General features: G+C 49.3%; 3 protein-coding genes across 4 annotated transcripts; 1 reads left to right on the top strand and 2 right to left on the bottom strand.

The window, feature by feature from the left end:
• The first annotated feature begins 5,020 nt into the window (after positions 1-5,020).
• LOC103653054 (uncharacterized) lies at positions 5,021-22,298 on the top strand. The gene is made up of 3 exons (XM_035967229.1): positions 5,021-5,585; positions 7,316-13,975; positions 15,706-22,298. The coding sequence occupies exon 3, from the start codon at positions 21,511-21,513 to the stop codon at positions 22,096-22,098; it is 588 nt and encodes a 195-aa protein (XP_035823122.1). The 5' UTR covers positions 5,021-5,585; positions 7,316-13,975; positions 15,706-21,510; the 3' UTR covers positions 22,099-22,298.
• Positions 22,299-26,229: 3,931 nt separating this feature from the next.
• LOC100192710 (uncharacterized) lies at positions 26,230-27,361 on the bottom strand. Its single transcript, NM_001137912.1, has 2 exons — positions 27,239-27,361; positions 26,230-27,160 (listed from the first exon to the last, which is right to left on the bottom strand). The coding sequence occupies exons 1-2, from the start codon at positions 27,244-27,246 to the stop codon at positions 26,566-26,568; spliced, it is 603 nt and encodes a 200-aa protein (NP_001131384.1). The 5' UTR covers positions 27,247-27,361; the 3' UTR covers positions 26,230-26,565.
• A 1,080-nt stretch (positions 27,362-28,441) lies between these two features.
• Positions 28,442-31,859, bottom strand: LOC100285490 (uncharacterized). Of its 2 annotated transcripts, none has more exons than NR_182167.1 (4): positions 31,642-31,859; positions 31,477-31,560; positions 31,005-31,398; positions 28,442-29,094 (listed from the first exon to the last, which is right to left on the bottom strand). NR_182167.1 is itself a non-coding variant. In NM_001158382.2 (4 exons), the coding sequence occupies exons 1-4, from the start codon at positions 31,716-31,718 to the stop codon at positions 28,815-28,817; spliced, it is 846 nt and encodes a 281-aa protein (NP_001151854.2). In that variant the 5' UTR covers positions 31,719-31,859; the 3' UTR covers positions 28,442-28,814. The 2 variants fall into 2 exon arrangements, 1 of the variants encoding a protein (NP_001151854.2); NM_001158382.2 differs by having other exon boundaries at positions 31,477-31,571.
• Positions 31,860-54,808: the final 22,949 nt, after the last annotated feature.

Genomic DNA, 54,808 nt, shown 5'->3' with positions numbered 1-54,808 from the left:
CAGACCGAAACAGCCTGTTGGCTGTACACAGCCAACTTTCTTCTCTTCTTCTTCTTCTTCCTGTTTCTAATACTTAGACAAGTATATTAGTACACAAAACCAATGTACTAAGACTTAGAAACATACCTTTGCTCTAGATTTGCACTTTGTTCATCCATGGGTATTGATTCACATTTAAGCACTTGTGTTGACACTCAATCACCAAAATACTTAGAAATGGCCCAAGGGCACATTTCCCTTTCAGGGCTGCAGCACTGCAACCGCTGGACCCCAATCAGGAGACTGTCTCCCTTCGGGAGGCCCGAAGCCAGAAAAGGAAGGCTGCCAGCCCGACACCGCCAGAGGATGAGATAGACCAAGAAATCAGAGACATGGAGATGCTTCATCAACATGTGCAGAGGAAGAAGGAAAAGATGGCCAGGCTAGCTGAACTGCAAAGGCAGATAGACGAAGCCTCTGAAAAAGTTCGTCATCTTACTCAGGATGAGCAAAACCGAAGGCCTCAGCACCAAGACCTTCATCAGGAGGGTTTCCTCAACGAAGATGACTGGTATGACAATTTCCATCATGGAAATTTTGCTTTTGATGATGCTTCTCCTCTGTCCGCTGAGCTGCAGGCTACACCTTGGCCTCCGTCCTACAAGCCGCCTCAGCTTCCCATATTCGACGGCCATTCAGACCCGAAGCAGTTTTTGATGAGCTACGAAGCAACAGTATCTTCGTATGGTGGCAATACTGCAGTCATGGCAAAATCTTTTGTTATGGCTGTCAGGAGTGTTGCTCAAACCTGGTATTCCTCCCTTCGACCAGGAACGATCACTTCATGGCAAAAGCTGAAGGACTTGTTGTTAACCAGCTTCCAAGGGTTTCAGACGAAGCCGGTCACTGCTCAAGCTCTATTCCAGTGCACCCAGGATCACGAAGAATACCTTCAGGCGTATGTCCGGAAGTTCTTGCGTTTGAGGGCACAGGCACCAACAATGCCCAACGAAATTGTCATTGAGGCCATGATCAAGGGGCTTCGGCCAGGACCTTCAGCTCAGTACTTCGCTAGGAAGCCTCCTCAAACTTTGGAAAAGCTGCTCCAGAAGATGGACGAGTATATTCGGGCCGATAATGATTTTCGTCAAAGAAGGGAGGAGGCTTTCAGGTTTTCTGAAATGACCAGGGGCTTCGGAGGAAGATTCTATCCGAGGCACGTTAGGTCAATTCACAACTCTACTCAAAATGATGATAGGGGGAGCCAGCAGCAAAGGCCATAGTGCTCCTCACAGGCTTCGGGGTAATAGCAAAGCTCCTTCCGACCGCCAGCTCCAAGAGGCAGAGGCGCCAGGGGCTTCGGCGGAAGATTTGGAGATCAACCAAGAAGAATTTTTTGCTTGTTCTGTGGTGAGAACAAGGGCCATACCACCAGGATGTGCCATGTTACCATCCAGAAGCAAAAGGAAAAAGCCGAAGCTGCAGCACAACAGGCTCAGCCGAAGCAGGTCATGCACACTGCTTCGTATCATTCGCCTTACATCCCAGAATATGTAGGCAACCACCCTGCAGTTTCTGTTGCTTCGGCGAGTCAACCTCAAGCTTCCTGGCAACAGCCTCCGCCTCCACCACCGCTGCAACAAGGCCAACAGCCAGAAGGGAGCCAATATGCTCCACACCAAAGGGACTTCAGAGAACAATCCAAAGCTCGCAGTCAATAGCACTGTGCCAGAGTCGAAGCACATCTATTGACAAATATCCTATTTTGATAGCAGTTCTCTTCATTTCAGTTTTATTTTCTGTGTAATAAAGGATACTTTTTAAATTTCAAGTAATAGTTTTGTTGTCTGCCATAAGGAAAATATATCTTCTCCACAGGTTTAAGTTGTCGGAGCTTGAAGATTTGCAATAGCAAGGAGGACCTTCGAATTATCAAAAAATTATTTTAAAAAGACACGGTATGAATTCTTCGAAGCAACAAAAAGTCGTTCTAAGGAACGCAGAGTAAGTTTGCTGAAGCTACAAAAAGCCGTTCCAAAGGGAGCGCAGTGTAAGTTTTCTGCTCCAAAGTCGTTCCAAAAGGAATGCAGAGCTTACAGCGAAAAGTCAACGCTGATACCGCCTAAGTAAAAGGCGAAGCGCGAAAAGTCAACGCGAATACCGCCGAAAGTAAAAGGCGAAGAAGCTCCCAAGGGAGGCTTACAGCGAAAAATAAACGCTGATTCCGCTGAAGTAAAAGGCGAAGAAGCTCCTAAGGGAGGCTTACAACGAAAAGTCAACGCTGATTTAAAAAGATTATGCGTTTTATTACAGGGATGTGCGTGTATCTTCGGAATAAATACCATCTTACATAGCATAACATCATCACATCATTTCGCATGGCATAAGCATCATACATCATGCTGCATATGGCACAAGAAGGGGATACACTATTGATCTTCGGAAGTGTAGCTTCGGAAAATATCTTCACGAAGCTTGGATATTCTTCATCAGAACACTACGGATATTATTATAATTTTTCTTCACAAAGCACGAAAAGAAGGGAAGGTGTTTTTTTTCGTCAAAGACTCAAAAACGGTACGTATGTAAAATTTCATGCATCGTAAAGAATTGAACCATAAAAACAAGTATATTATATTCAGGATTACAAGATGTTACACATATTACATTTCAGAAGTTTTTACAATAGCACTTAATCTTCTCTAAGTACAACTTCCGCAGCTTCGTTCAGGAGCTGATTAACAACTTCATCCATGATAGCTTCAGCCATCTTTTTAATTTCGTCGTCTCCTTTCGGGTGAGGGCCCGGAGACGCTTTAGTAGGATCTGAAGGAGGACAGGATACGGCTACATTGCTATTACAAATTGCGAACGAAGTTTAAAACCAAAAATTACAACACAATAAAAACCATTAGTTAATACCTATTTGCCCTTCGGGCTCTGCGCTTTTCTCAGCAGCCTCTGCTACTTTTCTAGCATCGTGAATACCCTTTTCGCTTTTTTGGATAATTTCTCGGGCCATTTCTCGACCACCATTATCCCAGACATCGGTGAAAAATTTTCCACCAACCATGCTAGCTTCGGCTGAAGGATCTTTTGCATCTTCGAAGGGCAAGGCAGCTTCGGATTACGCTAAAATCTTTACATGCTCGCAGCCCTTTTTCTCCAAAATGGTGGCAATCCCCCTAGCACCCGAGAAAGCACATATGTCTCCGCGGCTATTTAAAATTTCCTCAAAGGCCTCAGCTTCGTGATTGATCCATTCGATGGGACCTTCGGGGTTGCCTCTTGTAAAGTTGTCTTCGCTTGAGAATGCGCCGACGCTGGCGAAGCTAGCTTTCATCTTCTTAACACACTCCATAGATTTATCATAGCAGCTTTTCTTGGACGAACAAAGCTCTTCAACAGTTCCTTCTAAATGATTTGCCCATTGGTCGCTAAGTTCTCGCTTCGTTTCTTTAAGTATGCGTTCCTCTTTAGCTCTGGCCAGTTGTTTTCGAAGATCTTCAATTTCACGCTTCTGAGCCTCAGCTTGACCTTTAAAAGTAGCTTCGTCTTCTTTTATTCTATTTATCAATGAATGTAATATTTTATCTTTTTCGAGACCTTCGTTCCTTAGTTCAATTACTTCGGAACGAAGGTTGCTCAGGGCTATAGCGCATCCTTCATCTTCGGCATCTTTTTGGGCCCTGAGGGCATTGCTAAGTATAAGGCCCTGCAAAGAAAAATGTGTGTGCGTCAATAAATTTAAGCAAACGAAAAATTTTGGTCTCAAGAAAAAATACAAAGATCTCATTTTTTGCACCTTTAAGCTATTGTATGCCAGGCTGTCGGCCAGTTCGTTTTTCGACAGCACCGAGAGCCCGTCTTCTAGTGTTGGGAATCCTGTAACATCTCAGGTGTTTATATTCTGCTCGACAACGAGTATGGATTTAAGCACGTAATATCAGTGGATAAAACAGATGCTCAATTTTAATCATCTCGCAAAAGTTCAAGTTTGGCGCCGTTTTCATTTCCATAATTTAAGTAAAAAAAAGGGGTTCATGAAGCTTTTGGATTATCGAATTTTCGTCACTGGCGAATTTTGAACTGTTCGGATCACGCGCGTAAGTGAATATCAAAATCAGAAAACTTCTGATTTTATGTAAAAATTTGGAGCCCCGCGCTGTCCGAAAAGAGTAATGCGCCAGCGCATTAATTGAATTGTTCTCTAAGTCGAGTGTTCGAGTAGTGAACGAAATTCGTCTAAATTCAACTAAATCAAACGTCGACTAAAATATCGAATTTGATCTCGTCTGGTTTAATCCGTCTACACCTCGCTCCCGTGACGATGCTGACATCGTCTCCGGAGGGATTTTCATTGCGATGTCGTGTTCGGCTCGCGTAGTTCAACATTTATTTATTTCATAAAGTGTCAAGTCTGGTGCCAGTTTAAAATTAATCGAATAAGGCCGATTGAAAACGTCATCTAAATATTTTGCTCTTATCTGAGCGGTTTTTACGAATTCTGTAGACACTAATAAGAGTAGGCTTTTTAAATAAAATGAACCTAAACTAAATGAAACGAGAACAACGGTTAGCCGAATCAGTTTCCTATTCCAGAGTCTGAGAAAAATAATATCGTAACCTAACAGCATTTTGATCCAATCTGTTTGTATCTTGCCCAACATTTTGATCCAATCTATTTGTATCTTGCCCAGATCCGAATCCCTAAACACGAATTGTTTAAAATTCTGCAGTATAAATTCCAATCAAGATAAATCATAGCCAGAGATTCAAACATGGAATAATTATTGCGCTAAAAATACATCGGAAAGAAGATTATATAATAATTAAGGAAAGAAAGAAAGTTCCAATCTTCTATCTCTGCCGTTATTTTTCCTAACTACGTATGCTGTCCCACTTCTGGTATTTTCCATTGTTCTTATCTCAGCCACGTATCCTTCTCCCTGATCCAAATCAAGCCAACGAAGGAAGCTTATCTCTTTCCTATGCACGTCATCTTCATCTATTCCACGTACGTTTCCTCTGGTCCATCCACGTTGCTGCTCCTTTCTTTATTCTGAGATGAGCGATCCCTGGAAGCATCTTCCGGGTGTGGCATTTATCTCCCCTCACACACGTTCTTTGCTTCGCTTCGGCACCGCACAGGCCCTGCTCCATCGTCACTTGTCCCTGCGCTGACGCTCGCTGTGGCTACCGGTGGTCGAGCTCCTCCCCTTGGCCGCGCTCTCCTTCGCTTGTGCCTTACCCATCGAGCTCCAGCGTTTGCCAGCTTAGAGCTCGCCCCTTGCGTGTCCCTCGTCTCCACGCATGCATCAGCTCCCTGCGCCCTCGCCTGCTGCTCTGGCTTGCCACTATTTCGGTCCTACCCCACCTTTCCGGTTACCAGCCGTCGTCGTGGACACGCCCCGACAGTACCACCAATTGATCGTCGACTCCTAAAACCTCACCAGCGTTCTCCTCGCCACGCCCTAGATTTAAGGAGAAATCCCCGAATTTGTAAAGGAGAAAGCGAAGTGAGCGCCGCCTACTAAGTGTTCGATGGAAGGTCCGAACCGGGAACCTCGACTTTCTCACGGATCTTCGGGTCGGTTTGTGAATTGGTGAGCCTGTTCGCTACTCTATTTAGTTAATTTGATCGTTGTATTGATTAAAGTTGTGGTCGATGATTTTCTTGTTTATAGCGCAAGCATATGGTGTGTCGACTTTCAGATTCATTGTTGTCCACATGTGCGATAGTTGGTGAATGAATATGTCAAAGGAGAGTAAATTCTTTAGGTATATGTGTAGTATGATTAAGACGAGTTCTTTTTGTGATGATATATTATGTGGAATATACTTGGGTGAATATGTATATGTATAGTGTAATTAAGTAGGTGATCTTAGCTTTAATTTATAATAAAGTACTAGAGAATTCTAAGTTTTAAGAACATGTGTGATTCTTGTTGTTTAATGCTGCATGACCAGTTTTACGTAAGCAACTAGTTTAGTAAAGTAAACCATGTTTTCTGTGAATGTGTTATATATAAAAGATGTAAATAACTTCTTCATCTTACTGGTATAAAAATATCATGGTCATAGGTCTAGTAGTTTGAGAGTTATGAATTTTCCAAGTCCAGTTTCAGAATCTGTCCAAATTCTGTACAGGTTTCGAAAATTGGATTGTTTGATTAAGTAAAACTGAGAATCAGCTCTTAGTAATTATAGGTGAATTGTAGTACTTTTCTTAAGGTTTCCAACAAATTTTGGATCACCCTTTTTGGTGGTCTAGAAGTCAGGTTATGGCTGTTTAAAATGTGATGTTTGAAGCTGTCAAAATCTGGACAGCAATGCTTGTTTGTATTAACTGACTTCGATACACATTGAATCGCCTTGAGATGATTATAAATGAATTGTAGACAATTCTACTAGCTTTCTAAAAAGTCTAGGATCACCTGATTTGGATTTCTGAAACTCCAGTTATGAATTTTTGAAGTGAAGAGCTGAATTCTATCCAAATCTGGACAGAATTAAAGTTTAGCACTGTTTGACCATTCTGTCGAATCATGTTGTGATGATAATATAAGAGTTATAGAGGACTTTCTAAGATTTCCAGAAAGTCTTAGTTTACTATTTTTGGATGCATATTTTGTAAGTTATGAGCAAAACTGTTGACTGCTGTACTGCTGTCCAAAATCTTCATGTGTTAAATTGATTGTTTGGAGTCATTCTTGTTTGGCTAGGTTGGATTAGTCAATTTTTTATTCTTAATTGATGAAGTGATGGCTTATTTTAGTAATTGTCATATTTAATATTTGTTGATTGAGTAAATGTCATAGATGGAGATTTACTTATGGTTCATTAGTGGTTTGTCATATTAATTCTATCAGGTCATGTCGTTTAAGTGTTCTCCATTACTAATAGAAAGTTAGTAAGGGATAGTATTGTGGATTTGTATATCTCTAGGCCTTCTCATGCTGGTACTTGAGTTTTTGTTTGGAGAGTAAGGTATCCAGGTAGTAATAGGTAGTAATGATCATGCAACTTAATTAACTAGTAATTCATTGATTACAATACGTGTGACTTGGGATTAGCTTTGTCTATGTCCCTATGCTTATGTAGTTGCAAATAAATGCTTGATCAAATGCCTTGTTGTCTAAAAATGATGTATTGCTTTCTTGATATTTGGTTAGGTCCATTTGACTAGAAGGCCATGAGTGATATTGAATTAAATGTATCTAGTAGTTACCCTCAAGGGTTGTAATGTTTGTTTTAAGTGTTATCCTCTTTAGTATAGATTATATATATTGTGTTTTTTATGCCCATGCTCATGTGCATTATGCATATCATTTAGGTACGTTAAGGGATCATGTGATATGGAGGACCAGAGCTGAGTCGACCACAATATGGTGTTAAGCGTGGGCTTCTTCGCAAGGGATACTTATGAATAAACTTGAAGATTTGCGTGATCGGATCAAGCGTCAGGATGTGAGATGATTGCCAAGTGGATGTCATCTAACAACACTAACGTAGTGTTATCCCAGGCAAGCCCCGGTGCATTTGCCACCTTCCTTGTATTACAAAATTTTATCACTTATATGCTGCATTAGGTAATAGGAGTTGAATGATTAAACACTTGATGCATTACCATCCTTGAAAGATTGATTATCATACCTTGTTACCTGTTTTATAAAAACTAGTAATGCTTATTTTTGCTTATAGATTAAGAAAAATGTTTTTGATCTATGACTCATGATTTTTAAAAAAGAAAAAGGGCTTGGGATGATGGAGACATCCTCCGCGGGGATGAATTCATCATTCAAGCAGGGTACCTCTGCCAGGTATCAAACTTTGAGAATTTGTTTAAAATGAGACCAGACGTTGAGCTGGACAGGTCGCCCGTCTGTGTCGATTAAGGACCGTACCGATTGTTGTCCTGCTGATCTAGGACCCTTTATCTGGCCACATACCTCGTCATGGGTAAGCTTGAACCCGGCTATTCCATACATGAAAAGACAATCGCGCACTGGGAGTGGAGAGATGGCGAGAGTGGCACGTACCCTCCTGGCAACCGACCGCCTATAAGGGGTGGTGTGCTCTCGGGTGGCGCAGACCTGTTCATGTGGTGGAGGATCCGTGGGAATGGTAGACATGTGCAAAAGAGTTAAGGGAAGCATATGTCGTGTGGTTGGAGATCCCCAGCTGGGTATTAATCGATTCGGATCGCCGAACTTCTCGGATATGAAGACTGGATCTTCGACCCTCATCGTAGATAACAAGTGAAACTAAAGCTGCTAAAATGAATCTAGTGTAGGACAAGCGAATGATCTAGATTAGGAAAATCTAGATTCAGGAAAATTACTTAACTGGTGAAGTAAAAGCTTGGCATAAGGATCCACTACTAGTAAGCTTTTCTGCAAAAATGAGTCTTTGAAATTTGATAAGCTTTACCTTGATTCCCAATAAACCAGCATACCCTTGAGAGTCTTTTCTTTAGTCGGGTAAGTCTTGCTGAGTAATTGCGTACTCAGGGTTTTATTCCCTGTTGTTTTTCAGGTTGTAATTTTGTTCTGTTGTGGATGGTGCTAAGTGCCGGTGGGCTCGGCCTTCTTATATAAGTATATCCCTTCTATAGTTTCTTTAATGAGGATTGTCACTTAAGCTAGCATGTATTTCAAATTTACAAATATTCTATAACATTTTAAAGTGTAATTCTTTTGAAACACTTTCTTTTGTAATCACTCCGATGAGGTATAATATCATCTTGATAAATTTGTAATCATTTTGTAATAAAGATTTTATTTCCGCTGCAAGTGTTTGTATGTGAGTTGTGTTTACTTAATCCTGCGATCTTGGCGGTAAGTGGTTTATCCGGGGTCCTTGGGACACTCGGACAGATCCTGTTAAGTTGTTTGACGCACATGCATAGCCGTTTGAGGTCCTTGGGACAAGGACAGGTGCATGTGGGCCCAATAGCTTGGGAGGTTCTGCCACAGCTGGTATCGGAGCAAGATTAAGTATATATGGTCACATACGTATTTTCAAAACAAAAGTTTTGATTTCGAAAAACCTATTTTCAACTAAACACATTGTTTGGCTTTGAAAACAATTTTGAAAAACTATAATGCTAGCGACATCCTCTGTTAATAAGCCCTAAACTAAGGACTATCAGGTGGCTTAGTTGAAAAACCACTAACCCACAACCGGGGGTATTGCATTCATGTGTATTGTTATTTTGAGGCTATTCAGTTCTGAATGGATCGACGCTCAGGTAAGGTGAGATGTGAGAGCGTGACCGAACAAACGTCGGTCTAGGGGAGAGTATAAAAAGCGCTTGATTATATACATGTTACACATATGTATATATGAAGGCTGCAAAGTGGAGTAATTACTTTTTGGGATTCAGTACCCCATGGAGGTGTATGGCCATACAGACATGGGAATACTGAAAAGTGTAATGTACCACAATGGGCTGTCCTGTGGTTAAAGTGTGGCAGCGGCGCCTATGCGTGGCTCGGCGCTTAATGAGGAGCTGGCCTCCATATAGAAATATATGGAGTATAAACTGTGATAAACTGTCATGTGTGAATTGCATCATTGGGAACAGGGCTGTGATGAAATTTTCTGCAGGTACACTAACTTTGAACTCGTATGTGTAGCTGACGACTAGCAATATATCGAGAGAGAACGTAGGTACGCCACCGATATAGAACGCTATTGCCCTATTAAGTTGGCAAAATTCGTGAGGACGAATAGGACGAGCATGCATCCTGATTGTTGCATTGTGTTTGTTGTTTGCGCACAAAAATGCTTCCCTCACCTTTATTCCAATAATTGGTAATTGTGAACGAACATGCTTTTCTCATCTTTATTCCGATAATAAATAATTGGAAACTTTATGAAGTATTACTGTTCTATAAGCAATTTCTGGCTTTGTTTGTTGTGTCCTTTAGACATGTCTTTATGTGGTTTGTGGTTCTTCTTAATTTGACCGCTAGTCCAACTTGTGTTTGTTATGGTATGTTTGTGTAAACTAAAAATCTGGCCATGTCCTCACCCAGGAGCCATGACCCGAATCGATGTTAATTCCTCGAAGTTTTTTCCCCAGTTTCCAAAAGTGGACGAGTCTGAATTTCTATCGTTACTTTAGGATCAAGCTTATCTAAATAGGTGTTTAAGTAATCTTCTCGTAGAAAATAAATTCACCGGTGCTTAAGATAAGGATCTCGAGTCTATGATCTTGACAATCCACTTGTAGCTCTCTTATGGTCATGTTTTCCTCGTAAGCTTCGACTTGTTCGGTTGGTGCAAACTGGTATCCCTATTCTAGTTTGCCTCTACTTGAGGATCACATTGTCGTTTTCTCAATCTAACCTAGGAAAGGAATGCCCAATAAATTTTCTTGAATTTAATGCCTTTGGTTTCCTCATATCTCTCGAAGGCATATTAATTTAATCTTCCGATCGTTTTTCCTGTGTATCTAATCAGACGCTCATCCTTGACCTTGAAATTGCTACGATGGGCATAGAAATATGTTTGGGGCTAAATTAACAGTCTCCCATCATACTCCTTTCATCAAGTTTAGGTTATGGCCATGCCTTGTTCGTTTCATCGGGCCATGATCTATTTGGCTCTCTACTTGTAACCGTTTTGACAGGCAGAGTCTTTTTGTATATTGTCATCCTGGCTCAGTCTATTGTGTCGCGTGAGATTTCTTATTGGTTATGTCTGGTAATGGTGTTATGACTAACACCGGTGGTGCCGTGACGAAACCGAGGGCCTTCTGTGTGTGCGCACACATGGATGTGCTGCTCGGCACGCGCTGGTATCACAGTTAGTAGTTGTAATCCATTATGAGACTATGTCAATGCGTTATCTTGGCACAATCTGTTTTTTTCTACGTGGGATTCATTATTGGTGCCAGTTCGGTGATGGTGTCATGGTTAATGACTTATGGTGCCGCAGCGAAACTGAGAGCCTCCTGTGAATGCGCACACATGACTGTGCTACTCGTCGGATGCTGGTATCAAGGTCTCTGGTCATGATCCATTATAGAACTACCCTAATATGTTATCTTTCGTATATCTTTTCCTTGAAATAATTTCTATGTTGTTTGTCGAGTGATCAAGCAACATCTATCATCTCTGTTGGATCAAAAGGGCATACCCCTTTAATGTGTGGTCTCTTGTCCCTTTACTTTGATGGTGACTACTCATACAAGTTCCCTTTGCATCCTTTGTTGCAAAGGTGAAGCCTTGAAGCTTTTTAGTGCTGGAAGACAACTAATTAGTTCTCAAAATGAAGATTGATTTTTCCCTGCTGTTGTGATGCAGGAGTTTGTTCATTTGCTCTCTCGTTTAATCCCTGTATTTCCTAACCAAGTCAATTCATCTCGCATGGAAGAAATGGATGAAAAACCTGACCAAATGGATTCCTGCCCAAATGCATGATCAACTGTTAATAAGAGTGAACTCTCAACCCTTGGCTTACCGGTGGTACTGAGAGGACCTGCTCAATATCAAAAGTAGTTCAACAAGTTGGTTTTACTAACTTGTAACTGCCCTATGAACAAAGGTTGAGTTTAGAGATCGTTTTGTCGAGTTGGCTAAACTCACTTTGGTTCAACCCATCCTAAGAAAGTTCTTACCAAGATCAAGTTAAAATCGACTGATAGTCACCTAATTATCGCTCTAGTCGTGCCTTGATCGCCTCACGTGTGCTTTTCCAGCATATGTGATCAGGTCGAGTCATGCTTAGTGCTCAAAAAAGTGGGTTGATTGTGAAGCCAACAGTTGTTGAAAATCTTCACTGATGTTTCCTTGAGTCTCCATTAGCATCATTGGACTTGGATTTTCTGGCTAACACGAGTTAACTGTGATGTTATTCGACATTCACACCCGTCCCGTGTGCTATAAACTTACCGTGATCACTTGTTGGTAAACCTCTTTCTATGTGTTTTACCCAAGAGGTTGCATCTGATTCTACTTGGGTAAAATCGCGTATTTACCGCTCGCCCAACAGACTTAGATAGTACAGTGTCATCAGAAAAAGCAAATTGCACACATGGAACCTTATGTGTTCCTCTAGCAGACATCGTCTCTATTGGTGGACATTCTAAATGAGCCTAAGGCGATACATGTTATATCCACTAGAGAAACCACATCCTGAGACACTCGCTCTCGCTCAGGACTGTCTCATGATTATCGTTGATATGGATATGGGTTACATGCTTCTCTATTCTCAGAAGTCTTTCGCTCCGAATCTCGGGACGAGATTCTTTTAAGGGGGGAGGGCTGTAACATCTCAGGTGTTTATATTCTGCTCGACAACGAGTATGGATTTAAGCACGTAATATCAGTGGATAAAACAGATGCTCAATTTTAATCATCTCGCAAAAGTTCAAGTTTGGCGCCGTTTTCATTTTCATAATTTAAGTAAAAAAAGGGGGTTCATGAAGCTTTTGGATTATCGAATTTTCGTCACTGGCGAATTTTGAACTGTTCAGATCACGCGCGTAAGTGAATATCAAAATCAGAAAACTTCTGATTTTATGTAAAAATTTGGAGCCCCGCGCTGTCCGAAAAGAGTAATGCGCTAGCGCATTAATTGAATTGTTCTCTAAGTCGAGTGTTCGAGTAGTGAACGAAATTCGTCTAAATTCAACTAAATCAAACGTCGACTAAAATATCGAATTTGATCTCGTCTGGTTTAATCCGTCTACACCTCGCTCCCGTGACGATGCTGACATCGTCTCCGGAGGGATTTTCATTGCGATGTCGTGTTCGGCTCGCGTAGTTCAACATTTATTTATTTCATATAGTGTCAAGTCTGGTGCCAGTTTAAAATTAATCGAATAAGGCCGATTGAAAACGTCATCTAAATATTTTGCTCTTATCTGAGCGGTTTTTACGAATTCTGTAGACACTAATAAGAGTAGGCTTTTTAAATAAAATGAACCTAAACTAAATGAAACGAGAACAACGGTTAGCTGAATCAGTTTCCTATTCCAGAGTCTGAGAAAAATAATATCGTAACCTAACAACATTTTGATCCAATCTGTTTGTATCTTGCCCAACATTTTGATCTAATCTATTTGTATCTTGCCCAGATCCGAATCCCTAAACACGAATTGTTTAAAATTCTGCAGTATAAATTCCAATCAAGATAAATCATAGCCAGAGATTCAAACATGGAATAATTATTGCGCTAAAAATACATCGGAAAGAAGATTATATAATAATTAAGGAAAGAAAGAAAGTTCCAATCTTCTATCTCTGCCGTTATTTTTCCTAACTACGTATGCTGTCCCACTTCTGGTATTTTCCATTGTTCTTATCTCAGCCACGTATCCTTCTCCCTGATCCAAATCAAGCCAACGAAGGAAGCTTATCTCTTTCCTATGCACGTCATCTTCATCTATTCCACGTACGTTTCCTCTGGTCCATCCACGTTGCTGCTCCTTTCTTTATTCTGAGATGAGCGATCCCTGGAAGCATCTTCCGGGTGTGGCATTTATCTCCCCTCACACACGTTCTTTGCTTCGCTTCGGCACCGCACAGGCCCTGCTCCATCGTCACTTGTCCCTGCGCTGACGCTCGCTGTGGCTACCGGTGGTCGAGCTCCTCCCCTTGGCCGCGCTCTCCTTCGCTTGTGCCTTACCCATCGAGCTCCAGCGTTTGCCAGCTTAGAGCTCGCCCCTTGCGTGTCCCTCGTCTCCACGCATGCATCAGCTCCCTGCGCCCTCGCCTGCTGCTCTGGCTTGCCACTATTTCGGTCCTACCCCACCTTTCCGGTTACCGGCCGTCGTCGTGGACACGCCCCGACAGTACCACCAATTGATCGTCGACTCCTAAAACCTCACCAGCGTTCTCCTCGCCACGCCCTAGATTTAAGGAGAAATCCCCGGATTTGTAAAGGAGAAAGCGAAGTGAGCGCCGCCTACTAAGTGTTCGATGGAAGGTCCGAACCGGGAACCTCGACTTTCTCACGGATCTTCGGGTCGGTTTGTGAATTGGTGAGCCTGTTCGCTACTCTATTTAGTTAATTTGATCGTTGTATTGATTAAAGTTGTGGTCGATGATTTTCTTGTTTATAGCGCAAGCATATGGTGTGTCGACTTTCAGATTCATTGTTGTCCACATGTGCGATAGTTGGTGAATGAATATGTCAAAGGAGAGTAAATTCTTTAGGTATATGTGTAGTATGATTAAGACGAGTTCTTTTTGTGATGATATATTATGTGGAATATACTTGGGTGAATATGTATATGTATAGTGTAATTAAGTAGGTGATCTTAGCTTTAATTTATAATAAAGTACTAGAGAATTCTAAGTTTTAAGAACATGTGTGATTCTTGCTGTTTAATGCTGCATGACCAGTTTTACGTAAGTAGCTAGTTTAGTAAAGTAAACCATGTTTTCTGTGAATGTGTTATATATAAAAGATGTAGATAACTTCTTCATCTTACTGGTATAAAAATATCATGGTCATAGGTCTAGTAGTTTGAGAGTTATGAATTTTCCAAGTCCAGTTTCAGAATCTGTCCAAATTCTGTACAGGTTTCGAAAATTGGATTGTTTGATTAAGTAAAACTGAGAATCAGCTCTTAGTAATTATAGGAGAATTGTAGTACTTTTCTTAAGGTTTCCAACAAATTTTGGATCACCCTTTTTGGTGGTCTAGAAGTCAGGTTATGGCTGTTTAAATTGTGATGTTTGAAGCTGTCAAAATCTGGACAGCAATGCTTGTTTGTATTAACTGACTTCGATACACATTGAATCACCTTGAGATGATTATAAATGAATTGTAGACAATTCTACTAGCTTTCTAAAAAGTCTAGGATCACCTGATTTGGATTTCTGAAACTCCAGTTATGAATTTTTGAAGTGAAGAGCTGAATTCTATCCAAATCTGGACAGAATTAAAGTTTAGCACTGTTTGACCATTCTGTCGAATCATGTTGTGATGATAATATAAGAGTTATAGAGGACTTTCTAAGATTTCCAGAAAGTCTTAGTTTACTATTTTTGGATGCATATTTTGTAAGTTATGAGCAAAACTGTTGACTGCTGTACTGCTGTCCAAAATCTTCATGTGTTAAATTGATTGTTTGGAGTCATTCTTGTTTGGCTAGGTTGGATTAGTCAATTTTTTATTCTTAATTGATGAAGTGATGGCTTATTTTAGTAATTTTCATATTTAATATTTGTTGATTGAGTAAATGTCATAGATGGAGATTTACTTATGGTTCATTAGTGGTTTGTCATATTAATTCTATCAGGTCATGTCGTTTAAGTGTTCTCCATTACTAATAGAAAGTTAGTAAGGGACAGTATTGTGGATTTGTATATCTCTAGGCCTTCTCATGCTGGTACTTGAGTTTTTGTTTGGAGAGTAAGGTATCCAGGTAGTAATAGGTAGTAATGATCATGCAACTTAATTAACTAGTAATTCATTGATTACAATACGTGTGACTTGGGATTAGCTTTGTCTATGTCCCTATGCTTACGTAGTTGCAAATAAATGCTTGATCAAATGCCTTGTTGTCTAAAAATGATGTATTGCTTTCTTGATATTTGGTTAGGTCCATTTGACTAGAAGGCCATGAGTGATATAGAATTAAATGTATCTAGTAGTTACCCTCAAGGGTTGTAATGTTTGTTTTAAGTGTTATCCTCTTTAGTATAGATTATATATATTGTGTTTTTTATGCCCATGCTCATGTGCATTATGCATATCATTTAGGTACGTTAAGGGATCATGTGATATGGAGGACCAGAGCTGAGTCGACCACAATATGGTGTTAAGCGTGGGCTTCTTCGCAAGGGATACTTATGAATAAACTTGAAGATTTGCGTGATCGGATCAAGCGTCAGGATGTGAGATGATTGCCAAGTGGACGTCATCTAACAACACTAACGTAGTGTTATCCCAGGCAAGCCCCGGTGCATTTGCCACCTTCCTTGTATTACAAAATTTTATCACTTATATGCTGCATTAGGTAATAGGAGTTGAATGATTAAACACTTGATGCATTACCATCCTTGAAAGATTGATTATCATACCTTGTTACCTGTTTTATAAAAACTAGTAATGCTTAGTTATGCTTATAGATTAAGAAAAATGTTTTTGATCTATGACTCATGATTTTTAAAAAAGAAAAAGGGCTTGGGATGATGGAGACATCCTCCGCGGGGATGAATTCATCATTCAAGCAGGGTACCTCTGCCAGGTATCAAACTTTGAGAATTTGTTTAAAATGAGACCAGACATTGAGCTGGACAGGTCGCCCGTCTGTGTCGATTAAGGACCGTACCGATTGTTGGCCTGCTGATCTAGGACCCTTTATCTGGCCACATACCTCGTCATGGGTAAGCTTGAACCCGGCTATTCCATACATGAAAAGACAATCGCGCACTGGGAGTGGAGAGATGGCGAGAGTGGCACGTACCCTCCTGGCAACCGACCGCCTATAAGGGGTGGTGTGCTCTCGGGTGGCGCGGACCTGTTCATGTGGTGGAGGATCCGTGGGAATGGTAGACATGTGCAAAAGAGTTAAGGGAAGCATATGTCGTGTGGTTGGAGATCCCCAGCTGGGTATTAATCGATTCGGATCGCTGAACTTCTCGGATATGAAGACTGGATCTTCGACCCTCATCGTAGATAACAAGTGAAACTAAAGCTGCTAAAATGAATCTAGTGTAGGACAAGCGAATAATCTAGATTAGGAAAATCTAGATTCAGGAAAATTACTTAACTGGTGAAGTAAAAGCTTGGCATAAGGATCCACTACTAGTAAGCTTTTCTGCAAAAACGAGTCTTTGAAATTTGATAAGCTTTACCTTGATTCCCAATAAACCAGCATACCCTTGAGAGTCTTTTCTTTAGTCGGGTAAGTCTTGCTGAGTAATTGCGTACTCAGGGTTTTATTCCCTGTTGTTTTTCAGGTTGTAATTTTGTTCTGTTGTGGATGGTGCTAAGTGCCGGTGGGCTCGGCCTTCTTATATAAGTATATCCCTTCTATAGTTTCTTTAATGAGGATTGTCACTTAAGCTAGCATGTATTTCAAATTTACAAATATTATATAACATTTTAAAGTGTAATTCTTTTGAAACACTTTCTTTTGTAATCACTCCGATGAGGTATAATATCATCTTGATAAATTTGTAATCATTTTGTAATAAAGATTTTATTTCCGCTGCAAGTGTTTGTATGTGAGTTGTGTTTACTTAATCCTGCGATCTTGGCGGTAAGTGGTTTATCCGGGGTCCTTGGGACACTCGGACAGATCCTGTTAAGTTGTTTGACGCACATGCATAGCCGTTTGAGGTCCTTGGGACAAGGACAGGTGCATGTGGGCCCAATAGCTTGGGAGGTTCTGCCACAAATCCGAAGCTCTTGCTCATCTCCCGACAGACAGAAATCTCCTTGCTGTCAGGGAGACAATACAGGAAGTCTTCTTCTCCACTGCCGTTGAATATTAACTCCCCCTTTGGATACTTCAGTTTTTGGGCGTAAAGCTGGGCCTCTTGCTTTTCTTTTACTGATAATTTTTTCCCCGAAGCATGTCGAACAATATAATCAAGGACTTTGGGGGATGCTTCGGGGGCAACAGCACTGATTTCTTCAACAAGAATTGGCTCCGTCATTTTTTCTTCCTCGGTTTCCAAGGATTTTACCTTCGTGGGCTCTGAGGGCCCAGCTTCAGCCTCAGTTTCTTGCTCTGGAGCCTTAGTATCAAAAATCTCAGTTTTCGCTTCGGAAGTTTCAACAGTCTTCTTCGGAGTTGTGCTTGAGGACTTAATTGTCTCCAGAACATCTAGCACATTGGCCATTCTTTTTCTTTTCGGAGTTACCGCTGGCCTCTTTTGGTTTTTTATTGTCTCAACATTTGCTGAAGGACTTAAAACTTCTGATATTTTTGATCCCTCGGTTGATCCTTTTGCTTCTTCCATTTTTTCTGTCGATGGCGCTTCGGCCATCTCTTTGGTTTCTGATAACAAAATCTTTGGTTCTTCCAATTCTGTTCTTGTTGGCGCTTCGGCCATTTCTGCAATTTCTGGCAGCAAGGTTGGCTGTTCAGCCTCGGTGGCCGAAGAGGTCTCTCTGGTGAACTCAGGCACCGAGGCTGGTTCAATATAGCGTGGCCGATGTGTGAGGACCTTTATCCTTTTTCTTTTCGGTGCTGGCTCACTAGGAGCAGCTGCAGCTTCTTCTTTCGCAGAGGTCGTGCCTTTTCTTTTCTGCCCTCGAATGGGATAACGATAGTCAGGGTAGACGAACCCGATTGCTCAAACACTCGGTTCAGTCTTTTCTTTTTCCGGCCTCCGAAGGCTGCTGACAATGCAGTATCTTCGGCCTTCGAGTAAGCCCCAAGTAGTTCATCACTTAAATTTTCAATGCTTTTTAGCCAGTCATCATCTGACTCAACGAATTTATCTCCGAACTTGAAAGTATACTTCAGCCTGATAAGTCCACCTTCGTCAGCCTCCTTTATGGTCTCTTGCGGCATTTCCCATTTTTCCGTGAGCGGCCATACTCTGAAGGCAATATGCTCTTGGACCAAATCTCTCGTTCCAATAAAAGAACAAATAACTCCGAAGGCTCTCTGGCATTCTTCGGCAGCTTCATTCATTTCAACCTTCGGCCTCCGCAGGCTGAAGCTTTGCCAAATAGGGCGCATAATTATACCTTTAATATTTTCCCGTGTTTTCAGGTCATTCTTCACATAAAACCATTCTGTCATCCAGTCGCCGGGCCATCTCTTCCGAAAGGTTGGCACGGGACAGCTTGACCCAGACCGAGAAACGAAACTGTAGCAGCCAAAATTATTGTGATACTGTTCCTTACCCCAAGGTTTTGTCTCGTATGATAATTCGTGTATGTTGCAGAAACTTTTTGCATCAGGTTCCAGACCTTAGCTTCTCACGGCCCACACGAAGATATTCAGCCTTATGATTGCTTCGGGGGTAAGTTGGTGAAGATAGACTTCAAATATTTTCAGCACCTCTACGACAAAGTTGCTCAGGGGAAATCGAAGTCCAGCTTTCAAAAAGCTTCGGTACACTACAACTTCATTTTCTTCAGGGTTCGGACAAGTCTTTTCTCCTTCGTCGGCCCTCATAACGGACAAGTCCCAGAAATATCTTCCTCTCATGTTGACAAGATGATTTTCTTTGATACTTGATTTGCCGAAAACCGCATGGCTTGGTCGCCAAGGGCGATCTTCGGAGTCTTCACCACCACTATCCACATCATAACTGTCGCTGTCATCAGTATCTTCAGACAAACCTTCTAAAATCTCTTTGGTGATTTTTTTCTGTATTGGTCTTCGACATTGCTATAAGAAACCCCAGATTCTTCTCTTCAGAGAGACTCAGCTTCATCTCAGCAGCAGCCTTCTTATCTTCAGACATCTTCGAAAACACTAAAAAACTGTTTTCAACGCCGAAGCTTCAAAACTTAAAAAGCTAAGCAAATCTTGGTGCGCAAGAGCTAAAAATTGAGTGAGCGAGAGCAGATGGCAAAAAAGCGTACCAAATGAGCTCACGGTATGCCCTTATTTATACGCCCAGTGCGTTGAAAATTGAAAGACCCCGCCTGTCAGTGAATGTTGCTATTCTAGCAAAGGGAAGGTGTTTTTTCGGACCTTCGGCTTAAAACCTTCGTCCATGTCGCAATCTAAATTTATTATTTTAACAAATTAATATTGCGAGGGGCTACTGTTGGGGGCCTTCGGCTTCCGAAGGTCCTCAAAAACAGGATTTAACAGTGTTTCTGGAGTATAATGTGTGAACAGGTATCTTCAGACTCGAGTCGATATCACAGTAGGAGAAGCCCAAAATAATACGAAGGTTGATACAACGCCGAAGATGTGAGCGGGAAAGCTTCGGCGTGGTAGCAGAAAAGGAAACCGACTTAAAGATGAAAAGGCTATTCAGACCTCGGTGGATTACTATAGAATTACTACCAAATGTAAAGGGCATGAATGTAATTTTATATGGGCTGTGTCCCGTGCCTATAAATAGGTAAACAGTACCCCCGTACTGTTCACGCTGACTTGGCATTTGCTTTTGCGTCACACTTGTACTTTCATCTCCTTCCAAGCCGAAGGTACATTTGTAATTTGATGTCATTTCTATTTCTTCATAATAATAATGCAAAAATAAGTTGATAATAATATATAATTGTCTATGTTATCCTTCATATTTCATATAGTTCATTCTCCATCATCGTATGTTGTGTTTATGAAGGTGCGCCCTTCATAACCTTCGTCCGAAAATCATTATATCCTAAGGGAAATAATGCTTCGAAGGACGAAGGACTTTACCGTTTAACATTTTCTGTGTTGCCTTGTTCTTAACTCATAGCATTTGAGAACAAGTCCCCAACAAACTCCACTCGGTATAGGAGTGTTGTGGAAGCACTCTAGTATCTATCGCTCACTCAACTAGATATTTCGTTCTCGGTAAATCGTGTTTGTCAATATATGGTTGTCCCTACTTCAGTGCATTGGACTGTAGTTAAACGTATTCTTCGTTATCTCCGGGACAAATTGATTATAGCTTGCATTTTATTAAGACCGGAATACTGGATCATTGCTATTTAGCGCCTTTTCAATGCAGATTGAGCTGGTAATTTGGATGATTGACGTGGGGCAACCTAATCTCAGGGGTGCCGAAGTTGATGTGAAGAGGCCGGCACCGCCCTGGTTCGGACGGAAGTTGACTGATTCACAGAAGAAGAAAGGTTCAGCTGACTGCTGCTGCACTGCGTCTCTCTCACACACACAAAAATGCTTGTCTGATTTTCATGCACTGTTGGTCATACTCATACAGTTATTACTCAATTTTATTCACCTTGCTGCTGTCATGCACAGATTCTAGAATCGTACAGAAACAAATTTCCCTATGGCTTGTTGAAACCGATTTGGTATAAGTCACTGAACTTTTGTGTTCAAGCAGAGCAAACTACACGTCTTAATGGAGTTGATAAAAAGAATGTTTCCTTCGTTAAGCCGACTGTACCGAAAGCCATAACTGCTCCCACTATGGGCTGACAGTTTTTGTGGTTGGAGTGATCCATGGTCCAGCTCATGATATCAGCCATCGTTCTCAGCTTACTCAAGCGGCTTGTAACTCTTAATTGAGCCGATAAAAAAGGACATTTTTCCTTCATTAAACCCTGCTTTAATTAGTTTGTGACTTAAGCACGAGAGTGACCTGACCTGCAAAGTCCTTGCCTTCAGTGTCATCTTTCTCTAGGATCAGCTCATCTACCACAGACCAAAGTTGGCTCCTGCCCTGCCCACACGCCAGACAGAGAGATATCAGATATGCATCAGCATTACACGCACAAAAGCAGAGACAGGTGGTTAAAAATTAGTTGGAACAATATGAGCACGGATCCATATATATAGATGCCAGGGAACTTGTTAGGCCTGCATCGCCATTTGCAACGAGCAGTCTGACGGTACTTAGAACAACAGCAGAACAAAAGAAGTATATTCAGATATATATATATCTCGGTAGAAGTGTAGCAGAGGTGACCATGAGCTACTGGGGAAGCCCAGGCGGGGCGCCGTCGTGGGCGGCGAGCCGGGGGCCGTCGCCGGTGGTGCCGCTGCTCGTGGTGGCGGCGCTGGGATGGGTCATCTGCCAAGAGACCCTGATGGGGTGGTACGAGCAGGTGACGGAGGTGCAGGAGACGGTGGCGGACAACGCCGTGCTCCTGGTCCTCGGCGCCGGGGTGCTGCTGCTGGCCCTGGCCGTGGCCGGCAACCGGAGCGAGGTGGTGCTAGTGCCGGCGGCGCTGGTGCTGGTCATGTTCCTCATCCAGAACATCGTGCTCGCCGCTCTCCTGCTGCTGGTCGTGGTCTACTTCGCCGGAATATACTACTACAGGCCGGACAGAGGGTACGGGTACGGGTACGGCGGTGGTTTTGGCGGCGGCGAGTGGGGCAGCGGCGCGGGCACCGGGCTGGGGTTGTACATGCTGCTGCTACTGTGCCTGCTACTGTGCGCCATGTTCTCCGACAGCGGCGGCAGCTGGTGGATCCCAGCCGTGCTGCTGGTCGCGTGCGTGCTCTGCCTCAATCTCTTCTCCGGCGGCAAAGTCTGGGGATATGGGTACTCCTGAGTTCTGGGCATGCTTTTTCCAGGGCAGAAAGAAGTATATGGCCATCACTGTGCTCGCATAATGTATAATTAACTAAACTTGTAATTTTAACTTTGCCAAACATACCTAGTACTGTTGTTTTGCATGCTTGGATTTGTCTCAGATACAAACTGGTTTGCAAAATGCAAAGCGGTGTTATATACTATATAGTATCAGACATATATCATAATTTAGAAGACTATAAAGTCTTCACGGATGGATGGATAACATTGGTAATCAGTTACATAAACAGGTACATATGGGATCAAATGACCTATTTCTCATGGCCAAATGGCATAAAGCTCAGGCTGCTCAGCTGACAATAGGCCCTTGGCAACTATTAAGGGACTTTACGAAGTGGCAGCCTCCTCCTTAAGCTGCTTCACATTGGTGATGTAGTCGCTCATTGCTTCACCTTGGTGAACTTGAATTTATCATTCATCAGCATCTAGGTGCAGAAAACTGCATCAGCAAGCAGATGTTGTAGGATAGAGCATCGAAAACTATATTGCAGCATTGGTTGAACCCCAAGAGGTTGGTCACCATCTGATACATCCCTACCCCATTATTACTGAACTTCAGTTGTGAGGGACCTTTCCCTGCCGTTACCTAGGATTTCAGCTCCACAACCGTTCACTCCAAAAAATTTATGTCCAACCTCTGATTGACAAAATCAGAAATCGCTTGGCGGGATGGAAAGGAAATCTGCTAAATCGTGTAGTCTGTCCTGTCCTCCATGCTCACCTATCACTTGTCGATCTTTCCCCTCGCGGCCTAGACTCGTCCGCCGCTCCTTTCTTTGGAAAGGTAAGGCCGAATCTAATGGGGTCACTGTCTTGTGGCATGACCGCTAGTCAGCAAGCCCAAAGCCCTAGATGGTCTAGACGTTCTCAACCTTGACAAGTTCGGACGTGCCCTTCGGCTTCGTTGGCTTTGGAAGGACTAGATGGGTGAGGATCACTCTTGGAAAGGGCTCGATGTGCCTTGTAACACTGTGGACACACTTCTCTTTAGCGCCTCGACCATTGTCACCGCAGGAGATGGTAAGACATCTAAGTTCTGGCATGACAGTTGGCTTAATGGCATGGCACCAAGGAACCTAGCACCAAACCTTTTTGAGCTAGTCTCAAGAAAGAATAAGTCGGTTGCCTGTGAGTTCAATGGCGAGAATTGGATCAGGTCTTTGAGAAACAAGATCACATCCTCTGTTCAGATCGAAGAATTCGTCTCCCTTTGGATCAGACTCCATGAATTCCATCTTCAGCCATAGGTTTCAGACTCCATTACATGGAAATGGAGCCCCGATGGTGCCTTCATAGTTAATTCAGCCTACAAAGCACAATTCATCTGATCTTACACCAAGATAAAAATTCAGACTCCATTACATGGAAATGGAGCCCCGATGGTGCCTTCATAGTTAATTCAGCCTACAAAGCACAATTCATCTGATCTTACACCAAGATAAAAATTGGTTTGGTCTATAGGGCAAGGGTTTAACCAAAATGCAAGGTTTTTGCTTGGATTCTTCTACAGCTCCTCACTGCGAAAAACCTTGCCACTAGGGGCTGGCCACACCATGCTAACTGTTCCCTCTGCAATGGCCCCTAGAGACTGGCCTCCACCTCTGTTTGCATTGCCCTCTCACACGTGCTGTGTGGGATCATATTCTGGCTTGGGAAGGTATGAGCCTCCCTGCCCTGGCGAACCCTGCTCGCTTCTCTAACATTAAGGACTGGTGGGAAGCAGCGTCCTCCCTGCTCCCAAAAACCCAAAAGCACGACTTCAAGGGCATCGTGTGGAACTTATGGAAGGAGAGAAACAGAAGGATCTTTGAAAACAACTCCCTAACCCCTATCCAGGTTGCCTTGAGGATCAAAGAGGATGTTTTAAGTTTTATGATGGCTATGTCTATCGTGTAATTGAGATGTTGCCGCGCCTTTGCAGGTAGCTGCTCTGTGTGGGTCTGCTGGGATTATGTGTTATATCCGGTCCTCGGATCTCGTCTCTTGTTTTCTGAAATCTTTCTCCCTCAATGGATAGGCAGAGCTCCTGCTATTTTATTCAAAAAACAAAAAGTTGCTACGTACTACATAAACAAATCCCAGAACCATGGTTAAAATTTGATGCCCAAGCTTGGGAAGAAACAAAAAAGATATTACTGTAAATAAGTCCATCTTATTCTTTATATACTGTTTTGTTTAGCTTCCCCTGTTTTATATTCTTATTATGCAGAGTCTCATGACCCACACATTCACCACCACCGTTTGGATCTCTGAATCGTCAAACTTTGAATAGGACCTGCTGTTTATAAGTTTATATAGGGGAAGCAAATCGTCAAACACTCTCCATGCCAGCAATGTAATTTGAGCCATGGCATTTAAATTGGGTTCGTGCAAACCAAGAAATTCATCCACACAGCAAACTTACGAAGGGAACGAGAACGAAAGTAGCAGCCTAACAGGTATTCACATCTCCAACAGTGGCTTGCTTGTAGAGTAGTCCGTAGAGGATCAGCTTGTTCTCATTGGTCGTGTTGTCAGGCAAGGCCTTCGCCTTGTCAGCATACTCCTCAAATTCCTCCTGCAACAGAGATGTCAGTTCCGTGGGGCCAAGATTGCATTACTAGGCTAAATTATCTCACAAGGTAAATCTTTCCGATAATAAATCGTTTTAAGAAATCCAGGATTCGAAAAGCACACTTCGCCACTCTATCTCTTTCTAGAATTATACAGGAAATTTTACGTTCAAAAAAAAGAATTATACAGGAAACTGAGAGATCGCAAAGTACTTAAAACAAACTGCCGAAGGCACACAACAGTAACTGCCCCTCAGGAGTCAGGAGGTTTTGGGATTTTTACAGTTCGCTCATTAGTTTGTACACTCTGCTCAGTTGTATTGTATCACTGTCTAAATTCTCTACTCAGTTCTCTTCTACCATTTGGATAAAGGTTGTTTAGTTTATATAAACTAATTTTTAGTCCTTATGTTTTATTCTATTTCCGTGGACAGCGGAGGCGAGTGCAGGGCGGCCGACTGCAAGGCCTTCTTCTCCGTCCTGATGTGCGAGGCGTTGGGCTGTTGATGTTGACTACATTGACTATTCCTTAATCAAATCTTCTAAGACTTGTTTCGGAGGAAGAGTAACAAAGAGGATTAAGAGGGCTAGAATTACTTTGTCCTCACTATTTTATTTTAAATAATAAGAGATTATAGCCCACTCAATCTCTCTATATTACTTCTGTTCTCGAACAAGCTCCTAGAGTTTCAGTGCACTTGCAAGACGATTAAATTATGATTATCTAATTGCAAACGATCCTTTTTATATGGATAATCTTGTTAGATAACGATACTGTTTTTATATGCTTAATTTTGTATCCCTTTGGCACTGACGAACCGACGGCCCTCTAAGATCATAGACTAATCCTCACTCGTGAGGAAAATTTCTGGTTAAACATGAATCAAACATGTTTAGCGTTTTTTCGAGATAGACTTTAAAAAAGAGATGTATCTTGGTACAGGAATTATACATCGTTATTAAACATTATGTCAAAATGTCACAATATGTATGTATGTTAATGCGTAGCGTAATGCTTTAGACATTGTTCGTTTGTGTCGGATTGGTGGGTCGGAACGATTTCTAGCCGGATTGCTTCTCTAATTTATATAAATTTTGATTAGCTGGAACGATTCCACCTTAGGCCTTGTTCGTTTCTATCGGATTGGTGGGTCGGAATGATTCCTAGACGGATTGTTTCTCTAATTTATATAAACTTTGATTAGCTGGAACGATTCCGGGTGCAATCCGACGTAAACGAACAAGGTCTTAGGCCTTGTTCGTTTGTGTCGGATTGCACTCGGAATCGTTCCAGCTAATTAAAGTTTATACAAATTAGAGAAGCAATCCGATTAGGAATCGTTCCGTCCTACCAATCCGGCACAAACGAACGAGGCCTTACCAGTAAAATTGGATCCGGAGCTCTAGCTTGTTCTAGCTATATCTCCATCAGGAGGGATGGCATCGGATCACGCGTGAGCATCTCTGCCATGTGCTTTTGAGATAACCACGTTCACTACCACAGCCCAGAACTCAAGCAGCACGGACCACGGGTGTTTGGTTGTAATCAAAAGTTTAGTATCTGTCGAATGTTTGATGACAATTACAAGTAGTTTAATTATAAAACTAATTACACATATGAAAATAAAAGATCAGATGAATTTATTAAACTTAATTAAGTCTATATTTAATATTCATAACTAATATCCAACACTATCTAAACTTTAGTCACGAACAAAAACGAACAGCGCATCAGATCAAAGTAATAACGCAGATTGCAGGTCCTCCTTTCAATTTCCTCGCACACCGACACCACTGATGGCGATGTGCCCTTTGCAACGCAACGCAACGCTAGATGGATTTGGGATGCAGCGCACGGACGCATGGAACTGGCATCAGTGGGTGAAGGTGTAGAAGACGGTGCCCACGTAGAAGGCGAGCGCGGTGGTGACGAGGCCGACGAGGCCCGCGGCGGCCTTGGCGGCGGCGCGGTCGGTGGGGCAGCTCAGCGTGCCGAGGCGGACCTGCACGACCATGACCATGGACGTCATGAGGAAGACGCAGCCGACGACGGATCCGACGGCGGAGGCGAGCATGCCGAGGCGGAGCACGCGGGCGTCGATGTGGGCGCGCGCCGCGTCGTGCGGGTCCTTGGAGTTGATGAGGTTGAGCGCCAGCTTCAGGCCCTGCGCCACCAGGCTGGAGAAGAGGAAGGACGAGAAGGCCACCACCTCCAGCACCAGCAGCGACCGCGCCACGCCCGGGCCGGCGTCGCACCGCGGGTCCCCCGCCAGGCTCCGCAGCTGCCCCGGGGTCGCCAGCGACAGCCCCACGAACACGGCCACCGTGAACAGCGAGTTCACGTTCACCACGCCGTCCAGCGCCGTCACGTGCACGCTCGTCGTGTTCGCGCTCAGCGCCGCCGGGAACTTCCACTCGTACCCGTGGTGCGGGTGGGGGTGCCCGCCGCCGTTGCTGTGCTCCTCAGATCTGGGATGGATGGAGACAGGGCACGAAACATTAGGTTCCTTCATCCATCCATGGAAGGGGCGAGGGGAAGAGACTTACTCGTCCATGGCGGGATGAGGCTGGATCAGGCAGAAGCTCGCGGTTCTCGGACTGCTGATTTCGCCGGTCAACCTTGGGGATGGGATGGGGGGAAGAATGAGATGGAGGAGCTGCGGATTGTCCAACTGACAAAAGACGAGGGAACGTGTGGGAACTGGGAAGCTAGAAGCTGCTTTTGGTGACTGCTTCTGCTTTGCCACGCGGCATTGTTATTGCTACAGTGGTCTGCAGAAGCCTGACCGACAAAACATGGAGTTTTTTTTAGCATTTTCTTTTAAAATCTAGTATTTGACAAATCTAATTGGGGGCATACTTAACTCTATATAACCTTGTGGTTTATGCTCAAAAGATAGAAGCTGCTTTTGGTCTCGTAAATGTTTTTTCTTTGTTAGGTTGTTCGCTTTAGATTAAAATCGACTATTTAGACTGCAGTAACTGTAATGCATAAAGACAAAAATATTATACTCTTTTGGTCCTTCATGTATATTTTTTCTTTATTCGCTTAAAATTAAAATCAGTTATTTAGACTGTTGTATCTACAATTCATAAACAAAAATATTCTGTGGCGCCCTAATAGTGGCACCGAATCTATTAGGGTTGGGCATTTAGTTTTTTTGAAATTTCGGTTCGGTTTTTCGGTTTTAAAAAAACTTTGGTTTTTTAGACATTAGAAACCAACCGGTTTTCTAGAAAATGAAAACCGAGAACTTCGGTTTTGGTTTTTCGGTAAAAATCGAATACCAAACTTATACTCAAAACAACACATACAACAAGTTTATATGATAGATTACACATAATTTTAAAAAGTAAAAATTATATAGGTACAAATATTTAGAGATACATCATACATCACATATAAATAAGTGAATAACAATTTAATTGCCTCACACATTTAGTTCACATAATCGAAAAGTTAAGTTTTAGAATTGATCAAGTTTGGTATTCGGTTTTTTTGGTATTTGGTTTGGTATACGGTGAAAACCGATTACGATACCAAAAACCGAAACTGAAAATCTATTCCTCTCCGATCCTGTTACGGTATTTGTGTCAGCTATTATTTTCTTAATTAGATTTGTAAAAAATATTAATAAACATCTCTAAAAACATTAATATGGAGGAGTCACAGCTCGTGGTGGGCTGGTGCTGGGCTGGTTTAATCTATGGAGAATCTCTGATTATTCGATTTGGAATAGCAAGAAGTTTCCTCTCATATATCCATTTAATTTTTTTATTATCAAACCAGCCCTATATGACAAGCCGGTCTGTATCTCCAGAAAAAAAAACAATTTAGAACTGGCAGTTCGCCCCAGCAGCCTTCTGGCTGGCTGGAACCTTGTAGAATCTGAAGAACATAACACACAACAACACAAGGACTGGGGATGGTTTAAACACCGACACCCTCAGTCACTCACTATGGACCAACACGTAGCTGTTATATATACCATTTACAAAGTAGCCTCCACTATACACCAAATGCTGTACACATGAATGGAGAGCAAATCGTGCATCCGTGCAGAACCTACACGGCCAAACCTTTCCCTTTTTTTCCCTAGTCAGATCTTATAAGGTTCAAGACTCAAGCCTTGGGCACTAGCTTCATCATGAAGTTGTACTCCGCTCCTTTAGCTATCTTGGGTTCGGGCCATTTAGCTCCTTCCGGCACTCGTATGCACTTGAAGCCTTGGTTTCTGTACAGGCGTAGCGCGGCCACGTTGTTTACGTCGCAGTGCAGTGCCATCGACCGGCATCCCCAGCTCCTTGCCCGAGCCTCTGCTTCTTGGACCAACATCTTCGCGATCCCTTTCCGTCGCTCCTCCTTCCGCACCGCGACGTTTGCTATATACGCAATACCTGTCCTGCACAGATCGGAAGTAGCACCAAGTAGTGAGTACCTTTTTTTAAGGGATGGAGAGGGGGGGGTGCCTGCACATTTAAAAAACTGTCGGTGAAATGCAGATTAGAAAATCCTTTCATGACCCAAACAGACTGAAGCACATTGCAACCCAGCCAGCTATGAAACTTGTTCACGGCATAACATGGCCAAAAGTAATTGACAAAGGCTGTTTCAGAATGTGAATCGTCTCAAGTCACTGTGTTTAGTGGTATCAGGAAAGAACCCATGTCCTAAAACTTCCTAGAAGATGCCAACAACACATACCATACCCCAACCGAGTATTTTATACCCTCAAGTTTAATGTAGGGAAGTAGGTTGAACTTACTCCTGTTAGTGACAAACTAAATGTGACGATATTGATACGCTATCTGAAAGAAACCTGGTCAGGGTTCAACTAGATAGTACGAAGCGGGCAGAGGGAGCGCAAGGAGGGAGGGTCAGGTATGATTTAATTAGGGTGAGGGGGTGGGCTTGGCTTGCGCTAAAGCTTCAGGGTGGTGTTTCTTTTGAGCATCTTTGTGGCAAGGTGTCCTACTACTCCGGACTCTGTCCTTTTGTTTGTGTGCTTTGTGTTTCATGCACCTCGTGAGCGCACTAAGTTGACTACTCAGTCAGTTGAGTGTTTTTCTTGAGTATAGTGCTGAGCACAAGGGATATAGGTGTTGGGATCCGGTTGCTCGACTGATGCGGATGTCTAGGGTGCTATACATGATAAGAAAATCCCAATCAATACTGTGTTGTACATGAAAAGATGTCAATGGGGGGTGGGGGGTAGTGTGTGTCTAGGGTGTGTTTGGGGATTGGAAGTTTATTAAATCTCCTTTCTACCTTTTCTTCTTAATGAAATGATATGCAAGTCTCCTGCATATTCGAGGGAAAACGAAAAAAATAATGCCATTTATAAGTATCTCAACAAGATTGAACAGCTATGATTTCTCGAACATTGAATGAGTAGGGTAGGTGAGAACGTCATGACCAGAACCTAGTTATCTGAAATCATGCCACAGCTTTCTTTAGAGCATCGAAGTATTAATACTGTCTTACAGCATTTGAGCTAACTAGCTTCCAGTTTAACCAAGAAACACATAGGACAACACACAAAAGATTGTATGTAATTGTGCTCAAGGTCATAATATCACCATTTCTAGTTCACCAAAATATCTAGTACTCCCTATGTTATTTTTTATTTGTCGCGTTTTAGTTCAAAAATGAACTAGCCGGCGACAAATATTCGAGAACGGAGGTAGTACATAATATCTGTAGCAAATCTATGTCACCTGGGAGCTCATAAGTGCTGCCAAAGTGCCAGAAGGCTCAGAACATCAGAATATGACTACAGTGATAGTCTGCAATCTGTAATATGCATGCACTACCAAATGTGTCCAGTGTCCACACGTTTCCCATGATCCCATCCATTGCAGTTGACGTGTGAAGCTGATGCTAGTTTTTTTTCATGGGCAAGTCTTCAACAAACTTCGAGTTAATGGCTTAACAACAAATAGAATTTACGACTGATGGGTTTGCATTCATAGTTAGATTTGAATTAAGTTTAGTCACGCTATTTCGAGTTTTTGTTAGCATGTAGGAGGTGAAGTATAATGTTCACTTATACGAGAATTCTAGAAGCAGGAGGAACACAGCCACCTTATTCTGTTTAAACTTCATTACTTGCTAACTATACCAAGTACACATGTGAAAAGCCAAACAATGCAAATGCATAAAACTAGAAATGATAAATAGACAAGCTTACTGATGATGATATAAACGAAGTGACACCTAAAGCAAAATTCATAGCTTGCATCCATTTATAGTTATAGTCTGAACAAATGGGCCAGAGGAAATTCAATGCATATGTTTTGGTTAGAAATGTACCTTCTCTGCTTCAGGGGTCCCCTTCTCGGAAGATAGTCTGCCACTGTATCAAGTGTAAGAATGCCAGCTACGGAGCCTCTACTGAGATTGTATTTCTCAAAGTTGGCATCTGTAGCATCTCCACACTCGATGTTGAAACTACTATTTACAGAATTAGAATTGACGGCCACAAGGCAAGTCCTCATGCAGCCGGGTGGAACTGAAAATCCAGAGAGGAGAGCAATGTAACGATCAATCCGGAGAACAAGGTCCAACGGGAACTTGTAACCAGGAAAGAACGAGCTGCAGTGAGTGTCAGCCACTTCCCAGCAGTCCTCGAGCCGTGCGTCTCGGACCACGATTTCAGGGTACAAAGTGGGCAGCAATTCAACCGCCTGGCTAGCATAGCAAATTCCTGAAAAAACAAAAGGTAGGATTTAATGTCAAAGAAAACGTTGAGTAGCTGGATCATGACGCACGCGAGCGCAATCACCTCCCGTAGCCCTGTCGCCTGCGCGGAACGGCCCCGTTTTGGCTGTTTGGATGAATGAAATGCGGATCCGTCTCGTGCAATTTACTGTTGCCGGCCTGCGAGATCTCAAAAGGGTTTGTTTTGACCGGAGGAGGAGAAAAAGGGGGAAAATTCAGCAACTCATACCAGATCATGGCGCGGGAGCCGTTGAAGCTCGGGGCAAAAGACGCCGAGACGCCTCCACCGGGGCAGGGCCCTCGCATTGCTTCCGGCGAAGCAGCTTGGGAAGCACGAGTGGAGAAGGAGCACGGCGGCCGCGCTGGGCCAGCGGCGGCGCAAGAGAGGAGAGAAGGAATCGTGGGGAAAGGATAAGGATGAGATACAGAGAGCCATTGTCCTTTTTCAGAAAACCCCCTGAAAAATCCGAGTAGCACATTTGAATGAACTATTTTTTCAAAAAATAAAAATAATAATAATAATTTAAACTTGAAACTTAAATTATATTGCCTCTCTATTTAAAAATGCACTTCTAGATATGTTAACTAAACCTATTTTAGTATCGATCAACTTCCTCATAAATAGTACTCCCTCCTTCATTCCAATTTATAATTTGATTTTTTACCCTATGTTTGATCGGCTCATGTTATTAAAAAAATTCATAATTATTATTAATCTTTGATATGATATTGTTTAGCATGTATTTGTCGGCGTTTCGACCCCGGGGGTCCCTGAACCGACGAGTAAATTATCGCTGCGTGTCCCAGCCCAGATGGGTCGGCGCGAGACGGAGCACAAGGGGGAAAACAGTGAGGGGAAACCGCGGCCTCGTGTTGTCCTGCGCCCAGGACGGATGCGCTTGCAGTAGGGGGTTACAAGCGTTCGCGAGGGAGAGAGAGAGGGGGCGTGAGACTGCGCGTCAGCCCGTTCTCCCGCGCGGCCACCTTCTCGTATGAGGGCCCTGGACCTTCCTTTTATAGACGTAAGGAGAGGGTCTAGGTGTACAACGGGGGTGTAGCAGTGTGCTAACGTGTCTAGCAGAGGGGAGCCAGAGCCCTATGTACGTGTCGATGTGGCTATCGGAGAGGTGTTGGAGCCCTGTCCATGTGGCGTCATGGCCGTCGGAGGAGCGCTTGAGCCCTGTAGAAGCACAGCTGTCGGGGCTGTCAGATCCTTGCTGACGTAGGGGGCTGAGAACCGCCGTCGTCATGGAGCACGCGGGGTGCCATCATTACTTGTTTTACCGGGGCGAGCCAGATGGGACGCCGGTCTTGTTCCCCATAGCCTGGGCTAGCTAGGGGTAGGGTAATGATGGCCCCCTTGTGGCGTGGTCGGTCCGAGCCCAAGGTCGGGCGAGGCGGTGATTCCTCCGAGGTCGAGGCTGAGTCCGAGCCCGGGGGTCGGGCGAGGCGGAGACCGTCGTCCGAGGTCGAGGTTGAGTCTGAGCCCTGGGGTCGGGCGAGGCGGAGACCGTCGTCCGAGGTCGAGGTTGAGTTCGAGCCCTGGGGTCGGGCGAGGCGGAGACCGTCGTCCGAGGTCGAGGTTGAGTCCGAGCCCTGGGGTCGGGCGAGGCGGAGACCGTCTTCTGGAGTCGAGGTTGAATCCGAGCACTAGGGTCGGGCGAGGCGGAGACCGTCTTCCGAGGTCGAGGTGGAGTCCGAGCCCTAGGGTCGGGCGAGGCGGAGACCGTCTTCCGGAGTCGAGGTTGAGTCCGAGCCCTGGGGTCGGGCGAGGCAGAGATTCCTATGGCGCCCGAGGCTGGACCTGGTTGCTGTCAGCCTCACCCTGGCGGGTGGCACAGCAGTCGGAGCAGCGCAGGCGATGCTGTTTTCCTGTTAGGTCAGTCAGTGGAGGGGCGAAGTGATTGCGGTCACTTCGGCCTTGTCGACTGGAGAGCGCGCGTCAGGATAAGGTGTCAGGCGATCCTTGCATTGAATGCTCCTACGATCCGGTCGGCCGGCGAGGCGATCTGGCCAAGGTTGCTTCTCCGCGAAGCCTGCCCGAGCTGGGCCTCGGGCGAGTCGAAGGTGCGCCCGTTGCTTGAGGAGACCCTCGGGCGAGGCATGAATCTGCCTTGGTCTACTGTTCCTGCCCAAGGCTGGGCTCGGGCGAGGCGAGATCGTGTCCATTGAGTGGACGTTGACCGGAATTGCGCCCATCAGGCCTTTGCAGCTTTGTGCTGATGGGGGTTACCAGCTAAGATTAGGAGTCTTGGGGGTACCCCTAATTACGGTCCCCGGCAGTAGCCCCCGAGCCTCAAAGGGAGTGTGGGTACTCGCTTGGAGGCTTTGTCGCATTTTTTGCAAGGGGACCGACCTTTCTCGGTTGTATTTTGTTCCGGTGGGTGCGCGCGAGCGCACCCGCCGGGTGTAGCCCTCGAGGCCTTGGAGGAGTGGTTTGACTCCTTCGAGGTCTTAGTGCCTTTCATGATGCCTCGGCCGGCCTGGTTGTTCCCTCATGCGAACTGGTCGTTGCCCGGGTGTATAGTCAGGTTCCGAGTTCTCGGGCTGGTATGTTGACGCTGTCAACGGTTTGGCCGGAGCCAGGTTTGCGAGAGCAGCCCCTGAGCCTCTACACAGGGCGAGAGGACGGTCAAGGACTGACTCGGCTTTTTTCATACGCCCCTTCGTCGCCTTTCTGCAAGGAGGAGGGGGGAAAGCGCCATGTTGCCCTCGGAGGGCGCCGAACATGGTGTCTCCGGTGAGTTGCTAACGGGTGATCCGAGTGGACGCCCGTGTCCCGTTCGATAAGGGTCGGCTAGTGGCCCAGAGGCGCGCTCCAAAAGTACATGTAGGTGATTTGCCGGACCCGGTCCCGTTCGATAGGGTCTGAGGGCTCGATGCCTCCCTCTGATGGGATTCCCTTACAGAATCGCTCCTACTGGTCTCGGAAATGTCCTAGGGTACCACGGGAGCGTAGCCCAAGCCTTGGTTATGTATCGAACGTACCCAGAGTCATCCCTCACTCTGTGTGCTCTGAGGAGGCTGTCGAACCCTTCGGGGGGCCAGCCTTCGAATCCCTGATCAGTAGTGGGCGCGGAGCCCGAGTGGCCTGAGGCGGCTGTCAAACCCTTCCGAGGGGCCAGCCTTCGAACCTCTGACCAGTAGTGGGCGCGGAGCCCGAGTGCACTGAGGCGGCTGTCGAACCCTTCCAAGGGGCCAGCCTTTGAACCTCTGATCAGTAGGAGGGCTCGGGGCCCGCTTCCTTCGCGGAGAAGGATCCCTTTCGGAGTATCCCCTTTCCCGGTCCCTGTAGCAAGAGAGAGAAAGGGGAAGAAGAAAAGGATACGAAATTGAACGACGTGGCGCACCTTTTTTGACGTGGTCATTACGGCGGAGGTGAAGCGTCGCCCGCTTCGTCTGCCAAAGGTGTCGCCTGCCCTGCCGCGGAGTTAATGCGACGGGACGAGTGGTTTGCGGGGCAGCCGTTGTGCATGCGCGAGCCGTTCGAGGAACGGAACACGGGCGCGTCGTCTTCACGCCGTGGGAGAGGGCTCTCCTGCCGCTCCAGGAGGGGACGTGAGCCTGTAGACGATTTGACTGTTGCTTCCGCCCGCCTGCCGCCGCCATTACTGTCGGCCTACTTCTGGCCATATCGACCGTCGCGCCTTCTCCCGCGGCTGACTGACCCATGACCGGCGTGCCTGGTTGGCACTGTTGGTCCACGCGCAGGGTTGCCTCAAATTGCGGCACCGGTTCCACAGTCGAGAAGGCGCGGCGCTGGCGCAAGTGGCGCTGCAGTTTTTTGTACGTAGTAACCGGCGCGCCGGTTACATGACGTGTGGGCCTGTACCTCCGTGCTGGACGCGTCGAAGTCGAAAGGGTGCGCCCCCTCGGTGTAGTTGTATGCCGCCTGCATGGCGGTCCGCCCTTTCACCCGCTGGTTTGGGCGAAGAAGGAGGAATGCTTGTAACCGCTGGGCGGTTACACGCTCCGCGCGCGGCGATTTGGCTTATTCTTGTCCTGGGCCAGCTTGCATGTCGTGTGGGACCCAGCCCCCGTGTCGTAGGGGGAGGACCTTGGAGCGTGTTGGTGAAGACTCAGTCCACGACGACTGAGGACGCAAGTGGGGAGAGTCACCTTTAAAAAGGGATCGACCTCCTGGGTGGTAGCCATGCCTTCGCACTTTCCTCATGCGTCGCGTCCTTCCGCCTTCCGAGCCCCCGGATGGGGAGCGCCCGCGTTGTCTTCGTCTCGTTGTGGAAGGAGCGCAACCTTGTGGAGGTTGGTACCTTTCAGCCATCGCTCGGCTTCAAGGATTTTTGTCAGGCAGCCCGGCTGCATCCCCTCGCCGGTGGTCACCCAAGACGGTGACCACCAGTTTGATGGTGGGGAGAAGCAAGCCGGGCTGCGGCCTCCGCCCTGCCCTCAGCTTCAAGGATTTTCGTCATCCGGGCTGAGGCGGAGGAGCGCACCGGGGGGTTGCCTCCGCGTGGGCTGACGTCCCGCTTCCTCCTCCAGCTTCTGGGGGTGGAAACCATCCTCCAGCTCTGCGGAGGAGGCGTCCTCCAGCCATGCTGGGGAAGGTGAACTGCTGCTGCCTAGCCAGGGTGCAGCATTCCGTCCTCTGTCCGGGCGACGGTGGCCAGCCGCACCGGGGGGTCTCACAACACGCCGTATGCCGCAAGTGCGATACTCGTGTTCTGGGACGGTCCCATTCTCGTTTTCGTGGCGAGGACGAGAGTGAGGACCTGCCGGTGCGCTTTGGGGCGGCCGGCGCCCGCTGGCGCGGTGTTGGCGGACAGGTGGACGCTGTCGTCGGTGCCGAGGTGGTAGCAGCCGGAGAAGGTTTCTCTGCCGACGAGATCGCCAACTCCGCCCGCACCCCTGGACCTCCGTCTCCCTGGCTTGAATGGCTGGTTCTCGTCCTTCGTGGGCGAGGGCTTTTCCGCCGCAGCGTTTGCCCTGAAGCCGTTGCTGCACCTGTCGTTGTCGCTGCCGCAGGAGTGGGCGGCGGTGAGTCGCTTGGAGTTCGTCGTCCCGCGGGCCTCCTAGTATGGAGGTTGTTCATACCCGCGGGAACGGAACCGGAGTCCTATTTGTAATGGCATCTTGAGTGTCGGCGCATGTTCATTGCGGCTGTCGGGGCCTGAACATCTGTGTATTTGGGCGTAAAGTCGTGTTTCTTCCTTATTTCGAGCACCAGGACTCGCCTGTCGGCTAGCTGGACCGCTTAACCAAGTGTGAGTTGCCCTGTGCAGAAGGTGACGAGTGAGGTATCCGTATCCCGGAGGCGTAGGAGTCCCTCGGCTCGGTTGGCCTTGCCGCTCAAGGCTTCTCTTGCTTAGTGGAGGAACCCCTGGCTGCTTTGCGATGAGCCGAAGCCGGAGGCAGCGGTGTTAGCATGGACAGAGGCAGAGTCGGCTGGAGAAGAAACTTCATCGGCCCAGGAGTAGGGGACTTCCTAGGCCGAGGATGCGTAGTAGTGGCGGCTGGGACCTGGCCAGGTCATCCACTGGCGGGACCAACCTCGGAGTCGGGCTGCCGAGGCCATGAGCCGGGCTGGTGTCCTTGGGGGACAGCTGGCTGAGGCTACGGAGCGGCCGGTCCGGCCGTCTGCTTGGGCCGGGTTCCTGGAGGAGACCCTGGCGGCGATGGCCCAGGCGCGGTGCTGACATCTTCCTTCGAGGTGGAGATCCTCCGACCGTGTTGCTGTCCGAGGCCGGGTCGGATTCCGCTGAAGGTGGAATCGATGCCGAGGGTGCTGCTGCTCCCCCTACTGACGTCTGAACCTGCAGGAACAGTTTGTCTGTAGTGTGCGTATGTTTTTTGCGGCCACCGAGGCCCAAACATACTGTCATCGTGTTGTAAAGCTGCGTTTCTTTTCCCCTTGTTTCGAGTATCAGGACTTGTTCGTCGGTAACAGAATCGTTTATCCGAGCGAGAGTTACTTTTCACGGAAGGTGATGAGTGAGGTATACGTATCCCGGAGGCGTAGGAGTTCCTCGGATCGGTCAGCCTTGCCGCTTACGTGTACTCTTACTCGTCCGTAGGATTCTGTTATCGATATAGTCGAGAAGGCATGAAAAATCGTTTCGACAGAAAAAGTTTTCGAGCGTTAAGACTTGTTCGGTCAGCGGAATCGCTTATCCGAGCATGAGTTACTTATCGCAGAAGGTGATGAGTGAGGTATCTGTATCCCGGAGGCGTAGGAGTCCCTCGGCTTGGTCGGCCTTGCCGCTTACGTGTACTCCGTCGTTTTCAGGATTCCACTATCGAAGTAGTCAAAAAGCACGAATAATGTTCTGGCCGAAAGACTTTTTCCGAGGAAAATTTTGACGCAGAGAGGGTTCCCCCCCTTCTAGCCCCCGAGGGAGGGTCGGGCTTTGCCGAGGCAAGGCTGGCCCTTCCTTGATGGTTAGACTTTGTTTGTGTATGTAAACGAGGTACATGAACGACTTGAAAACATCTTAAGGGTAGAAGCGACGTAGCTGTCGGATGTTCCAAGCGTTGTTGTAGACCTCGCCTTGACTGTTGGCCAGCTTGTATGTTTCGGGCTTCAAAGTCTTGGCGATGATGAATGGCCCTTCTCAGGGAGGCGTGAGCTTGTGGCGCCCTCGGGCGTCTTGTCGTAGCCGAAGCACCAAGTCGCCCACCTGGAGGTCTCAGGACCGGACCCCTCGGGCGTGGTAGCGTCGCAGGGACTGCTGATACCGCGCCGAGTGTAGTAAGGCCATATCCCGAGCCTCTTCCAGCTGGTCCAGTGAGTCTTCTCGGTTTGTCTGGTTGCTTCGGGCGTCGTATGCCCTCATCCTCGGGGAGCCATATTCTAAGTCCGTGGGCAAGATAGCCTCGGCCCCATAGACTAGAAAAAACGGCGTGAAGCCTGTGGCTCGGCTTGACGTCGTCCTCAGACTCCAGACCACCGAGGGGAGTTCCTTCATCCACTGCCTGCCGAACTTGTTGAGGTCGTTGTAGATCCTCGACTTGAGTCCCTGTAGAATCATGCCGTTGGCACACTCTACCTGCCCATTCGTCATGGGGTGAGCTACGGTGGCCCAGTCCACCCGGATATGGTGGTCCTCGCAGAAGTCCAGGAACTTCCTGCCGGTGAACTGGGTGCCGTTGTCGGTGATGATGGAGTTCGGGACCCCTAAGCGATGGATGATATTGGTGAAGAAAGCCACCGCCTGTTCGGACCTGATGCTGTTTAGGGGTCGGACCTCAATCCACTTGGAGAATTTGTCGATGGCGACCAGCAGGTGCGTGAAGCCCTCGGGTGCCTTTTGCAAGGGACCGACGAGGTCCAGACCCCACACAACAAACGACCAGGTGATGGGTATTGTTTGCAAGGCCTGAGCGGGCAGGTGTGCCTGCCTTGCATAGAATTGACACCCTTGGCAGGTGCGTACAATCCTAGTGGCGTCGGCCACCGCAGTTGGCCAGTAGAAACCCTGTCGAAAGGCATTTCCAACGAGGGCCCGAGGTGCTGCTTGGTGACCGCAAGCCCCCGAGTGTATTTCTTGCAATAACTCCTGACCTTCGGCGATGGATATGCATCGCTGGAGGATGCCTGAGCGGCTGCAGTGGTAGAGCTCCTTTTCGTCACCCAGCAAGACGAACGACTTGGCGCGCCGCGCCAGTCGCCGAGCTTCGGCTCTGTCGAGGGGTAGCTCTCCTCGGTGGAGATATTGCAGGTATGGGGTCTGCCAGTTTCGATTAGGCGTGGCCCCATTCCGCTCTTCCTCGACGCGCAGTGCCTCACCCTCGGGGGCCGAGGGTGCCTCGGGCAGGGCCGAGGCTGCCTCAGGCTGAGCTGAGGGCGCCTCGGGCAGAGCCGAGGCCTTCTCGAGCTCGGGTGTGTCGTCGGTCTTGACGGAGGGTTGATGTAGGTCTCGGGAGAAGACGTCCGGAGGAACCATTGTCCGTCCCGAGGTTATCTTAGCCAACTCGTCCGTAGTCTCGTTGTATCATCGAGCGACGTGGTTGAGCTCGAGCCCGTAGAACTTGTCCTCCAGGCACCGAACCTCGTCGTAGTAGGCTTCCATCTTCGGGTCGCGGCAGTGGGAGTTCTTCATGACTTAGTCGATGACAAGCTGCGAGTCGCCATGAGCGTCAAGGCGCCGAACCCCTAGCTCGATGGCGATGCGCAACCCGTTAACCAGAGCCTCGTACTCGGCCATGTTGTTGGACGCCGGGAAATGGAGGCGCAGCACGTAGCGGAGGTGCTTCCCGAGGGGTGAGATGAAGAGCAGGCCCGCGCCCGCTCCTGTTTTCATCAGCGACCTGTCGAAAAACATGGTCCAGAGTTCTGGTTGGATCAGAGCTGTTGGAAGCTGGGTGTCGACCGATTCAGCCACAAAGTCCGCCAAGACTTGGGACTTGATGGCCTTCCGAGGGGCGAACGAGATTGTTTCGCCCATGATCTCCATCGCCCACTTTGCAATCCTACCCGAGGCCTCTCGGCACTGGATGATCTCCCCCAGGGGGAAGGATGACACCACAGTCACCGGATGAGACTCGAAGTAGTGTCGCAACTTTTGCCGTGTCAGAATTACCGCGTACAGTAGCTTCTGAATTTGCGGGTAGCGGATTTTGGTCTCGGACAGTACCTCACTGATGAAGTAGACCGGCCTCTGGACGGGCAATGCATGCCCTTCTTCTCGTCTCTCGACCACGATCGCGGCGCTGACCACCTGAGTGGTAGCGGCGACGTAGATCAAGAGGGCTTCTCCGGCAGCGCGGGGCACCAAGATGGACGCGCTTGTAAGGAGCGCCTTTAAGTTCCCGAGGGCTTCCTCGGCCTCGGGGGTCCAAGTGAAGCGCTCGGTCTTCCTTAAGAGGCGATACAGGGGCAGGCCTCTTTCACCGAGGCGCGAGATGAAGCGGCTCAGAACCGCAAGGCATCCCATGACCCTCTGTACTCCTTTCAAGTCCTTGATAGGCCCCATGTTGGTGATGGCCACGATTTTCTCCAGGTTGGCCTCGATGCCCCGCTCGAAGACGATGAACCCCAGGAGCATGCCTCGGGGGACTCCGAAGACACACTTCTTGGGATTGAGCTTTACGCCTTTCGCTTTGAGACACTTGAATGTCGTTTCAAGGTCGGAGAGGAGGTCGGAGGTTTTCCTCGTCTTGACTACGATGTCATCGACGTAAGCCTCGACCGTGGGCCAATGTGCTGTCCGAACACGTGGTTCATGCACCTTTTGTATGTCGCACCCGCATTCCTCAAACCGAATGGCATAGTAATATAGCAGTACATGCCAAAGGGTGTGATGAAAGAAGTCGCGAGCTGGTTGGACTATTTCATCCTGATTTGATGATACCCTGAGTAGGCATCAAAGAATGTCAGGGTTTCGCACCCAGCAGTGGAATCCATGATTTGATCGATGCGAGGCAGAGGGTAGGGAACCTTCGGACATGCTTTGTTTAGACCAGTGTAGTCTACACACATCCGCCATTTCCCACCTTTCTTTATCACAAGCACAGGGTTGGCTAGCCATTCGAGATGGAATACCTCTTTGATGAACCCTGCAGCCATCAGCTTGTGGATCTCCTCGCCTATGGCTCTACGCTTTTCTTCATTGAATCGGCGCAGAGGCTGCTTCACGGGTCGAGCTCCAGCTCGGATATCCAGCGAGTGCTCGGCGACATCCCTCGGTATGCCAGGCATGTCCGAGGGACTCCACGCAAAAACCTCGGTGTTTGCGCGGAGAAAGTCGACGAGCACTGCTTCCTATTTGGGGTCGAGCTCGGAGCCGATCCGTACTTGCTTGGAGGCGTCGTTGCTGGGGTCGAGAGGGATGGACTTAACCGCCTCTGCTGGTTCGAAGTTGCCGGCGTGGCGTTTCGCATCTGGCGCCTCCTTGGAGAGGCTCCCCAGGTCGGCGATGAGGGCCTCGGACTCGGCGAGGGCCTCAGCATACTCCACACACTCCACGTCGCATTCGTACGTGTGTCGGTATGTGGATCCGACGGTGATGACCCCGTTGGGGCCCGACATCTTGAGCTTGAGGTAGGTGTAGTTGGGGACGGCCATGAACTTGGCATAACATGATCTCCCCAGCACTGCGTGGTAGGTTCCTCGGAACCCGACCACCTCGAACGTGAGGGTTTCCTTTCGGAAGTTGGAGGGAGTCCCGAAGCAGACGGGCAGATCGAGTTGTCCAAGGGGCTGGACGCGCTTCCTAGGAATGATCCTGTGAAAGGGCGCCGCGCCGGCCAAGATCGTGGACAGATCGATCTGCAAGAGCCCGAGGGTCTCGGCGTAGATGATGTTGAGGTTGCTGCCTCCGTCCATGAGGACCTTGGTAAGCCTGATGTTGCCGATGACAGGATCAACAACGAGCGGGTACTTCCCCGGGCTCGGCACGCGGTCGAGGTGGTTGTCTTGGTCGAAGGTGATGGGTTTGTTGGACCAGTCTAGGTAGACTAGCGCCGCCACCTTTACCGAGCAGACCTCCCGACGCTCCTGCTTGCGGTGCCGAGCCGAGGCGTTCGCCACCCGCCCACCGTAGATCATGAAGCAATCATGGACCTCGGGGAACTCTTCTGTCTTGTGGGCTTCCTTCTTGTCATTGTTGGGGGCTCTGCCACCTTCCGCCGGTGGCCCGGCCTTGTGGAAGTAGCGCCGAAGCATGACGCACTCCTCAAGGGTGTGCTTAATGGGACCCTGATGATAGGTGCACGACTCCCTGAGCATCTTGTCGAACAAGTTGGCGCCTCCGGGAGGCTTCCGAGGGTTCTTGTGCTCGGCGGCGGTAACAAGGTCTGCGTCGGCGGTGTCGCGTTTCGCTTGCGACTTCTTCTTGCCCTTCTTCTTCGCGCCGCGCTGAGCGGACGCCTCAGGGACGTCATCCGGCTGGCGCCCCTGAGGCTGCTTGTCCTTCCGAAAGATGGCCTCGACCGCCTCCTGGCCAGAGGCGAACTTGGTGGCGATGTCCATCAGCTCGCTCGCCCTGGTGGGAGTCTTGCGACCCAGCTTGCTCACCAGGTCGCGGCAAGTGGTGCCGGTGAGGAACGTGCCGATGACATCTGAGTCGGTGATGTTGGGCAACTCGGTGCGCTGCCTCGAGAATCGCCGGATGTAGTCCCGCAGGGATTCTCCCGGCTGCTGGCGGCAGCTTCGGAGGTCCCAGTTCCCAGGGCGCACGTATGTGCCCTGGAAGTTTCCGGTGAAGGCTTTGACCAGGTTGTCCTAGTTGGAGATCTGCGCAGGAGGCAGATGCTCCAGCCAGGCTCGGGCGGCGTCGGAGAGGAACATGGGGAGGTTGCGGATGATGAGGTTGTCATCGTCCGTTCCACCCAGCTGGCAGCCAGCCGGTAGTATGCGAGCCACAGTTCCGGCCTTGTCTCCCCCGAGTACTTGGTGATGGTAGTCGGGGCTCGGAACCGGGTCGGGAATGGCGTCCGTCGTATGGCCCGGCTGAAAGCTTGCGGACCGGGTGGTTCAGGCGAGGGGCTCCGATCCTCTCCGCTGTCGTAGCGTCCCCCACGCCTGGGGTGGTAGCCTCGGTGCACCTTCTCGTCGAGGTGGGCTCGACGGTCGTGGCGATGGTGCTCGTTGCCGAGGCGGCCCGGGGCCGTGGGCGCTGTGTCCCGCGTGCGCCCGGTGTGGATCGAGGCTTCCTGCATGAATCGGGAAGTCGCGGCGCGATGCTCCGGGGGGTACCCCTGCCTTTGGGAGGCAGAGCTTTTGGCCCGTCGGACCGCGGCATCCTCCAGGAGATTCTTGAGCTCTCCCTGGATACGCCGCCCCTCGGTTGTGGACGGTTCCAGCATTGCTCAGAGTAGGATTGCTGCTGCAGCCAGGTTCTGCCCGACCCCACTGGAAGTTGGGGGCAACATTGCCCTGGCATCGTCAGCGATGCGGTGTTGGACGTCCTGGGGCAGATGACGCGCTTCTTCAGCTGGCGCTCGGCCTGCCCACTCCTGCCCGATGTTCTGCCGGAGCTGCACAAGTTGTCCTGCTTCCTCGTCGAGCCTGGCCTGCATCTCGCGGATTTGCTCGAGCTGTGTGTCCTGAACCCTCGCAGGGACTGGGACCACAGCTAGCTCCCGAAGGATGTCAACGCGAGGCGCAGGCCTAGGGGGATCGCTGTCCTCCGGCATACCAAGGTGGTTGCCTTCGTCGGGACCCCCTAGATCGACGTGGAAACATTCGCGACTTGGGCCATAGTCCTCGTCGCTGAGGCTATGGCTATCATCGGAGCAATCGGAGAGGCAGTAGTCACATGCAGTCATGAAGTCCCACATGGCACTGCAGTTCCCGAGCCCGGAGAAATCCCAACCATAGTCGGGCTCGTCATCTTCCTCGGAACCCGGGGGCCCGTAGGTCGAGACGGCCGTCAATCGGTCCCAGGTTGACCACATATGATACCCCGGAAGGTTTGGATATGCCTTTATGAAAGCGTCCACCAAAGCGGGGTTGCTTGGTGGGTCGAAGCTGAATCTAAAAGGCACAGGATGGGAAACGGATGGTACCTCTTGATCGATGGATGGTGACGAAGTCGCGTCGGGGACAGACTGCACCGTTATCTCAGGTACGAGGCTAACGCCCAGCAAGTCCTTCGCGAGTGTGCTGGCGTCGTCCGTCCGCTTGGGGTTGGCATGTCGCGGGGAAACGACGCTCGTCTTCGTCTCAGACGCGAGGTCAATGTCCGACGTGTCCCCCGCTGGGGCACCGGCGTCGTCGACTCGCTCGACAGCCGACGAGGTGCCGCCTCCTACTTGGCCATGTTTGCCCCGCCTCCTTCCCCGTCGACGGGGAAGGTGATGGGACAGACTCGGATGCTGTTCTTCCGCCACGCGGGGAAGACATCGTCGATTCCGCCGCCAGCGGGCGGGCTGACGGCCGCCATTGTCGTTGTCACGCGGCGGAGGAAGGAGTATCATGTCGTAGCGGCCATCGAGGGACATGAACTCAAGACTCCCGAAACGGAGAATCGTCCCGGGTTGGAGAGGTTGCTGGAGGCTACCCATCTGGAGCTTGACGGGAAGCTGTTCGTCAACACGCAGCAGGCCCCTACCTGGCGCGCCAACTGTCGGCGTTTCGACCCCGGGGGGTCCCTGGACCGACGAGTAAATTGTCGCTCCATGTCCCAGCCCAGATGGGTCGGCGCGAGACGGAGCACAAGGGGGGAAAACAGTGAGGGGAAACCGCGGCCTCGTGTTGTCCTGCGCCCAGGGCGGATGCGCTTGCAGTAGGGGGTTACAAGCGTTCGCGAGGGAGAGAGAGAGGGGGGGGCGTGAGACTGCGCGTCAGCCCGTTCTCCCGCGCGGCCACCTTCTCGTATGAGGGCCCTGGACCTTCCTTTTATAGACGTAAGGAGAGGGTCCAGGTGTACAACGGGGGGTGTAGCAGTGTGCTAACGTGTCTAGCAGAGGGGAGCCAGAGCCCTATGTACGTGCCGATGTGGCTGTCGGAGAGGTGTTGGAGCCATGTTCATGTGGCGTCGTGGCCGTCAGAGGAGCGCTTGAGCCCTGTAGAAGCACAGCTGTCGGGGCTGTCGGATCCTTGCTGATGTCTCCTTGCTTCCGTAGGGGGCTGAGAACCGCCGTCGTCATGGAGCACGCGGGGTGCCATCATTACTTGTTTTACCGGGGCGAGCCAGATGGGACGCTGGTCTTGTTCCCCGTAGCCTGGGCTAGCTAGGGGTAGGGTAATGATGGCCCCCCTTGTGGCGTGGTCGGTCTGAGCCCAAGGTCGGGCGAGGCGGTGATTCCTCCGAGGTCGAGGCTGAGTCCGAGCCTGGGGGTCGGGCGAGGTGGAGACCGTTGTCCGAGGTCGAGGTTGAGTCCGAGCCCTGGGGTCGAGCGAGGCGGAGACCGTCGTCCGAGGTCGAGGTTGAGTTCGAGCCCTGGGGTCGGGCGAGGCGGAGACCGTCTTCCGAGGTCGAGGTGGAGTCTGAGCCCTGGGGTCGGGCGAGGCGGAGACCGTCTTCCGGAGTCGAGGTTGAGTCCGAGCCCTAGGGTCGGGCGAGGCGGAGACCGTCTTCCGAGGTCGAGGTGGAGTCCGAGCCCTGGGGTAGGGCGAGGCGGAGACCGTCTTCCGAGGTCGAGGTGGAGTCCGAGCCCTGGGGTCGGGCGAGACGGAGACCGTCTTCCGGAGTCGAGGTTGAGTCCGAGCCCTGGGGTCGGGCGAGGCGGAGACCATCTTCCGGAGTCGAGGTTGAGTCCGAGCCCTGGGGTCGGGCGAGGCGGAGATTCCTATGGCGCCCGAGGCTGGACCTGACTGCTGTCAGCCTCACCCTGGCGGGTGGCACAGCAGTCGGAGCAGAGCAGGCGACGCTGTTTTCCTGTCAGGTCAGTTAGTGGAGGGGCAAAGTGACTGCAGTCACTTCGGCCTTGTCGACTGGAGAGCGCGCGTCAGGATAAGGTGTCAGACGATCCTTGCATTGAATGCTCCTGCGATCCGGTCGGCTGGCGAGACGATCTGGCCAAGGTTGCTTCTCCGCGAAGCCTGCCCGAGCTGGGCCTCGGGCGAGTCGAAGGTGCGCCCGTTGCTTGAGGAGACCCTCGGGCGAGACGTGAATCTGTCTTGGTCTACTGTTCCTGCCCGAGGCTGGGCTCGGGCGAGGCGAGATCGTGTCCATTGAGTGGACGGAGCCTTGACCGGAATTGCGCCCATCAGGCCTTTGCAGCTTTGTGCTGATGGGGGTTACCAGCTGAGATTAGGAGTCTTGGGGGTACCCCTAATTATGGTCCCCGACAATATTTTAAATGTTTCTTTAAATTTTTTATTATTTCTAAAATTTTTGAATTGAACGAGCTGATCAAACATGGTATAAAAAAAGTTAAACGAATTATAATTTAGGACATAGAGAATATAAAAAATTATGACTAGATATGTATACCCTGAAAATATATTTTATAATTAATTTCATTATATTCATTCATTTAATATACATTTTTATATATTTTATAAAAACGACTAAAGTAAAAAAAATGTTATTTTAATACTACAAGTAAAGAACATTCTTTTGTCGGTATTACACTAACACACGTATATCATATTGTTAAAAGTTTTCATACATAATTAATTAACATTTTTATGCTTTCTATAAAACCACTAAACGAATAGATTTCGCTATGAAGCTTTTTATAGCTTTTGAAAAAGACCGTCACTAAATTTTACTAGTCGGTTACTCGTACGTTGTGATGGCTCACAACAATACCCACGTAAATTATCCATAAAAAAGATCTCAAGATTTTTTATTGATTATATCCGCTTTTCACATAAATATTTTTTATGAACGCACAGATACCGTAGGCAGCAAATCAGAGACCCCCATCTCTCGTCTCCTCCACTTCCAAGATTTCGTAGAGCAGGAGGGGAAGGGAAGAGGCGGACATATATGTTTTGTCGGTGTTTCGAAACCCGGGGGTGCCTGGACCGACGAGTGAATTGTCGCCGCGTGCCCCAGCCCAGATGGGTCGGCGCGAGGCGGAACGCGAAGGGGGGAGAAGCAGCCGGAGGGAGACAGGCGTGGGAGGTGGAACCCGCGGCCTTCGTGTTAGCCCCGCGCCAAGTCGGGTGCGCTTGCAGTAGGGGGTTACAAGCATCCACGCGGGAGGGAGCGAGCGGCCTTGCGCGAGCGCCGTCCCGTCCTTCCCCGCGCGGCCAACCTTCTGTAAGAGGGCTCTGGACCTCCCTTTTATAGGCGTAAGGAGAGGATCCAGGTGTACAATGGGGGTGTAGCAGTGTGCTAACATGTCTAGCGGAGGAGAGCTAGCGCCCTAAGTACATGCCATCGTGGCAGCCGGAGAGGTTTTGGCACCCAGTTCGTGTGATGTCGTGGCCGTCGGAGGAGCGCTGGAACCTAGCGGAAGGACAGCTGTCGGGGCTGTCGCGTCCTTGCTGACGTCCTCTTGCTTCCGTAAGGGGGCTGAGAGCCGCCGTCGTCATAGGGTATGCGGGGCACCATCATTACTCGTATAGTGGAGCGAGCCGGATGGGACGCCGGTCTTGTTCCCCGTAGCCTGAGTCAGCTCGGGGTAGGGTAATGATTGTGCTTCCTTTCGACGTGGTCGGTCCGTGCCCTAGGTTGGGCGAGGTGGAGGCTCCTCCGAGGTTGAGGTCGAGTCTGTCTTCCAAGGTCGAGGTCGAGTCCGAGCCCACGGGTCGGACGAGGCGAAGACCGTCAGCTGAGGCCAGGGCGGAGTCTGAGCCCTGGGGTCGGGCGAAGCGGAGTTCGTCGTCCTTCGGGGCTGAGCCCGAGTCCGAGCCCTGGGGTCGGGCGGAGCGGAGTTCGTCGTCTTCCGGGGCTGAGCCCGAGTCCGAGCCCTGGGGTCGGGCGAAGCGAAGTTCGTCGTCTTCCGGGGCTGAGCCCGAGTCCGAGCCCTGGGGTCGGGCGAAGAGGAGTTTGTCGTCTTCCGGGGCTGAGCCCGAGTCCGAGCCCTAGGGTCGGGCGAAGTGGAGTTCGTCGTCTTCCGGGGCTGAGCCCGAGTCCGAGCCCTGGGGTCGGGCGGAGCGGAGTTTGTCGTCTTCCGGGGCTGAGCCCGAGTCCGAGCCCTGGGGTCGGGCGGAGCGGAGTTTCCTATGACGCCTGAGGTCGGACTTGGCTGTTGTCAGCCTCACTCTGTCGAGTGGCTCAGCAGTCGGAGCGGCGCAGGCGGCGCTGTCCTCTTGTCAGACCGGTAAGTGGAGCGGCGAAGTGACTGCGGTCACTTCGGCTCTGTCGACTGGAGGGCGTGCGTCAGGATAAAGGTGTCAGGCCACCTTTGCATTAAATGCCCCTGTGATTTGGTCGGTTGGCATGGCGATATGGCCAAGATTGCTTCTTGGTGAAGACTGGGCCTCGGGGCGAGTCGATGGTGTGTCCGTTGCTGGAGGTGGTCCTCGGGCGAGACGTAGATCCTCCGGGGTCGGCTGCCCTTGCCCGAGGCTGGGCTCGGGCGAGGCGTGACCGCGTCCCTTGAATGGACCGATCCTTGACTTAATCGCACCCATCGGGCCTTTACAGCTTTATGCTGATGGGGGTTACCAGCTGAGATTTAGGAGTCTTGAGGGTACCCCTAATTATGGTCCCCGACAGTAGCCCCCGAGCCTCGAAGGGAGTGTTAATTCTCGCTTGGAGGCTTTTGCCGCACTTTTTTGCAAGGGGACCAGCCTTTTTGGTTGCATTTTGTTCCGGTGGGTGCGCGCGAGCGCACCCGCCGGGTGTAGCCCCCGAGGCCTCGGAGGAGTAGTTTGACTCCTTCGAGGTCTTAGTGCGTTTTGCAACACTTCGGCTGGTCGAGTTGTTCCCTCATGCGAGCTGGCCGTAGCCCGGGTGCACGGTCGGGTCCCAAGTTCTCGGGCTGGTATGTTGACGCTGTCAACGGTTTGGCCGGAGCCGGGTTTGCGAGAGCAGCCCCCGAGCCTCTACACAGGGCGAGAGGACGGTCAAGGACAGACTCGACTTTTTTACATACGCCCCTGCGTCGCCTTTCCACAAGGAGGAGGGGGGAAAGCGCCATGTTGCCCTCGGAGGGCGCCGAACATGGTGTCTCCGGTGAGCTGCTGGCGGGTAATCCGAGTGGACGCCCGTGCCCCATTTGTTAGGGGTCGGCTAGAGGCCCGGAGGCGCGCTCCAAAAGTACCTGCGGGTGATCTGCGGGACCCGGTCCCCTTTTGACGGGGTCCGAGGGCTCGATGCCTCCCTCTGATGGGATTCCGTTACAAGATCGTTCCCGCTGGTCTCGAAAATGTCCTAGGGTACCTCGGGAGCGTAGCCCGAGCCTTGGTTATGTATCGAACGTACCCAGGGTCATCCCTCGCTCTGTGTCTGAAGCGACTGTGAACCCTTCGAGGGCCAGCCTACGAACCCCTGATCAGTAGTGGGCGCGGAGCCCGAGTGGCTTGAGGCGGCCGTTGAACCCTTCCGAGGGGCCGGCCATCGAACCTCTGACCAGTAGTGGGCGCAGAACCCAATCGCTCTGAGGCGGCCGTTGAACCCCTCCGAGGGGCCAACCTTTGAACCTCTGATCAGTAGGGAGGCTCGGGGCCTGTTTCCTTCATGGAGAAGGATCCTTTTCGGGGTATCCCCCTTTCCCGGTCCCTGTTGTAAGAGAGAGAAAGAGGAAAAGGAAAAGGATACAAAATCGAATGACGTGGCGTACCTTTTTCGACGCGGTCATTATGGCAAAGGCGAAGCGTCGCTTGCTTCTCCTGCCTGAGGCGCCGCCTGTCCTGCTGCGGAGTTAATGCGACGGGGCGAGTGGTTCGCGAGGCGGCCGTTGCGCGTGTGCGAGCCGTTCGAGGAACGGATCACGGGCGCGCCGTCTTCACGCCGTGAGAGAGGGTTCTCTCGCTGCCCCTGGATGGGACGTAAGCTTGGCTGACGACGTGACCGCTGCTCCTGCCCGCCTGCCACCGCCATTACTGCCGGCCCATCTTTGGCCGTATTGACCGTCGTGCCTGGCTGGCACTGCTGGGTCATACGCAGGGTTGCCTCGAGTCGCGGTACTGGTTCCGCAGTCGAGGAGGCGCGGTAGTGGTGCGAGCGGCGGTGCAGTTGCTCGCACGTAGCAACCAGCGAGCTGGTTGCATGTCGTGTGGGCCTGGGCCTCCATGCTGGGCACGTTGGAGTCGAAGGGGCGCGCCCACTTGGCACGGTTGCATGCCGACTGCATGGCTGTCCACCCTTCCACCCGCTGGTTTGGGCGAAAGTGGAGGAACGCTTGTAACCGCTGGGCAGTTGCATGCCCTGCGCACGGCGGTTTGGCTCCTTCTGCCCTGGACCAGCTTGCATGACGCGTGGGGCCTGGCCCCCGTGTCGTAGGGGGAGGACCTTGGAGCGTGTTGGAGAAGACTCAGCCCGCAACGGCTGAGGACGCAAGTAGGGAGAGTCGCCTTTAAAAGGAGGGTGACCCCCTTTAAAGACGGCCATGTCTTCGCGCTCCCTTTTGCACCGTGTCTTTCCACCTTCCGAGCCCCCGGATGGGGGACGCCCGCAATCCTTCCGCCTTGTCGTCGGAGGGACGCAACTTCGAGGAAGTTGGTACCTTTCAGCCATCGTTCGGCTTCAAGGATTTTCATCATGCAGCCCGGCTGCATCCCCTCGCTGGTGGTCACCCAAGACGGTGACCACCAGTTCGATGGTGGGGAGAAGCGAACCGGCTGCGGCCTCTGCCCCTCCCTCAGCTTCAAGGATGTTCACCATCAGTGCTGGGGAGGGGAGTGTGCCGAGTTGGGGTCGGTCCCTGCGCGGGCGGCGGCCCGCTCCTTCCCTCAGTGATCGGGGGGAAAGGCATTCGTCGTTCGTGGCGTTGGCAGCTGCCGCGTGCCTGGCTCTCTGGGCCGAGTGGCTTCGGAGCCGCTCCCGGCGCCGCCTTCTGCCACGGCAGCCGGAAGAGGTTTCTCTGCCGACGAGCTAGCCGGTGCCGCCCACGGACTGACCTCCAACTCTACGGCCTTCTGCTCGTCCTTGCCTCTCGAGTGAGGGCATGGGCGAGGGCTTCATGGCAGCAGCATCCGCCCTGAGGTCATCGCTGTTGCTGTTCGCCCCCCGAAGCAGAAGTCGTCGTCATCGCCGCTGCTGGGGCGGGCGACGGCGAGCCGTTCGTCGATCTTCTGTTGCTCCGCAGGCCCCCTATCGTGTGGGGTTGTTCGTACCTGCGGAGGTGGAACCAGAGTTCCATTTGTAATGGCACTTTGGGTGCCGGTGTTTCGTTCATTGCGGCTGTCGAGGCCTGAACATGTATGTATTTTCGGCGCGGAGCCGTGTTTTTTCTTCATTTCGAGCACTAAGACTCGCCTGTCGATTATCTGAACCGCTTCACCGAGCGTGAGTCACCTCGTGCAAAGGTGACGAGTGAGGTATCCGTATCCCGGAGGCGTAGGAGTCCCTCGGCTCGGTCGGTCTTGCTGTTCGAGGCTTCTCTTGCTTAGTTAAAGGAACCCCTCGGCCGCTCTTCGATGAGCCGAAGCCGGAGGTAGCGGTGTCAGCACGGACAGAGGCAGAGTTGGCTCGAAAAGAAGATTTGGTCGGCCGAAGCCTGGCCGGGTCGTCCACTGGCGGGACCGACGCCGGAGTTGAGCTGCCGAGGCCACAAGCCGGGCTGATGTCTTCGGGAGACAGCTGGCCGAGGCCTCGGGGTGGCCGGCCAAGCCGTCTGCTCGAGCCGGATTCTTGGAGAAGACCCTGGCGGCGATGGCCCGGGTGTGGTGCTGATGTCGTCCTTTAGAGTGGAGATTCTCCAACCGCGTCGCCGTCCGAGGCTAGGTTAGACCCCGCCGAAGGTGTAGTTGACGCCGAGGGTGCTGCTGCCCCCTTCAACTGTCGACGTCCGAGCCTGCAGGATCGGGTTGTCTTGTAGCGTGTGTATGTTTTCTGCGGCCGCCGAGGCCCAAACACACTGTCGTTGTGTTGTAAAGCTGCGTTTTTTTCCTCTTGTTTCGAGTATCCGGACTTATTTGTCGGTAACAGAATTGTTTGTGCGGGCGAGAGTTGCTTTTCACGGAAGGTGATGAGTGAGGTATCCGTATCCCGGAGGCGTAGGAGTCCCTCGGCTCGGTCGGCCTTGCCGCTTACGCGCACTCTTACTCGTCCATAGGGTTCTGTCACCGACGCAGTCGAGAAGGCCCGAAAAACCGTTCCGGCAGAGGAGCTTTCGAGCGTGAAGACTTGTTTGGTCCGCGGAATCACTTATCCGAGCGCGAGTTGCTTATCGCAGAAGGTGATGAGTGAGGTATCTGTATCCCGGAGGCGTAGGAGTCCCTTGGCTCGGTCAGCCTTGGCTGCTTACGTGTACTCCGTCGTTTTCAGGATCCACTTTCGAAGTAGTCGAAAAGCACGAAAGGCATTCTGGCAGAAAAGATTTTTTTTCTTTTTTTGAGGAAAATTTCGACGCAGAGGGGGTCCCCCCCTTCTAGCCCCCGAGGGAGGGTCGGGCTTTGTCGAGGCAAGGCTGACCCTTCCTTGACGACCAGACTTTGTGTGTGAACGGGGTGTACGAATAACTTGGAAGCATCTTAAGGGTAGAAGCGACGTAGTTGTTGGATGTTCCAAGCGTTGCTGTAGACCTCGCCTTGACTGTTGGCCAGCTTGTATGTTCCGGGCTTCAGAACCTTGGCGACGACGAAAGGCCCTTCCCAGGGAGGCGTGAGTTTGTGTCGCCCTCGGGTGTCTTGTCGTAGCCGAAGCACCAGGTCGCCCACCTGGAGGTCTCGGGACTGAACCCCTCGGGCGTGGTAGCGTCGCAGGGACTGCTGGTACCGCGCCGAGTGTAGTAAGGCCATGTCCCGAGCCTCCTCCAGCTGGTCTAGTGAGTCTTCTCGATTGGCTTGATTGCTTTGGTTGGCATAGGCCCTCGCCCTCGGGGAACCGTATTCTAAGTCTGTGGGCAAGATGGCCTCGGCCCCATAGACTAGAAAGAATGGTGTGAAGCCCGTGGCCCGGCTCGGCGTTGTTGAGAGCACCTAGAGGGGGGGGGGGGTGAATAGGTGATCCTGTAAAACTTAAACTTATAGCCACAAAAACTTGTCAAGTGTTAGCACAGTTAATGCCAAGTGTCTAGAGAGAAGATCTTGCACAATACGATAACCACACAGAGAGGACACAGTGGTTTATCCCGTGGTTCGGCCAAGTACAAAACTTGCCTACTCCACGTTGTGGCGTCCCAACGGACGAGAGTTGCACTCAACTCCTCTCAAGTGATCCAATGATCAACTTGAATACCACAGTGTTTTGCTTTGCTTATCTTTATCCCACTTGCGAGGAATCTCCACAAATTGGAGTCTCTCGCCCTTACACTTAAAGTTCACAAAGAAGCACAGAGTAAGGGAGGGAAGCAACACACACAAATCCACAGCAAAATGCGCACACGCACGGCCAAGAATCGAGCTCAAGAGACTATCTCAAAGTTCTCACTAGAACGGAGCTCGAATCACTGAAAATGACAAACGAATGCGCAAAGACTGAGTGTGGATGATCAAGAATGCTCTAAGGTTGCTTGGTGTACTCCTCCATGCGCCTAGGGGTCCCTTTTATAGCCCCAAGGCAGCTAGGAGCCGTTGAGAGCAATTCTGGAAGGTTGATCTTGCCTTCTGTCATCGGGCGCACCGGACAGTCCGGTGCACACCGGACACTGTCCGGTGCCCGATCTCCTTCCTAAAATGGCGCAGCCGACCGTTGCAGATCTGAGAGCCGTTGGCGCACCGGACATGTTCGGTGCACACCGGACAGTCCGGTGCCCCCTTCCGACCGTTGGCTCGGCCACGTGTCGCGCGCGGATTCCGCGGCCGACCGTTGGCCCGACCGATCGTTGGCTCACCGGACAGTCCGGTGCACACCGGACAGTCCGGTGAATTTTAGCCGTACGTCGTCGGCGAATTCCCGAGAGCGTCCACTTCGCTCGAGGCAACCTGGCGCACCGGACACTGTCCGGTGCACCACCGGACACTGTCCGGTGCACCACCGGACAGTCCGGTGCCCCAGACCGAAACAGCCTCTTGGCTGTACACAGCCAACTCTCCTCTTTTCTTCTTCTTCCTGTTTCTGATACTTAGACAAGTATATTAGTACATAAAACCAATGTACTAAGACTTAGAAACATACCTTAGCTCTTGATTTGCACTTTGTTCATCCATGGGCATAGATTCACATTTAAGTACTTGTGTTGGCACTCAATCACCAAAATACTTAGAAATGGCCCAAAGGCACATTTCCCTTTCAATCTCCCCCTTTTTGGTGATTTATGCCAACACAACATAAAGCAACTAGAACAAGAGCAATATCACTTCAAATAAAAACTCAAATTCATTTTGATTCAATTTGGCATATATGGATCATCCTTTGCCACCACTTGGTTTGTTTTTGCAAATCAAACTCAAAATCCTATCTCAAAGTCAAATCCACTTGTAGAGACATACAGAGAGGTTTTCCAAAGAAAATTAATTCAAGATTCCAAAAACTCCCCCTTTTTCCCATGATCAACACTTCTCCCCGCAAGAGGCCAACTTTTGACACAAGAGACAATGCAAGAGTTTTGACAAAACAAAAAGCTCTATTCTAGTTTCAAAATATCTCAAGTGGTAGCTGATCCATTTATCGCTTTGGCCTTTATTTTCTCCCCCTTTGGCATCAAGCACCAAAACGGGATCAATCTTGGCCCTTTAACCCCATTGCCTCACCAAATTCTTCAATTAAGAGCAAATAGGCAATAAGAGTTTAAAGATGAACTTGGAATAAGTTACCCTCTCATCGGAGTGCAGTGGAAGTCTTTCATGGTCCAAGTCCACCTTTTTCCCTTTCAATCCTCCTTCGAGACTAAATCATCAAACTCAAGCATATGGTTAGTCTCCAAGGGTCAAGTTGTAACACATCTCCCCCTAAACATGTGCATCACTTTGCAACAGACTTGTGAGGTCCAGGGAGTGTTTGTACAACTTGAGCACCATAATAAGCAACAAAATGCAAAAAGGAACATGA

The sequence above is a fragment of the Zea mays genome, chromosome 4 (assembly GCF_902167145.1).
Source record: "Zea mays cultivar B73 chromosome 4, Zm-B73-REFERENCE-NAM-5.0, whole genome shotgun sequence".
In the NCBI taxonomy this organism is placed as follows: Eukaryota; Viridiplantae; Streptophyta; class Magnoliopsida; order Poales; family Poaceae; genus Zea; species Zea mays.
Note: the sequence above shows the minus strand (reverse complement) of the source record. Positions and strands in the feature narration are given on the sequence as shown.

What these genes read in the sequence shown, in the direction of transcription:
- LOC103653054 (XM_035967229.1), top strand. Translation starts at nt 21,511, where the DNA reads ATGAGCTACTGGGGAAGCCCAGGCGGGGCGCCGTCGTGGGCGGCGAGC.
- LOC100285490 (NM_001158382.2), bottom strand. Translation starts at nt 31,718, where the DNA reads ATGCGAGGGCCCTGCCCCGGTGGAGGCGTCTCGGCGTCTTTTGCCCCG. An exon ending in GGCTCCCGCGCCATGATCTG is followed by an intron (nt 31,572 to 31,641) that starts GTATGAGTTGCT and finishes GAGATCTCGCAG; the next exon opens with GCCGGCAACAGTAAATTGCA. An exon ending in AGGCGACAGGGCTACGGGAG is followed by an intron (nt 31,399 to 31,476) that starts GTGATTGCGCTC and finishes TTGTTTTTTCAG; the next exon opens with GAATTTGCTATGCTAGCCAG.